The sequence below is a fragment of the Falco cherrug genome, chromosome 8, assembly GCF_023634085.1.
Source record: "Falco cherrug isolate bFalChe1 chromosome 8, bFalChe1.pri, whole genome shotgun sequence".
NCBI lineage: Eukaryota > Metazoa > Chordata > Aves > Falconiformes > Falconidae > Falco > Falco cherrug.
Window position 1 is genome coordinate 44,655,016 of NC_073704.1, and position 70,137 is coordinate 44,725,152.

At 58.1% G+C, this 70,137-nt stretch overlaps 1 protein-coding gene across 4 annotated transcripts; it reads right to left on the reverse strand.

The window, feature by feature from the left end:
- Positions 1 to 15,448: 15,448 nt before the first annotated feature.
- CXXC5 (CXXC finger protein 5) lies at positions 15,449 to 53,679 on the reverse strand. 4 transcript variants are annotated; one of them, XM_055718985.1, is made up of 4 exons: positions 53,578 to 53,629; positions 33,315 to 33,453; positions 21,408 to 22,457; positions 15,449 to 16,463 (listed from the first exon to the last, which is right to left on the reverse strand). In XM_055718985.1, exons 3-4 carry the CDS (start codon positions 22,191 to 22,193, stop codon positions 16,419 to 16,421), a joined length of 831 nt encoding a protein of 276 aa, XP_055574960.1. In that variant the 5' UTR covers positions 22,194 to 22,457; positions 33,315 to 33,453; positions 53,578 to 53,629; the 3' UTR covers positions 15,449 to 16,418. The 4 variants fall into 4 exon arrangements, with proteins under 4 accessions (XP_055574960.1, XP_055574961.1, XP_055574962.1 ...); XM_055718986.1 differs by lacking the exon at positions 33,315 to 33,453 and having other exon boundaries at positions 53,578 to 53,679; XM_055718987.1 differs by lacking the exons at positions 33,315 to 33,453; positions 53,578 to 53,629 and adding an exon at positions 53,407 to 53,512.
- Between the last annotated feature and the right edge of the window lie 16,458 nt (positions 53,680 to 70,137).

The window sequence follows — 70,137 nt, forward strand, 5'->3', positions numbered from 1 at the left end:
CTGCAGCTGCTTGGCAATCGTTCAAAATGAGCCACGAGTCAGTGACTTGGCTATTCTGGGACGAGCTGAGGAGCCAGTGCTGGGGAGAGCAAATTCATAGCCTGCTAGCACATAAATGGACTGCAGCAAGCCTGGATTTAAGCAACGCCCCGAACAGAGGCAGAGCAGATACACATTTGTCGAAGACCTGATCAGAGACCTACAAAGCCCCATCCCTGGTCACTTGCGAAGAGCCATGGCTGCATATCTGGCATGGGGTTTATCTACCAGACCTCACAGGTCTACAACAGGGAAGAGTCCCATAGGGTCCCCCAAAGTCGCAGAGAGAAATAGGTGCTTCAAGGGCTTTTCAGCCTCCCCCAAGTTACCTGAAATTGGATCAAAGCTGTGGCCGAGGGCTGGTGTACCTGAGCGCAGCTGTTGCTGGAGCTCATGGTGAAACTGGTGGAGGTTTCTCAAGCAGGAGCTTATTTGGAGTGGGGTGTTTCACTGGATGAAGCCTGTGGTATTCCCTGAATTTGAAACCAGTGGCCAGAGAAATCGTCTCAAATCTTTGCCTAAACCTGGAGCTTGAGCAGTTCATGTGCTGCATTTCCCAGCTTTTGGGTGGGAGCACTAGGACTGGATACTTTGATGTGCCTCAGCAAAGGTCTGTTCCCTGACTCTCGTGTTCCCATTCTGACCTGGGACAGCACGGCTGGGACTGACCTGACCCCACCACACAAGCCCAGTGCAGCCCACCTCCTGAGCTGCGAGACTCAGTTAGACAATTAAGCTCTTTGCAAGCTCACCCAAAGGACACCAGGCCTTTTGAGGTCACTCATTGCATACGCTGGAAAGCAGATATGATCTCATTAGGCAAATATTTATGGTCAATATTGTCCACTCCCTGGCAATGAATAGCATCACTGGAGCAAGAAGCTCTCCAGGGATGGTTGGAAAGGATGCAGGTTGACAGAAGAGCCTGGGTTGAGCATGAACCAGTGGCTCACCTGGCTTGAAAACACTTACATTTATTCTAAATATTTTTTTTTTCATGATTCACCCAGAGATTAATTAGCTGCTTGGAAACCCCAGACATTAATTATTGATTATGCAAAAGATTTTGTTCATCACAGTTGCAGAGCTTGTCAGTGCTGGAGGACCGGACAGCTGAGGACATCAGGATGGAGGGGAAGTCTGGATGAGCCCCGGTGAGTGGATTTGCCACCAGCTTCCCACGGTGGGCATCACTGCAAGGTGGGTAGGAGCCAAGCCTGGCAGCGAGAGCTCAACTCGAACAACGTTTGCCTCAAGGGGACAGTGAAATGAAGCAGACGATGATGCGACCCCTCCAACAACAGATCTGGGACTCCCTGCACCCTGGGGCACCCAAGATGATGGATGGGGGTACCTCCAAGGTGTGCAGCGGGGAGGGAATACACCATCACCACCCCCTTGCAGTGACATGCCAGCTCTGCCGCAACACCCGAGGCACGCCGGGCGGAGAAGGGTGCCGGTGGGCTCCTCCTGGCCCCAGCTCCCTGGGCAGCATCATGGCAGGCAAAGCCAGCCGGCAGCTGCGGCGAGAGGTGAGATGCAGCGAGCCGGGGTGGCAGTGATAAACCTCCTGCAACGCCCGGCAATTAATCTTGCGAAGCCGTGAGTCAGAGTCACCCGGAGCTTCCTCCCCTCACCCAGAATGAGCCGCTGCCGTCTCCAGAAGCTCTTGGCTCCGGGGGCCTGCAAACGCTGCTGGGCTCAGGGAGAGGGGAGGTTTTTGTATGCTGTGCCACCAACTGAGAGCCCTGCTTGCAGAGGGGTGCCGGCTCCCCCTCCGGCCCCCCTGCCACACCTAAGGGAAACAAGACCTACCGATATCGACACGCACTGGTGTATCTCAGCAGAGGTGCAGAGTGTTTTAGTCCCGGCTTCTTTGGCTGTCAGGAAAGCAAGAGCAAGATGCCATCCTCATGATAAAGCTTCATATAAAGAGGTGTCAAAAGCGAGAGGGCTGGAGGAGGCGGTGAGGACTGTAGGCATTTAAATAAAGACCCCAGGAAGGAGTGGGCAGGCTGGGTGTTTAACCCACGCCAGGAAAATGCCCCCGCACATTTCCCCACCACACTTCCCCAAACCTGTGGTGCTCCCCAAAGTTTGCCAAGCTTTCCCGGGGAAAAGCCTCTTCCCGCCTTGCCCTAGGCATGAATGCAGTTTGCAGTTTTAACAGCAGATGTCTCTCCTATTATGATTTATAAAAATGCTTAAAATAAATAATGCAAACATATTTACAGGAATGAATTCCTGCTCCTGAGCGCGTTTGTCACTCTGAGGCTCCCAAGCAGGAGTGGCTCACCGCCTGAGTGCCTCCCGCACAGCCTCCCCGCTGCCCCCACGCCGCCCCCCCACCACCGGCACTGCGGCAGCTGCCAGGAGCCCAGGGCAGGGTGGCCAAATCCCACATCCACCACCCCCCCGCGCCGAAGCCCCAGGTCTGGGCCCACACCAGCGTTTCCATACAAACGTTGTATAATCAACATGTTAAATATTTAAAATGGTCGTGCAGGAGAGCTGCCCGGCGGTGCCTGATTTCACACATCCTGACAATTTCACGGACCTCTGGGCTTACGTTTCTTGGCAAATAATGAAAGGCTGTTGGAGCCCCCTTCCTCGAAGGGCACGTTGGGGAGGTTTGCCCTGGCCGCAACTCCTTCAAACGCGATGCGACTTCTGCGGCGCCTCTCCCACCTCCGCGCCTAGCCATGGCCAATGCTTTTAACCGTGACCTTCACGCGAGGCGGATGCAGCCGTCACGCCGCAGAGGTGACTCAAAGGCAGAGCGGGGGGCCAGGGAGGGGGGGCGGTGGGGGGCAGCTGCTTCCAATGGAGCGACTTTTGCATCACTGTTCCGCAGCCGCGCGCTTCCCGGCGGGCGTGCACACACAGCGGCCGGGCATACCCGGCACCCTCCACATCCAGTCTGTCCCTTTCCATAGCTTCACGGTGCAGCGCTTCCCTCTCCCGAGGCCATTGGAGCAGGACCCAGCATCTTATCAGCAATCATTCTGCGACACAGCTCTCCTCCGGGCTCTACCTGCCGACAGCCAGTCTTGCTAGCAACGCAGGATAATATCTTTTCCCACCAGAGCCGCACGATGATTTCTTCCCACTGCAATTTTGTCTTGCTTCCAAATCCACTCGAATAACCGGTGCCAAGGAAGCAGGGCAGTGATGAGAGCTCCCTGGGGCAGGGGATGGGGCAAGAGGCTGCTCCAGCCTGGAGGACACCCCAAGCAGTGCTGGTCCTGCCCAAGGAAGGCCTAGAGGCACCATCTGAAAGAACTAATGGGACTCCCTGGGCAAACCTCACCCCGGGCAAGGCAGGCAGCCCTGCAGCCTGCACAGCTGAGCCAGCAGGACGGGGAGAGGGAGTGCAGGTGCTTTTCCCCAGTGGGCCGGATCCTGCCTGGGTGAGAGCCCCTAGGGAGCTCAGAACCACACCCTGCCAAAACAGACCCAGAAATTAGGCTGAAAATCCTACTCCAGAGGGACATGGGGGTCAGTGGCCTCCTGAGGTGCTGACCTACTCAGGGTCCTGCCTGCTTGCAGGCTGCTTTGGCAGTGAGCAGGGAAGTTGGGCATGCAAAGGAATGAGGTGTCTCTATTGGGACCTGTGCCACAGTGGAGATGTCCATTCCAGGCGGGACAAGCAGTGGTATCATGAACTGCATACCCTAACACGTTCCCAGGGGGGTCCTTCACCCTTTCCTCCATCAGCCAGAGCCATAGCCAGTGCTGCAAGTTTATAACCAACCCTGTCTCTACTTCTCAGCTCCAGAAGCAGATCCATGGGCCAAGCCAGCAGGGTGCACTACCCGCCAGAAGCAAGTCAGGCCCTGGTCCTGGCTGGAGGACTGTGGCTGCCCTGCCAGCTGTCCCACCAAGTATTGCCCATCAGGGCTGTAGCAGCACACAAAAGAAAGGTTACTCAGTGCTTTGCATCCTCTGGGTGATGGTGTAGGAAGAGCAGAACCTGTCATGGATCCATCCGTAGCTTCCAACTAGGTGGCCAGGTTGGAATTGGTCACACTAATAATTTATGCACTGAAATCTCTAGTTTCAGAGAGACTACAATTATTTGTGAATTTGGGCTCCATTTGAAAGGACAAGAAGCATCTGTTATCTTGGAATAAGAGAAGTGGGTCTTTTCGACTTCTGTGGTTTTAGAAGAACTTTGCAACTTTTTGCTTGTAATTTGTCTAGAAATGTAGTTAATATCAGTAGTGGATAAAACCATGTATCTCTTCCTGTCCAAGCAGTGCCTTTTTGTTACAGAAAGAATATCTAGAACAGTTAATTTCTGGTTGACCTAAAGTGATTTCTTTCCCCTGGGTTTTTGCTTTAACAGCCAAAACAATACAACCCCACTTATTCTCACAGCCCAAGTACACTTTTTGCCACACATCAACTGCCCACTTGAAATTTTCCATGCTTTGTGGATCAGTCCGACTAAATTTTTCTCTCCAAAATTTAAGCACATGCTCATTTCTGAGAACACCATTTGTTCATCAAGCAGGACCATGTAGCTTTCCTACTGCCTCGCCTGAAATCAGGAAGGAGATGGCTGCGCTGGGCCCAGACGGGGCTGCTCCATTTCCCGAGGACCTGCACACACATTTGGGTGAATTATCAGCCTCTGGAAACGGTTGTTTGCAGATTAGTTTGCAAACTGCCAATGCCACAGAATATGCTCACCCTCTGGAAAACTGGGCTCCTCTGGCGGAGCAGTCGGCAGGGAGCAGAGGGCAGCCCAGGGCCCAGCTGTGGCGGGGCCACCAAAGGTCCGAGCACCACGGTGCCCCACAGCCGGTGCCTAGGAAGGCACACAGGCAGGGCACATACGTATGAGATGCTGCCAGCCCTGGTGATGTGCGGCTCAAGGACTTTGCAAGGTGGAATTGGGATGTTTGTGTTTTCTCTTCTTTCTTGCTTTTTTTGCCCTATTCTCTCTGTGCCAGATTTGAAAGCTCTACAGGCAGGATGGTTCAAACTCTAGTGCTAGTTCACCTGCTTCACACCTAGCCACTGCAACGCCCATGCTAGTGCACCCCCCTGGCTCCCTCCTTGGGGCAAATGGAGGTGATGATGGCCCTTCATACATGGGTGCTGCAGAGAGAATGGCTTCCTCCAGGACCTTCTGCTGTCAGAAGGATTTAATTTCCCAGCAGGGCTACCAAGTGAAGGCAAGCAAACCTCACTGGGACCGAACAAATCCACGGAAACCTGCAGGGGGACCAGGACAAGGCCAAAAAACTCAAGAGTGTTCACATCCTAACATGGCTGTGTTTGCCACAGCATTTTCTGCCAGCCCTGCACCTGCCCTTCAGGAGGGCCTCAGAGGGCAAGCCTCAGGTGAGGTCCCCAGCTCCCTGCAGCTGCTGTTGGGTTCGCAGCTGTCTTGTGCTGGGCAGCAAAGGCATGTCCACCCCTGCCTGGGCCAGCAGCACTTGTCTAACTGAGGTAGGACAGGTTGTGGCCTGATTCCTCTTTAGCAGGAGGAATAAAAAGGATCCCAGGCAGCAAATGCAACTGTCCAGGTTGTGCTGGTGTCAGCTCAGCTCTGCTCAGCTCAGACACGACTCGGGACAACTGGCAAACTCCTCTGAGACAGCCAGAGCAGCAGGGAGATATCAAGTTAGGTCTGTTTCCCTCTTTACTCTGCCCTCCTGGATCTCTGCCACCTCCAAAGAAGGGAAAAGATGCCAAAAAAAATGCGACTGGAATATGAATATGATGTTCAGACTGCAGCAGCGGCTGTAACCCAGCTTGAACTCTCCAGCCACAAAGGTCCGTCCCGTGCTGCAGGCAGCAGGATCGACAGCCAGCCCCAGCTGACAAACCTCCCACCAGCCCGCCAGCAAGCTCCTGCTGGTTGCTGCCTGCACCTGCTCCCCTGCCCACAGAGCTCTCCTACCTGCCCGTGCCCATGCTCCCGCGGTGACTGAGGCCCTTGGCATCCCTGTGGCACGGCAGAGGTTGCTGGCAAAGGCCACCTGAACAGATGCTGAAGCAGAGGGGGTAGTCTGTACATGGCTGCACTAGGGAGTGGCCTAGGCCATTGGGTTCGGTTTGGTCTCGCATCCATAATGAGACGTGCAGGGAGCAGCAGCCACATGTGTCACAATGGAGAGCAGAGCCAAGGATGTGGATGTGAGAAATGTGGTGGCTGTGAGGACAGGGGACTGCACCCCCAGGTGCTGGCCACTTGCCACGGCTGGGCAGCAATGGGGTGCTTGGGCTGGACACCCTTGCCCAGGAGCCTGTATCCATGGGGGGTCCCGCCTGCCTCCAGCACTTTGGCTCTGAACACGGCCAGAAGCTCCAGGAAAGGCTCAGGCAAGGCTGCCATGCACCGTGTCCAGCAGAGAAGGACCGCCTTGCCCTCTCATTCTTGGCTCCCTTTGTGTGGGCATTACTACCCTGCATTTACCCAGCCCGAGCACTGCAGAGCCCAGCTGAAGAGTTTCCTCTGGTCTTCCAATGTAAACACACCAGAGCAGCAATTTGGGATGAGGCAGAAAAGCCGCACTGGGCCCACAGCACCCACTGAGCAAGACTGAGGACCCCAGGATGCAGCATCCATGTGCAGCACTCATGTGTGAGCCAGACCTTGCTTGCAGGGGTTGTACCTATTCCAGTCACATTTTTCTGGACATCTTTCCCCTCTTTGGAGGTGGCTGTCCTGGAACTTGTCCACAGCTAGAAGGATGCTCCACAGTGCTGTGTGCAGTGGGGGCTTTGCCTGGGTCTAGATGGTGCCTGTTCCTGGACTGGGAGAACGGACTGAGCAGAGCTTTGCTCTCCAGCCTGGGCAAACCAGCAGCTGTGAGAGAAAGGGGAAAAAGGAGAAAGCCAGGTACAAAGAGGGGCTGCTGTAGATCTCCTCAACGGGGGCTGTGGCAGCATCGGGATCTGTGTGAAGAACTGGGCTCCCCAGGTTTAGGAGGCTGAGAGATGTGTGGAATAAATTACTTGTGACACTGACTCCTACACTTCCAGACTCACACAGGATTTAGCCACCAGACTCCCAGTTAAGTCAGCGCCAGTTATTAAGGTCAGGAGAAGTCGGGTGGCTAAATCCTATCTGGGGGCTGCGGCATGGCAGGGCTGTGCCAGCCCACGGAGGCACCCTGGCACTCGTGGGGATGTGCAGCACCACTGCCTGGCACCAGGGCAGCCAGGAGCTGCTCCCATCGAAGGCTGGAAATCAAATTAACAAATTATGCATTGCATCTAGGAGGAGAGGAGCGGAGAGGAGAGGAGAGGAGCGGAGAGGAGAGGAGAGGAGAGGAGAGGAGAGGAGAGGAGAGGAGAGGAGAGGAGAGGAGAGGAGAGGAGAGGAGAGGAGAGGAGAGGAGAGGAGAGGAGAGGAGAGGAGAGGAGAGGAGAGGAGAGGAGAGGAGAGGAGAGGAGAGGAGAGGAGAGGAGATCTTGCCCTGATCCAGGAACAGGCTGGTCCATTTTGCTGCTGATTTCTGAGTGGTTTCACTTATCTCTTTCCTCCTCCACTACCTGAGGATTCAAATGCTCCAGGGAGATGTCTCCATTAACCAGTTTTCTTTGGCAGTTATATTTCATTACAATCTCTCTTCCCACCAATCCTTCCCAGCTTTTGTTGGTTTTTTTATTATTATGATTATTTTCACGAACCCTTTGTTTCCAGCTGTACTTAACTTGGCCATGTCCCTTTAAATACCACAGCCTGGGCAGAATAGGGGATCAGTCCTTTGACAGGAGCTAAAGTCCTGTTTGATCTGGATTAGATGCTGATTTTGCTTACCAGACTAAAGACCAAGGGGGACCATGCAGTGCCTGTGTTTGCACAAACCTGCCTGGTTGCATTCCTCTTTGTCCCGGTGTCCAGCCAAAGGGGTGAGTGCAGGGCTGTGCACACAGCTTGAAATCCAAGCGGATAAATGGTCACTTTGTCTGGAGACATAAGAAAATGGAGGTGGAAGGACAGAGTTGGCAGCTCTGCACTGTGCTGGAGAGCTGACTCAGGTTGCAGACCCTCTCCAGGGTGCAAGCAGGTCAGCACCCGTCAGCTGAGATGTCTGTGGACATCCCTCAACCCTCGGCAGACCCCACACTGCCCACCCTGGAGGGCCCAGCTCAGCCTTACCGCCTGTCCTGCAGGCTGGGGCTTAATTATGGTGTCCTGGGTCCCTAACCACCCATCTCATGATGGGACCAGGTAGGATGTGGGGGCACCCAACAGATTGTGTTTTTTCCAAGGACTCCCATCCCCACTGTGTCCCATGTCCTGCCTCTTCTCCTGCCCTTTTCACTCATCCCTCTGCCCAAAGAACAAGCATTTTCTCTTTCCCTGTGCAGTCCCCAACCCCTCGTGTCTTGCCGTGCCCTGGCTCCTTCCCTCAGCTCGGTCTCTCCCAAGCCCCCACTGCCTCTTCAGCTGCCCTGCAGCTCAGCCCCCCAGCCATGCTCCTGCTTATTCTGCAAGGAACTGTGACTGAATCGGGCTCCAGGAGAGATGGCAAGGGCCACCAGTTAGCTTAGGTGCTTCGTGGACTGGAGCTGAGGGGGCAGGGAGCCCTCACCACACATGCACGTACTTGTGGTAAAGTCAACTTGTACCTCCCCCTGCGGCTGTCTCATTGGAGAAACGTCAGGACTTACCACAAGGCAGCGAACCGAACCATGCTGCTGGTGGGAGCCCTCCAGGCCAGGCAGAGCAGGCAGGAGATGGGGCTCGGTGCAAGCCCAGTGCCTGCACTCCATGCCTCACCCCGGGCAGTGGGGAGCACAGAAATGGGCTCTGCCCCAGGCTGCTTTCACCCCACCCACTCCAGGTTAAAAGCACCAGGAAAAACCTAGAGCAAAGCCTCTGGCTTTACTGACCTTGCCCTTTCAGTGGGCAAAGCGCACCTCTTAGGCACAGGCAATGGGAGATCTCTGCCCACAGTGGCAAGGTGGAAGAATGCCAGTGCTCGTAATGCCACCACTGCAGGAGCAGGAGCATCTCAGGGGTTGCAGGGCACAGCTGAGAGATGCTGAGCTATGCCAAGTGCTCCTGCTCACTGCTGGGGTCCAGAACAATCCAGCTCTGCAGGAGAGAGGTACAGAAGCTGCAGGGCCTTCATGGGCAGCGGTCTCCTGGCTGGTCTGCTCCCAACGCTGGCAAACTACATCTGCTGGAGGTGGGGAGGGTCATGGCTGTGCCACTGCTGGAGGTATCATTACCCAGAACAGATGGAGCTTTAAAAAGAACAGGGCCAGCAAGTGAGGTAAAATGCAGAAATTAATGACTGTAAAGGTCAAGCAGGGTGTCCTCATCGAGGCCCTAGCCGTCAGCTCCTGGCGGTGGGCTTGGCTGCCTTGTATTGCTGTAGTCCCAGCCAGCACAACCAGAAGGCAATCAGGCACTGGCATTGCCCGCCTGCCCGCACCCATGTCCCACAAGAGAAGAGGATTTCCCCACAATGGCAAGAGCAGGTGAGGAGATGCAGAAACCTGGGACAAAATGATACTGGTTTACGGCACGTGCAGGAAAGAGAGGGGGAGATTGTCCTGCCATCTTGTTCTTGTCCATGGGGAACCCTCATGGCAGCAGGTGGCCTTGTGAAACACCCTGGCCACTGTTCCTCTTCAACCAGTAGGAGGAGACCCAGCATGGACAGAAAGTAGGTGGCACCAGTTGCCACATGGAAGAGAAGGAACTTAATCATTTGGGAGGTCTCATCCAGGCTTGCCCGTTTTTATACCCTTCCTGGGTTTAGTATAACCTGCTCTATGCAATTGCTGACTCATGGGTTTGCCCACGATACAGAGCCCAGCATCTCCTCCACCCCCAGCAGGCCTGCCCCAGCCTTGCTTGGGCTCAGGGGGAGGCAGCTGTGCGATGAGACAGACTTGGGGCGTGGTGTCCAGCCCAGCCAGCTGGAGGAGAAGCCAGCCCAAGGGTCGCAAAGACAAGGCAAGAGAGGGCAGAGCATCCTTTCTGCCCTGTGGGTGCCTCATCCTCCAGCCCTGGCTCAGAGGCACAAGGAGGACTGCAGGACTGGCTGGGAGGGAAAGGACAGGGCAGCTTGGTCTTGCGTTCCCACTACCCATGGACCAGCTGGCCACCTTCACAAGCACTGTGTCCACTTGTGGCACTTTGGTGAGGGGGAGACATAAAACCCCAGACTGATGCGTCACCAGTGTCTGGCCAAGGGGGAGGTAGGTTCCAGGTAGCAACCCCTAGCTTGCACTGGTACCTGTCACCTCTGCTAAGCCCCTACTCAGCTGCTGTCATTCAGCCATTGTCAGCCAAAGGCTGAAGGCTAATGCCGTACCAGCCGCTCCCTCCTCTGCCCAATAACACGGCATCTTGCACTGAGTAGCCTCCTTCTGCTGTCACAGGCCGACCTATTTCTCACAAATCCTGACTGCTCTGGCCTTAAAACATCTTGACGCAGTGCTGAAACCAGCCTTGGCACAGCAGCGAGTCCCCAATTAAGCAGGAGCTGCCGCGGCTTGGCGTGGGCTTTGCAGCCAGCAGACACTGGCTGGAAGAGCAGAGCAGCCGCAGCATGGCTTGAATTGAGGAGCACCTATGTGCTCATCAGGAATAATCAGGCATTGTTCTCGATTAAAAAGAGGGACATCACGGCTCAACCAGGCTATGAAGTCCTTGTTGCCCACAGCCATGGGGTGCTGGAGGCTGGGGTCCCTGCTGGGGCTGAAGGAGCTGGGGATGCAAGAAGGCATCCTCCTTTGTGCAAGCCAGCAGTCATTCACTCTACAAGGTGCAGGGATGGGAGCTGAGGCCCCAGACCAAGACAGCTTCCTCCACGGAGGCAGTACCGCTGAGATGCTGCAGGGCACCAGGTCTGGTCACACACCAGTCCCCAGGGCAGGAGGACCTCGATCAGTTTCTGTGCAGCTCCAGCTACAGAAACCATCTAGTGATGGTTGCAGCAAAGTCCCCAACCTCCTGCAGACCGCAGCAGGGCGGCGAGCCAGGGCGCTCAGCCACTGGAGCCACAGCTTTGCCTTGCTGGGGACCCAGCTCAGCCCAGGGTGGGCTGGTGAGATGCAGGAATGGGTGTTAGCTCCCATCTACAGGATCCTTTCCAAGGATGCTGTTGTGTAAACATCCTCTTGTCCCAGCTCAGGCACAGGAAGATCTCAATACATGGTGGTAGTTCAGGAATTCTGGAAGTCCCAGAGATAAAGTGATGTGGAAGACAAGCCTTCAGGTGATAAGAGGGCCCATGGTTCCTCTTCCTTGAGAAAAGCCCTTTTCAGGCTTGCTCTGGTATGGAGACAGTGATGAGCACAGCATCCCAGAGTCCTGGTGGGACCCTCCTGCTCCCCTGTCCCACACCTCAGTACAGGCAGTTTCTGGGGAAAGAAGCCAACGCAGTGCTCATTCCCAGTGCAGCAGCTACAAAGAGATGAGAGATCCTTAGCTTGAATTTGAAAATTGTGCAACTATTCAGAAGAACTTCAGCCAGAGCTAAAAAGTGGTCTGGAAATCTCCCAGGAGGCATGTGACACAGGGAAGGTCACCTGGGCAGCTGTAGGAAGCTGAACTGGAGGACATTTATTTAGATCAATGCTCCCATCCGAGCTGGCCCAGCAGCCCCAGGCTGCAGCCTTGAAGATGATCAGACAGCATGAGCAAAGCCAGTTGTGTGGTGGGGAGCATCCCCCACAGCTGCCCATGCCTCGTGAGAGAAAGTTACCCCCAGCAGATCTGTGTCAGTCATGCCCTGCTGCGGTGGGGCTGCCAAAGCCCCAACCAAGCTATCAGCTCGGCACCAGGACACTCTGGGGAGCATCCACACGTGGCCCAGCTGTGCAGGGGATGCTAGATGTCTCTAATGCCTGGCATGGGAGCTGGCCAGACCCTGCCTTGGCCTCATGGTCCCCCCAGGCTGTGCAGCGTCCCTATCAAGCAACCCTGAGCAGATTCCATCACCCCAACCCGCTACCACGCTCTTGCCGTCAGGATGAACCACTGCAGCACCTAGCAGCAACCAGGACTCCATGCTCATTGGAAGTTCCCATCCCACCACCAAGGATGTTGCAGCCCCCCTTGCCAAGACCCCAGCTCCTCACTGTCCCACCAGCCCCTCCGCCATAGGTCAGAGCCCCTGTGGGAAGCGTGGCTGCCCAGCAGCGGGAGCAGGCTGCTGGCTGGGAGGTCACGCCTGGCCAGCGACACTCGCGGCAAGCCTGCCATCCGGCTCAGCTGAAGCACATTTTGTTCGGCACTTCCTGCATCCTGCCCCATCCCCGCGCCGGGGAACGGGTCAGCCCAGGGTCAGGCTGCTAATTGCAGCCCAGAGGACAGCGGGACAAGGCAGCTGCCAGCCCACCCCACCAGGCTGTGACACAACACAGCAGAAGCAGTGGGTTCTGCTGCAGAGAGGGATGGAAGACACCTTGAAGCCAAGCCCAGCACCCCTCAACATGCTGGGATTCCCCTGTGGCAGGACAGGACATGCCTCTGGTACCAGCACAGAGGTTGCAGCTCCTGCCATGAGCTCCGCTGCAGCTCATCCTGGACTCTGGGCTGTGGATACTGTCTTCTGAATCAGGCCAGTTCCACCACACAAACCACCACTGGCATCGCCGCTGTGCCGCTGCACCAGCCCCACACCAGGGTCTGTCCTCTCCTGTCATAACTTGCTGGCACGTTCCCATGCAGAGCTACCAAGGCCAAGCAGAGATTCAGACATGGCTGTGCCCTCTGTGACAGCATGCCCTAGGGCCAGAGGCAGGTTTTGTTGCCCTTCTGCTAACTTTGTTTAATGAGGACATTAATTAAGAGCAACCTCAGGCCAGCCCTTGTGGTAGCACCCAGGGTTCTCTCTCAGTGCCATGTTGAGCTCATTATCATCACCCCATGCCCCCTGTGACACCTGGCTGCCCGTGGCCACCCTGGCTGGGGACAGCAGCCCTGGCAGGTGCCACTTCTCCACCAGCAGCTGGGCAGGCAGTAGGGACAGCCCAGCACAGGGGCTGTGCCCAACAGTGGCACTGCAGTTGATCGTGGTAGAGAGGATGGAGAGAAGGATGGACTTCACCTTCAGGGAATGCCTGAGGTCCTGCCTGCCTGGGCAAGAGCTCATTAGGTAGGGCTTGTTGGTAAGGTGTGTCCCCACCTACACAACCCTGGGAGGCACAGGTGCAGCCCAGAATGGGGGTGAGCTAGAAGTACTGTGGAGGGGCCACCTCGCAGCCCCAGCACCCCAACTCCCACCTCCCCACCACCCCATCCCACTCACAGGTAGGGTTTGAATCCCACCCTCTCTGGTTCCTTCCTTTCTCCCAATCCTGTTTACCCCTCTGGGGAAGCCCTGGCTCTCCTTGACCCCTGCTAATGCCCACGTCCTCCCTGCAAGCACCACACGCCCCACTATCACTCCCCTCCCCTGCCGGTGCCCACCTTCCCTGCTAATGCCCATGGTCCACGCAGGAGCCCACAGTCCCTGCCATTGCCCTTGGTCCCTGCTGATGCCCAGGCTGGAGGAGCATGCAGGCACTGGCAGCACTGTGCTTGGGGTGGTAGTGAAGGCAGGGGCTGTGGCAGGGCATGGCTTCTGACCCTGTCTGTACAGGCAGCAGCACCGCGCTCAGCAGCCGCACATCCCTGCCCACAGGGGCTGGGTGCTGCCCCGTGCTGCTCCTGGGAGCATTTGGGCTGCCACAATGTGCCGAGCAGATGTGATGCCCATGGGGGTGATGGGGGACACATGCCCTGTGCCTTGTGGCTTCCCGGGGGAAAAGCAGAGTTGGGGACACTGCTGTCCCTTGAGGGAACAGACAGCAGAGAAGCAGTGTGGCACAGCAGGGTTTGCCATGTCTGCAGTTGCCCCGATGGCACTTCACCAAGCACCAGCCTGTACCAACAGCAGCCCCTCATGCTGCACACACAGCGTCCAGCACAGCCCTGTTGGGGGTGACGTGGCCAGACTGGGGGTAATAGCCCTGTGGGGGCTGGTGGGATGAAGCAGCACCCCGCCATGCAGCTCCTGCAGGGTGTTGGGGCTGGAAAGCCCTGGGGAGGGGGTCTGTGTGCCACTCCCCAGGACGCTCTCCCAGTGTGGGTCAGGGGCTGCTTCCCCCCCAGGTGCCAGTACTGTGTGTTCACACAGCCCCAACCATTAGCCACAGTCATAAAAATACCAGCCAGACTCCTTTTTCCCATAACACCCCCCCCACCGCCACATTCCTGCTAAGTGATTTCGGCTGTTGCCTGAGCAGCACAAACTGGGAACCAGCTCCCCACAGCCCCTTGCCAGTGCCACCCGTCGGTGCACAGGCTGGGCATGACACACACCAGAGCACTCCTGGGGTGTGAGCAGGGTCCACCCGTCCCTGCAGGCCTTGAGCTTTGTCCTTCACCGTGCTGGCCCAGCTGCACCACCATCGCTGTGAGCTCCAGTCGCTCCCACAAGCACCACCGGGCTTGGCCGCTGGCATGTCCCAGGTGCCCAGGCCAGGTTCCAAATGCCCAGGAGCCACTGGGGCGGGTGGGTGTGAGGCTGCTGCAAAAGGCATTTTGGGGTGGTTTTCCCCAAGGACTTTCTGCTCAGTCCTGGCAGGTCGCTGCCCAGCAGGGACGGAGCCCACGCACCGCCGTCACTCCCCCTCTCCTCCAGGCGCACATCTGGTCAACAGATGCTGGCCCAAACGCTGGCTGGAGCCAGGGACAAAGGCTCTCGCTACCTCACCCCAGGAAGGCAGAGCTGGCACTGCTGGCTCCAGGCAGATCTGCCTCTACCCATAAGCTGGGATGGCCTTGCCCATGTGTCCAGAAGCCCCTCGCGGGGGCTGGCAGGGGGCACACAGCCCATATGCCCAGTGCAATGCTGAGCACAGCACCCCTAGCACCAGCCACAACCCCTCCAGCTTGTCCATGGCTGAGCCCATCCAACGTTCCCCCCCACCCCAAGTGGCTCCCGCTGACACCACACAGGCACCGGGCCCGGCTGGAAAGCATCGGGCACTCAGCCTGCTGAGCTCACCCACCTTCAGGAGCTTGTTTTGGACTTGTCCTGATAAAATGAGCCTCACCGTGATTCTCAAGGGTGCGTTGTTGATACTGTCTTACCAAAACAAACGGCGACACGCTACCTGGTAAAACTCCCGGCAGGTCAAACTGGGAAATATCCCCAGGAAGAGCTGGGGCTGGCTTAGCCCAGCCGCTGCCAGGATTAACCGTGCGGATTTAGCAGCCGGGGTGACTCCAGCTCAGCACATCACGCTGTCCCACCCGGGCCAGCCGCCGCCATGCTCCGGCACCGGCACCAGCAAGGTCCCCTGCAGTTGGCAGGCAGCAGTGGTGGGACGGGGTACGGGCAGGCAAAGGCTGGCGGGGGGACCAGCTGCCATCGGCACTGGGGGGCCTGGATGGCTGGAAAAAGGGGTGGGAGAGAAATAACAAAGCTGTAAATCATGACACAAAACATGCATTCATTTTATTCACAAAAACAGCCTGGATCGCTAAAACATTACAAACAGCATTTCAATTTAATGATGTAGAGAGAGCTGGGGAGACGGGGATCTGAACAGGAGAGAAATATCACTTTTTGTAACTGCTTCAGCACAGGTCCTGCAGTATTATTTTTATTTTGATTTTAACTTCAGTAAGTTTACAAAAATTACTTCTAGGAGTAAACCGTTGCAATTAGGAGGTTTTTCTGTATGCAGTGTTTCTTGTTCTATATTAATAAACTAACATTGACATTTTTTCTTTTTTGTTTTTAATTATTTTTTCTTTTTTCAAAGACTGCCAGTTGTGTAGCAGTTGTTTTCTTCCACCTTTTATACCGAACCTCTTGCGGGTTAAACTTACATAGGTGAATGGCTAGGAAAAGGGATACTACATCGCTTTAAACATATTCTCATTTATAAACATGAAGTTGAGGCATTCTATAAACTATCCACTCTATTGTATGATGGGAAAGAATCAAATAAAAAGTATAAATGAGGGTGCAATTAAACAACTGTGCTAAATTACAGTAGTGCTTATTAGTAACTAGATTTTAAAAGGTTACTGTAAATTTACATTCCCTACACAAGTACTGCATCTTTCACACATAAACAACATCAACACCAAAACACAGAAAGAAACTGATTGTCCATACTCTGTCTATTAAGTCTTGGTACTTTACAGATCCATTGTTTTTTTCTTTTAATTATTTTTATTTGAAAAGCAGTTAAATGTCTGACTAGGACTCGAAGATGTTAAAACGAACGCAAAAAAAAATTATAAAAACAGGAATGAGATTTGCGAGAAAATATTTTTGGTTCTAAAGAGACACAGGTGCATCCATTCATTTCAGCCAAAAATCCCTTGCCTGAGACAACACAAGCAAGCAGTGACATTGCACTTGGATGACAGAGCTTTGGGATTCCCATTCCTACTGGAACCATCTGAACGCGGCTCCTGTAGGAAGCATCACCTTCTGGAAAGGAAGAGAGACAGGGAGGGGGATAGAAGAAGAAGGGACAAGACGTTAGGTCGGGTCCGGCACAGCCGCGCGGCACCAGGGCTGCATGCCCACACCCCCCGCTCCCACCCCTGCCCTGCATCCTGGTCACTGGCCTCGGGACAGATCCAGCCCAGGCTCAGCATCCCCCGTTGCCGCCACACATCCCAAGGTTTCCAGCCTGCCGGCAAATGCTGGGATGCCAGAAGGAGGGAGACGGGGTCCCCCTGCTGCTGGCCCCCCCTCCCTGGCAGAGCAGCTCGGCCATTGTTCCCGCGTCCCCGCGCCACGGCCGGCACAATGGCGGGGCCCCCAACTTCCCCTGCAGCCAGCACCGAGCACAATGGCCGGGCCGCGGTGAGCTGGCACGGCCCAGCACGTCGTGGCCCTCGCTGCCAGCCCCCACCGTCCCTGCCGTGGGTGGGCAGACGCCCAGCGGACAGGAGCCCGGCCAGCAGATGGGTCAGGGAGTGAGCTGGCTGGGCCTGGGGCCACAGGGCCTGGGAGCTGCTCAGGACACATAGGAAGCACCCTGCTGCCACCCAGCCACGCTGAACAACCTTGTCCCCAAGAGAGCGGCACCAGCAAGGACCTCTCAGCGTCTCGCAGGGGAAGAGGGATGAGTCCTACCAGGCTCAATCCCACACATAACAAAGCACCCAACAACAGATGAGACCCCTCTGAAGCCACCTCCAGGAGAAGCGGTGTGGGGCAATAGCCCAAACAGCTCTGCCATCCTCTGGAAGAAGAGCCCAGCATGTTTCCCAGCTGGATGGGGTTGGAAGCCTCTTCAGCATTCATGAGACTGTGGGTGGAGTATGCAAGGGCCACAACGTCTCAATGCCAACAGCCCCCGAGGAAGGCCAAGTTATGCTAGCCAGCACATAGGACATCATCACCAAGAGCACATGCCTCAGAGGGCCCTTGGGCTCCTGCCTCTTCAAACAAGCAAGGGACACCAATGGAAAAGAAGCCACAGGCTGCAGTGATGGGCACAGGGCTGCAGTCTGGGCTGCCACAGGGTGGTGTGGGTGACAGCCAGCCCCAGCCCCACTCCCAGTGTCGGGCCCCTGTGCAGGGCTAGGGACACCCCATGTGTTGTCCCAAGAGTCAAAACCATGCCACAGTCCAGTCCCTAACTCCACGCAGGAGCCAGACGGCTCTCATTGGATCCTTCTCTCTGATCAAGACACTCACCAAACCTCAATGAGTAACCAGGACAGCATCTCCCCCCACACCTGTGGGACGGACCCCAACATGCTCACTTCCATCGGCACCACGAGATAAACATGGGGCTTGCGCAAGGGGAGGGGGGCAAATGGCAATAATGGGCAGGAGCTGGTGGTGCCCAGCTCCTTCTTCCTGCTTCTAGCCTGTGCCTGGTCCTCTGGGCAAACCCAGCTCGGGCAGTCAGTGAGCAAGGAGCTGCAGGCATCACCGCTTCCCCAAAGGTCTCTGCAATATGTAATCAGGCATCTGGGGAAGATACAAGTGCCTCTGGCCGATGATGCACGGGGCTGCGGCACAGCATGCTGCCCACATTGGATGCCGCCCAAGGCACCAGACATGGACCTGGCAGGGCAGAGCATAGCGGACTTGCTAGCAAGGGCCACCAACACAGATACATCATCCCAGGAGAGAGGAGTAAGGGGAGAGGGAGCTCCTAATGGGTCTGGAGGGAGATGTCTGATACAGATCACCTTGAACACCTATGCTCCTTTGTTATTAAAGGAAGATGGACAGCTAGCTCTAATGTGGATGCCCAGGATAGCTCACCCCCTCATCTCCACGATCACAGAATCACAGAATTACCTGAGTTGGAAGGGACCTTCACAGACCATCCAGTCCAACCCCCCTGCTGTGTGCAGCTCTTTCACTAGATCAGGTTCCTCAAAGCCTTGTCCAACCTGACCTTGAACCCTTCCAGCAATGGGGCATCCACAGCTTCTCTGGGCGTCGTGTTCAGTGCCTCACTGCCCACATCATAAAGCATTTTTTCCTTATGTCCAACCTAACCCTGCCCTCTTCCAGTTTAAAACTGCTGCCCCTTGTCCTGTCATGATGGCCTTGGTGAGAAGTCTCTTGTCTGTGAGACCCATGTGAGGGTGGCAGTGACCCTCACACCAGCACTAGCTGAGGCACCAAGGCACTTCACCAAGGCTTCTCAGGATGGAGAATACCTCTGCTCAGTCATATCCTGACTATCTGTGGCCTTTATGTGACCTACAGCTCCAGAGACAAGCCCAGGGTGACCTGCCCAGGCATGGCCACCAGCCCTCATGGCATTACCTGGGGTTGCTGGGACTGGCAGAGCCCGGAGGGGCCTGGTCAGTGCAGGGACATGCTGCTGCCTGCTCCAAGCATCCACCTTGCCTCACTGGTCTTAGAGCCTCAGCCAGCCACCACTGGGACACCAGCAGCAACCGGTTATTCGGGCTCTGTAGATGTGCAGATAAAGCTTAACGGCGGCAGAGGGATTTAGCCCGTTTTTTTATGCCACCATAAAGGTTTAATTCTATTTTTTTTACTGCTTGATTTTAGATCAATGTTTAATCACAGCTGCGGCCCCTGTCCAGGCTCTCCAAGGACGCTCCTCTGGATGCACTGGGCTGCCAGACCAGAGCCACTGCTGGCTGCTCTTCTCCGGGGCAATGGCACAACTCCCCCACATGATGCTTCACAAAGCCCTGTGAATTTTTCAGCCCCATATAAAGGGCCACTGACTGGCCGCTCCTGTCCTGGTATTAAGCACTACAGTGTGATGGCACCCCATCAGGACCAGCAGTCCTTGGAGCCGCCAAACTGGCAGCAGCTCTGCATCCTGGCCACCGCCACCTCCAGATAGGTCTCCACCACGAGGCAGGTGCCAGTAGCTGCCTTACAGCTGGCCCAACACAACGCATTGCCAGGGCTGGTTACATAGGGTGAGGTTTAACAACCCAGCCACTGACGCAGGTGACCTTTGGACATCAACCAGGGCCCTAGCATCCCTGTCCCAGCCACACACAGCCACAATCTCGTTCAACCCTACCAAGGTCAACACACGGCGCAAGTGGATACCCTGCGAGAGAGGAAGATCTGCTCTGAAAAGGGGACAGGGATGTCCTGGAGTGACCCACATCTCCCAGGCATCCATCCCCACCAGCACATCTCTTTTCAGCCTCAACACACCCACGGTCGTGCCCAGGAGGGATGGGAACCCATCTCTGGGGGAGCCTAACTCTATCACATGAAGAGTCCTATTTCAGTGGCTCCAGTTTCTCAACCAGCCACAGGATGGGGAAACCAGTCAAGGGGGTGACCGTTTCACAGGCTCCCAGTGCTATTTATCATCCCCAGACCCAGCGCAGTGCTGGGAGAAGGAAGCAACTCCTCCAGCTTCTGCAAGCTCTGAGTCTATTGACCCGCTTTAGGACTCTTTGGAAGAGATGAACTTTTTTTTTTCTCCCTTTTTCCCTTTTTCCAGATCACTGACTCAGCAAATTAGAACAAGAATATAATTTAGCAATACAGCGGTTTTTGAAAGACACAGTCCCCCTCTCCTCATCCCCACCGCCCAAACAGATTTTTTTTTTCCCCTTCACTATTCATTCAGAGCTGATGCTAATTGAAAAACGTAGAATGTGGCTAAGAAAATGGTCTGTTGTCTCTTTGGGACAGAGGATGGGCAATGCCCTCATGCCAGGATATGCAATCCAGCTGATGCCCGGGTGACTTCTTAGCCTTTGCTGGCTCCAGGGATGCGCTCACTGGCAGGAAGCAGCATGCCAGCACAGCTGACGGTGGGATTGCCTCCCACAAATATCAAACCTGGCCTAAGCACAGCACGTGGGGGACCCAGAAGACAGGTCTTGGCCCAGAGCACTCACAGGGGTGCGGCAAGAAGCAGGCTCTGCCAGAGCAGCGTGCACACACACCACCTCTGCATTGCATCCCAGTGCTGCTGGCACCCAGCCCTCACCCACGCCACACCATGCCACCAGCAGCTGCCCACAGCCCTGCCTGCACTTCAGACCCGTGTGATGACCCAAGTCACCAGACTCGTCCTGTGCTCCCCATGTGAGTATCATACCTCCCTGGCAGAACTGACAAGGTGGCACCCCAACCCAGCAGTAGCTTACAGCAGCTCCCCTCCGAGGCCAAGGGCAACATCCATAGGCAGACTGTGGTGGGCACTGACAGCCCAAGTACCGCCCCAAAGGCTCACATCAGGAGGATCTGGGCATCCTGCTCCTCCAGGTGCCAAAGCAGGCACGCTGCCTGCAGGGACCACAGCTCAGCCACCACTGGAAAACCCAGCTGGTACCTTGTGGACTCATCCTGACCGCCCCAGACATGCTGGCCCAGGGAGACCTGGCATGGCTACAGCATGGGAGACGCTGCTCAGGACACGCTGCAGTTGTTTACCACCCACAGACCGCCGTGCTTCTGCTCAGAGCAAAGGGTGAGCTAAGGGTCTGGGCTCCAGCTGCAACGTGGCCACAGGTATCACTATCACCGATTACTCACAATCCAAAAAGCCGCCTCCTGCCTCCCCATCCTCTAACCCGACTGCCAGGTCAGGAGCCACTCCCTGGCTTTGGAAGCTGCAGCCCACTGGGGACAAGGGATGCCAACGCTAAAAGTCAAGCAGAGACCCACTGCTGCCCACGCCTGCAAAGGGGAGAGCTACTCCCCACATGGCCGGGGACCCCAGGGAGAGGCCCCAGCCCTCCCCCCTAAGCCGATCAACTCCAGTGCGTCAAGGAGGGCAGGAACTGGGGGCACAGGGCAGAGCACACATCTCATGGTGACAACTGTTAATGGAAAAGGGAAAAATAAGAAAGTAAGAAGTACCAGGTGTTTTATTATCTAGGGCAAGATCCGAACCCAGGAGTGCAGCCCGAGGAGGGGTTAGGGTGCCTGAGAGGGGCCGGTTACCTCCAGTGCTGCAGAAGGCTTCTTTTTGAGTTCTTCACATTTTCGGAATTTGCAAATCTGGTGGCCAGTTTTGCGATTCCTACAACTGCTGCACTGCTCGCAGTTTATCCGTCTTCGGCAGGGCGGGCACATGCCGCATCTTTTCCGTTTCTTTTTCCCCGAATTGATGGCAGATGCCAACTCATTCTGCATGGGATACTCTGCCAAGCCAGCCATATGGAGCGCGCTCTCTGCCAGAAACACGCCGGCAGGGGTCATAATGAAAAGGCCTGGGTTGATGGGAAAAGCCCCCAGGTAAGGAAAATCAGAGGGGCCGTTCATTGTCTCTGCAGCTGAGACTGCCTCCATGTCAGAGATACCAGTCCCGTGGTCGCTTGCTAGAGGAAGATGCTCCTGTACCACTCTTTTGAGCATTTCTGTCGACTGAGCAAACTGTTGTAGGGCGGTCTGTCCTTCTGAGGAGATCTCCGACACCCGGTCTAATTTGCTCAGCATACTAGAGATGTTTTTGTGCTTTGAGGTAGAATGACTTTTATCCACAGTCGCTTCATTGCCATTAGCTAAGGGGTTGCCTTTCTCTGAATGTTCGCTTACCGAGCTGCTGCTACCAAAGGTGGAATAGTGGGAGAGTGGACGGGACTTCTTAAGACTTTTGTTCAAAGGTTCACTTATTATTCCACTTTTGTTCCTCCTCTCGGAGTTGACAGGGGGTTGAGAGTCATCTTGGTTATTTTTTTCCGTCTCTGGCTTGTTCCCAGTGTCTTGATGGGAGCCCAAATTTGACATGGTGCCCAGAGCACAACAAAACCAAACCCAAAATTAAAAAAAAAAAAAAAAAAAAAAACCAGCCAAACACCAAAACCCCACCCCCAATGCCAAAGCGAAAGACCCCCAAAGCCCTTCTAGTAGCACCAGCCCGCCAGCCACCAGGGAAAGCTCAGACGGGAACGCTCATCAATGGGGCGTCTCCTCTGGCGTCGGCTGCAGAGTACTTCAGGCCGATCTCAGTGCAAAAACATACTCTGCGGCTCTGGTACACAACATGCGGCTCTGGAAGTAGAAAAGAAAAGAGAGTTAGCACTGGCAAGAGCCAACAGGCTTTTCAAAGCAGCTCTTCCTCCCCCTGCCATGAAAGTCTCAGTGCCGCAAACAAAGAAACTCCAGGGAACGGACCTCGGTGGAGATCCGTTCCACTGCTCTTTAAAAGGGTCACCGTCCAGACAGAAATGGGGGGTCACAGGGGAAGTCCTGGCGTGGTAGCAATGGCACTCCAATGCTTAAAGGCTTTCTGTGCCCAGCTCTCCTCCCCCAGGGACTGCAGCCCCAGGGAAGTCACGGGGCTCATCCCCTACTCCGCTCCAGCGACATGCAGCCCCTGTGCCGGATGGGACCGCGGGTGTTCACAGGATGTCCCTGCGCTGGCAGCCAGAGATCGTGCAAGGGGCCCCCAGTCCCCACCCAGCAGTTGCCCGCACCCCCTGGCCAGGTGCCACAGAGGCAGCAGGTTGCAGGGCTGCACCCCAGCTCCCCTGCCCCTCCACATCTGCTGCTCACCCAGCTCAGATCATGCTGAGCCTCTCACCCTTCTCCTCCTTCTCTTCCACCCCTTGGACCCTGGTCCCCAGGCCAGCACTGCACACCAGGCAAGGAAAGGAAGCCACATGGGGAGCTACAGCTTCACCTCCAAACTCCACGAAAGAGATGAAGCGGCATCCCGTTCCAAGCCCCTGCAGTGCCACCTCCAAAGCCCATAGGGAGCTGCAGCATCTGCCTCCAAACCCCTGTGGCATCTACCACCAAACCCCATGGGCAACCACGGTGTCCCCTTCAAACCCCACGGGGAGCCACAACAGCCACCTCCATGCCCCAGTGCTGACCTTTGGCCATGGCCCTGCGTGCCCTGCCTGCATGCCCACCACAGCCACGCAGCCACTCTGGCGGCGGCAGGGGCTTGGCAGCAACAGCAAAAGCCTCCTCTCAGCACCGTTCCCCGCTGCGGGGACAATGCCACCGTCCCTGGGGCAGCTCTGGGGCAGCTGGGCCCAGTGTGCCTGTGAACACTTGTTGTTGTGAAATTCCTCCTCCTCCCCTCCCGAGCACACATGCACGCACGCACAGGCACCGCCAGAGTAATCAGGCTTTAGAGGAGAAAAGCTGCAGGGCTTAGCAGAGCAGGAACCCACGTCCCCACCCCAGCAGCAGCTGGGGGAGGGCAGCACCAGGAGGAGGCCACTCGCCTACCCCACCCTCTACCCTAGCTATCCCGCCAGCTTCCCCTCTGGAGCCTGGGCAAGGATGTGGCCATGTGCAGAAAGCCCTGCTGGGACCCTTGCTCCTGCCCAGGGGTGATGCAGCAGAGTGAGGGGCATCCCTGCACCACTTGCACCCTGCTCATCCATCACCCTTCGTGTCCCCTTCACCACAGCCGAGCTGCAACGCAACCCCCGCAACCCTGCTACAGCCCAGGCCCTTCCCTACGGACACAGTTCTGCAGCTGAGCTGCAGGCATCACCATTAAAACGCTGACAGGGGCAAGGTCACCGCGCCAAGCACCACGGTACTGGCAGACGAAGGCAGCCGTCTCACCCCAGTGCCAGAGCTGGCTTGCCTGCGGAGAAGCCCCCCCACCCTCACACTAAAAACCGCTTGCTTCAGCTGATTTAAGATGCAGCGCGGATCGATGCAGGGCTTGAGTTCCAGCCTGGAGCTGGCCAGGCCATGTGGAGAGGGAGGGCTGTGGCAGCAGGAAGCAGCCCTTCCCCAGGCACTGCGCTGCGCTCTGGGCAGGGGGATGCCAGGGGGCGGCGAGGCTGGGGTGCCCCCAAAATGGGTGCTGGGAGCGTGGGTGAGCTGCTGCCGTGCGGCTGGGGCTCCCATCCCCGTCTGCCAGGGAGGTGGGGTCCCATCCCTGGAGGCGTTAGGATGGGTCACACCTTAACGTCGAAAGCAACGGGTGCTGGGGCCGGAGCAGGGAGCGGAGCAGGAAAAGCACCGGACAGGAGGATATGAGATAAAGCCACGCGGCAGTGTTATCTTGCGCCTGCCCGCAGCTGCCTTTCCTGCGGCCCTGCGCCTCTTCCGCCCGCGGTGCCGCAGCCCGCTCAGCGTGGGAGCCCAGTGCCAGGACGGATCTGCCCAGGATTTACCAGCCTGCCTGCTTGCCTGGCAGCACCACAACCACCGAGCTGTGGTGCTGCTGTAGCATTTACCGGGGCTCTCCAGGGGCACGTCCCACATCACTCAGAAAAAAATTCCAAGTCGTGCCCACGTGGATCTTGCTGCCACGCCGAGGGGTCCCCCTTACCCCATGGCACAGGGCAGCAGGGTCCAGGTGCTCAAGTGGGGAAGACATGGGATGGAGGCATGCCATGGTCGCCATCTCCATCACTTCACATCTTCCTCCACAGTCAGCCTTTCCCAGTTGGCACTAGCAGGCAGCTGCCCGCCAGTCCCACCCTGCTGCATAAACTGGGTGCCAACAGCTCCAAGCCCCCACCAGTCGCAGCCTCCTCCGACTGGGGCTGACGGCTGCAGAGCCTGGAGCACGGGCTCCCCAAGCACCCACTGCCGCAGCAGGTGACCCTGCAGGACGAAGCCAGCCCAGCCCACCAGATGCAGGTCCTCTGCTGCCTGTGGGGACAAGGGGCACACCGCCATGTCCCCTCCCAGCCCCAGTGACGCAAGACGGTGCTCAGCTGCTGGCACAGGGTGCTACGCTGAGCTGTGCTGAGCCATGCCGAGCTGTGCCGAGCCATGCTGAGTGGCGCCACCGCACAATCCCACCATTGTCCTGGCTGCTGCTCTGCCTCCGCCAGCTCCCGCCATCTGCAACGGCCCGGCGCTGCCCTCCAGCCCCCCAGGGCCGCACTCCTCCGCAGCGGCAGGCACCGGGCACCACTGCCATGCCAGGTGGCACGGGCCAGTCCCCCCTCCAGGGACCCCAGGACTGTGGGGTGCCTGGCTAATTTGCACGAAGGGGATGTCTCCCTCACAGCCCAACACTGCAGGACCACCCAGCGCAGCAGACATCTCAGCTGCTCCTCGCCAGCCTCTGCCCAGGCAGGTTGTTAACTGCAGCGGGGGGAGGAATTAATGATCTTAATCCCTTCTTTATGATTGACCCCAGCAAAGACCATGAGGGCCCCCCCGTCCCGTTTCTGCCCCTTTTCTGGTCCCCATCCCCCGGGGAAGGCGCCGGGCAGCGTCATCTGGGTCCCTGTCAGAAGGTGCTTAGTCCCAGCCATGGCATTAAGGGGCACGTGATGGGCTCCCTCGCCCGGGTCTTTGCACCGGGCAGCTTAGCAACCTGGAGGGACGCCAAGGTTCAAGGGGACACCACCAAGGTCGGGAGGCCCCAGCCCGCACTCAGGAGCTTCCCAGCCCTTCGCAAGCCCCTGCTCCCCGCCCTCCACAACTTCCCTGCCAAGTACAGCCTGAGCCCAGAGGGTCAGAGAGTGTCCCAGCAGCTCAGCCCAGGGCTTCCCCCCAAAGCTCAGCCCAGCACCACCCCACAGCCCCTCTTCGCTTTGCCCCGGGGCTCCCTCCATCCTGACACACAGGCTGACCTCATAGGACCGTGCTGTAATAGTCCTAGCAGCGCCAGGAAAAATAAAGGTTGCAAAAGGATCTCTGGTAGTTCAGCATCCAGAGAAACCATCACCAGCTGATGGACTAAGAGTATCCCTGATTGCGGGCACCATTTACCGTCAGACGGGAGCAGGAGAGGAGCTTTGCTTCTCACAAAAAAATGACAAGCTGCGATTTCCAGCCCGCTCCCCTGTGTTATTTCACTGCATCGCTGGAAAGCCATCAGCTCCTGCGATGTAAAAAGTCTTCGTCTTCAAGAAAGAACTTCTGCTTTCCTTTAATTTTAAATAAATCAACCTCCTCCTGGAAAAGCTGCCAGTTGGTCAGCCGTGCCGTCAGCCGTGCACAGACACGGCTGTAAAGAGAGAAGAAAGCAGCAAAGCCAGAGCCGAGCTGCTCCCGGGCTCCAGAGACAAAGGGAGAATATAAAAATTCGGCTTTTTTCTAATCCCTGGGCGCTGGGTGGGCACTGGGGGCGGTGGCTTTGTCCAGCCGAAGCAGACGGAGGATGAGGACGGAAGGGACCCCGGCATCTTTTCAGCCTTGAGAAAGGCAGTAATTGTCCCCTCCACCAGGTTTTTGTCCCTGCTTCCTTCCCCTCGCCATGCGGCTGTCTGCCCAGAGCAGTGCCCACCTCCCTAGCAAAGCCCTGGTGATGGACGGACAAACGGATGGACAAATGGACAGACTCAGCTGCACCACAGGCAGCCCTAAGGAGGACATCCACCACTATCACTTGCCCCTCTCCAAGGCATCCCAAGAAGGATGTAGGTTGAGGGATGCTGCAGCTGAAGGCACCATCCCAGCTAGAGCTACTGCTCCAGAGGCCGTGCTCCCCAGCCACCCTGGCCAACAGTCATGGACAAAACCGAGGGATAGGCAGGACTCCGGAGCCATGGGTGGTGGGAGCAATGCATGGGGCATCCTAAGACACCCTTGAGGCTCCTGGTGTCTGAAACACACCCTAGGATGAGCAAAGCCAGCAGGTAGAACAGGACCACCACCCTGTAGCACCCTGTAGGGTCAGAGGGTCTAGCTGCAACCCAGGTCAAAGGTTCAGGAGAACAAGCACCACCAGAAGAAGATTCAAAGCTCCTCCAATCCCAGCACCACAACACCTGACTCAGCTCCCAGGTACTCAATTTCCACAGCAGTCAGACCTGCTGGTCTTTCCACCAGGTGACACAGGTCAACTGAAAGCCAGCAGTGACGTCTCATCACAGCCTCATCGACCACAAGTCAGGCAGCAGGCACCAGACCGAAGGGCTACTGGACCTCTCCAACCACACTAGGAAGCACCATCAAGTCTTGAGCTTCCAGGGACTCAGCCAGGGAAGAACTGGCCACTGGGACTGCTGGCAGGGCAGAGACCCATGGCACCATCACCTCTGGGCTGCTGCTTCTATGAAAGCCACATGGGGAAATGAGGTGAATGAAGAGAGAAATCAAGCTGTGATCTCCCAAGGCTGAACATCCCTCTGGGACACCCATTCAGGAAGAACGCTGTGCCTGGTAACCAGGCACCCTGAGGCAAAGGATGTCCTTCATTTTGTTGTTTGCAAGCCATTGCCTCCATCAACCCAACAGCCTCCAAGCTCTGCTCTTCCAGTTCATCCTCCGAAAAACTGGTCCAGCCAGATCGACTCCTGGATGCACCATGGAAGTCACCATCGCCCACCAAATTTTATCCAGACATCAGGAGAGGACACCAAGGCCTGGTAGAGGTTTGAGTGGTGTTATAAATGCTAAGCCTCGCCCTGGGTGTTTGCAGGTTAACAAGCCAGAGGTACGACGGACTGCCAGATGGGCAACTCGCGTGGATATAGTTCATCTCCCGTGCTCCAGGACATCCTTCGAAGGGCCAGTTGTGGCAGCCACTCTGCTCATCTCTGCTGCTGAGGTGGCACTGAGGGATGTTAAGAAGCCAACTCCTGAATTAAAAAGGCTATGGAAGATTAAATCCAGCATCTGGAGTTAGCCCTGGAAGCAGATGGCAAATCATCATGGTGCACAGAGTGGCTTTCACCCGTCTCTTCCTTGCAGGCAGCCGCTCTGCTGTGGTGATGCCTCCCAAGAGCAGCCCTGGATGCACGCACAGCCCAGCCACCAAGGGCCAGACACGTGCCCTGCCAAGCACACCCTCCAGGCACGGTGAGGTGAGGCCATGCCACTGTCCTGCAGGTGCCCAGCTGAGCAGGCAGGAGGTGATGTCACCTCGCCAGGTGGGCTCCCTATGCTAGCGCTCCATCCAAGACATATTTTTCCCCCACTGGTGGTGGGTTTCCCCACATAACCCCATGGCTGCAGTGGGCTGCCCAATGCACTGGCACACAATCCTGGTATGGCACAGCCATGCAGGGATGCCCAGCTTGTACCCAAGAAAGGCAGAAACGATCACCAACACGCCCTGGACTTCCAAGGAGGTTACCACTGCGGAGAGGACAAGGATGTCCCCAGGGACACTGCTGCTTCCATGCCCATCCTTGAACCTCACCCTGCGGCCAGCCCCGAGCACACCACGCCACCCTGGTGAGCTGCGGTGCCAGCACAGCCAGAGCCACCGCTGCAGGGACCGACCTGCGCCCAGGGCAGCCCCACACCGCCCGGCCGGGAAACGTGGCTGCGTCCTGCCTCCGCAGGGTGGTGGTTACGGATTAAGGAGTCTTAAATGTCAGACGACCAGGCGCTCCCTGGAAATCCACTTATCTCCGCTGCCACTCGGAGCGGCCAGAGCCGGGCGGTTATGGAGATAACGCGATTTGAAGCGTCCACCCGAGCATTGCAGGGCTGCGGGTGCCCTGCGGACAACACCAAGCACCTCCTCCCCTCCTCCGCTCACCCAGCTGCTACCCAGAGAGCCGGGTGACGGCCACACTGCTCAGCCTGGGGGCTGCACCCACCTGCACGACCCCCCCCTTCCCCAGTTCGGGGGGATGAGGGAGTCTTGGCAGCCTCACTTCCGCGGCGCTCATCCATTTCTCCCCCCAGTGCCAAAGCTGCACCAATTTGCTGCCCAAATCCTAAAATGACTGTAACTAAAACCTACCAGATTGAGCCTCGGGAAGGCCCCCCCCCTGGCTTGTGCCCCCCCTCCAAATGGGATTGAACAGATCCAAGCTCGCACGAGCCCAGCTCACAGCCAAGCAGCAGCTGACATTCACGCGCCATGGCACGGCTCTCTGCTGCTCGCCCACTCCCCCCAGCTTGGCATCGCCTTGCCTAACATTGCCATTCTGGAGATGTGGCATCACTCCCAGCCCAGCAAGAACCCCGTGCCCTCTGCAAAGCCCTCCCAGACCCTCCTGGAGGGACCCCCAGCTCTTTGGTCCAGCTAGTCCCCAGTGTTCCCTCCCTCAAGGCAGGTCTCCAAGGTGATGTCACGGCTCTGAAGTTCAGAAGACCAGGCTGAATGACCCTAGGGTGTTGGGGCCAGGTGGGTAGGGGGCAGGTACTGCCCAGGGGCAGATGCCAGCAAAAACGGGCATCCTGGCAGAAGCCCCAAGAGCCACCACAAGGGGCTGCAGGATCCCAGACAAGGCTTCGCCCCCAGCAGGCCCGCACACAGCCCACCAAGGCCAAGCTAAGACGTGTGAATTGTTCCTGTTAACAGATGGAGCGATTACAGCATAAATTACTTGGGGTCTAACCAATAACCAGGTCACAGAGAGACTGATCAGCAGGCACAGAGCTCCAAGAAGTTAATTAAAAATAAGAAAAAAGTTGTAGGCACTGTCACATGGGAATATTTGATGGTGAAGAGCCCCAAATCCATCAGTGCCACTTCCAGTGGTGCCCAAGTCCGTAAGTGCCACCTCTAAGAGCAGCCCCAGCCTGGAGAGGTCCCCTTGTGCTCCCTACTCTCTCAAAACATCACCCCTCCACATCCCACTAGGCAGCTCCGTGGTGGCACAGCACAAACCAAGGGTCTGCTCCAGATCCCAGGAGAGCTGGCGGTGGGAAAGGCCAATTCACCCATGCCAGCACCTGTGTCACTGTCACCACTGGTGGGCAAGAAGCATGCTGGCAGCAGAAGCACACACTCGAGAGAGCACCGGAGCCAGCTCAGTGCATTTGAGTTTGGTCATTAATGAGTGGTGGGGAATTTAGTCATAAGACCTCCAGGGTGGCAGGTCAAGGCTAACACCTCAGTGCCTGCACCCCATGGACAAAGACAGTGCAGGGAAGCAGGGCAGGAGATGCACAAGCAAGGGTGCAGTGAGCATGCAGCCCAGCCAGCCACCGCTCTGCAGTCTCAAGAAGACATTGGCATCCAGAAGGCATCTCTGCTGCTGACACCAGAAACACCCTGGAGGGCTGCGTCCCTGCTGCCTATGTGCCAGTGGAATTAAGGCATGCAATTCTACCCAAGCCTCCAGCGAGCACCCACTCCTCAGGGCGACTGCTTTGGAGGAATTGCTTTTACTGCCAGAAAGGCGGTGGCACCATCGGAAAGCCATCCGGGTCCGCCAATGACAGCTATTGACAGATGTCTAAGAGGACGGCAAATAATCCCGTCTTCCTCTGGGAGGATTCGGGTCGCCCTCGCCCTCACTGGGGGTTTATCCATTGTCTGGATCTGCCGGCAGTTGTTATTTTTGATCAGCAATGCATTTTCCTTGGCCTTGCTGGCAGGAGGGAAATAGGAGGAAGAAGAGAAAGGGGCTTGGCAGAGGGAAGAAGACCAGCTCAGCTTTGGGAGGGGGCAGTGGTGCACCCTGTAGACCTTAGGGAGTCCAGGTCGGTCTCCTTTCAGCCCCACAGCCTTGCTCAGCACAGACAAAACTTGCCGCAGCGATGGGGCTGGCCAGCCCACACATCACAGCCTCCCGTGCTGCCCAGGGGAATCCCTCCCAGTAAACTCCATAAGCCCAGTGGACCAGTGAGGCTTGAGAGGTTTTGGGGGGCAGGCCTTGCTGCCCAGCTGTCAGCACCCTCCTGCGCAGGCAGCAGTCAGGGTCACCTCCAGCAGCAAAAGAAAGCACAGGGCAGCTCTGACAGGGATGAGAAAACCCTGCCCGCTGCCAGCACCATCCCAAGCCCTGCCTGCAGACCCTCACATGCCTCAGGTCCATCCCGACGGGCCAAAAAAAGGCTGGGGAGCCTCATGAAGGCAGGTCTCTGACCTGCCCTGACCCCCACCAGGCTGTGGACCCCCTTCCCTCATGCTTCATCCCCAGCACTGCAGCTTCCCAGCAGGCACGCCCTGCTGGCAGATCCCGTCCTCCCCAATGGCTCAGGCTCGCCAGTGCTGCAGGATGCAGCTCAGCCAGCTGCCAGGATCCACACCCATCCCTCCAAGCCGGGTACAGCAGGAGGTGCGGGCAGAGCCGGGTAAGAGGCATCCAAGAGCTCCTAGGTTGAAGACACACAGCCATGCCCCAAGTCTTTGCGCCTCTCCTCGCCTCCCCGGCAGTGCCTCAGGGAGCATCCCCGCTCGCCAGCAACGCAGGGCTCACCAGCCTCCTGTGCATCACCTTTCCACCACCGCCTGGGCTGCCTGCGAAATATGAAGACAATAAAAAGCTGCCTCCCTGCTCGGTGGGCTTTTTCTCCTGCAAGAGATGGAGGGCACACCACACAAAACCACCTCTCCCGAGCTTTCCCCGTGCTCAGCGGCACTTGTCATTCAAGCAAACCCCATGGCCTTTAAGCTGCCAAGGTACCAGAGCTGCTCCGGAATCGGAGTTCGCTCGGCTCCTGCCCTGGAGCAAGGAATCTGAAACACTGCCACTGGAAACGGAACAGAGCATCCGTCATTTTACTTGCCAGGAATATATCCAGCCCCCAAAAAAAGAAATACTGCCTGCTGAAGAGCCAGCAACAAAAGCCCTTGATTTCACTGGTGAAACAGAGCCCGGCATCGGGCATTTCCACCCGGGTCCTGATTCTCTGCTGAATTCAGAATCACCAGAAATAAAATAAGTGGCAGAGTTGGGTCAGGGCTGAAGGGGCCAGAGCAGCCCCAGGGCCTGGAGGAGGGCACAAGGTCAGGATGGATGGTGGGGACCAGTGGACCCCGCCCAGGATGCTGCAAGGAAAATCCATGGGTTCAGAAAAGAGGCAGGTGGCAGAGGCAGGGCTGGAAGGGACGAAAGCTCCCTCCCACTGCGGCCAAACCAGAGCATCCAAGCACAGCCAGCCCCACTGCGGGGTTGTCCTTGGGAAGCCGCCCTGCCCACAGCCTCTGCCAGCATCCTGCCCACAAGCCACCCCTGGCCAGGCGGATCATCAACCCCCGGCCATTCCCCATCACATCCCCAGAAAAAGGAGCAGCAGCGTGTTCCCAGCCAGCCCAGCCCCCAGCCCAGGCACGCCAACCCAAATATCTGCAAGAAGCGCTCCCCTCCATGGGAACAGCAACTCGACACAGAGTTCACATGCCCCAGCAATGCCTGATTAAACTCCCAAACTCCAAGGGAATACCCCTGAGGCTGTCTGAAGATAAGCTAGGAACTAGGCTGCTCTCAGGAAATGCAGGGACTGGGAAAAGCAATCACTTTTTTTCCTTTTAGATCCAGAATAATAGAGAGCAAACCCTGACGTGCTCTAGCTTGGACACAAGCACTCACCCAAGCTCACCCATGCACCCCAGGAGCTTCCCCATCCCTGGAGCAACCAAGAGGACACCCGTGACCCCAGCACTGAGCTGGATCCTGCCAGAGGTGGTAGGGGTGGAACCAGAGAGCCCAGGACAACTCAAGACACCACAGGTGAGCTGAGTGGGACCTGCTGGGCTCTGCGTGGTGGGCTGGGAGATGCTGAGCAAGAGGATGGTGCTGGAGACCTGGGTGGAGAAAAGCCTTCTGCCAGAAGGCCAGTGGGTACCAGTGGATGGGGCCACTTGCTGCCGACACCTTCAGTGACTGTGAGGCTCTGCAGATGCTCTATCATTTTGGCTTACTCCAGGGAACACCTCAGACGCTGGTTTCAGCAGTCTTCAGGTCTCCTGCGACCCTCATTGCCCTCCTCCTCCCCTTTGGCTTTTCCATGACAGGTAGTCATAGCACTACACCCAGTGATGCTCCTCCCTTTCATACCTGCTGGAACCCAGGGAGCAACCAGCTTGTCACAGCTGCAGGGATGGTTTGCACCACATCTCGGTAAGCCCTCGCACTGGGGCACTCCTGGGGTGCCCTGCCCTGGCTGTTGTGGCAAGATGTCATGACACCAGCTTCAGTGGTCACCACCCATGATGGCATAAGCTCCAAGTTTTACCGTCAGCCAGGACCACAGATGGGAAGGAGACCTGCACCCACGCACACCATGCTTGCAGATGGGCAAACACGTCTGAGGCCAGAGAAGCACAGGCGATGCACCTACCCAAGACAAGGTCTCCTTTGGAGGAGGTAACAGCCCTCTTGGGTCTTGATGCTCCTTCAAGAATCAGCCCAAGAGGAAGGGTGCCTTCCTTCCCTGCAGCATGCCAGCAGAAAGTGGAAGAACAGCAATCCTGGGCAACCTGATGGGAAAGGGCATTAGGAAAACAGTTCCCAGGAAACTGTTGGGACAAGAAGTCCTGCCACAGGGATGCGGTGGCATGGCAGGGAGGGGTCGTATCAAGACCCAGCTCCTGTCTTTGATCAGCTACCAGCCTGGCTGCAGAAAGCATTCAGACTGTGCTACACAACGCTTAGATTTTCAGTGGGTGTCTCACACACAGCTGCAAGCCCTTACTGTGGCCTTTCCATGTACGACGGGGGTGTATAAGAAAGGTGGAGAGAGACTTTTCACCAAGGCCTGTTGTGACAGGACAAGCGGCAATGATTTTAAACTGGAAGAGGAGTAGGGTTAGGTTGGACATAAGGAAGAAATATTTAACAATGAGGGTGGTGAGCCACTGGCACAGGTTGCCCAGAGAAGCGTGCATGCCCCATCCCTGGGAGTGTGCAAGGCCAGGTTGGACAGAGCCATGCGCCCCATGGCAGTGGGGCTGGACTGGATGATCTTTGAAGATTTCTTCCAACCCAACCCATTCTCTGATTCTGCAGTAATTCAACTACACGCACTGTGCCCTACCAAAAAAAGCACAAGTGTGATGGTGAAGCTCGCAGATCTCAAAGAACCAGCCACAAGACAGCCAACAAGCAGAGTTCAGGCCCTGGGAAGCGGGAAGGTGTCACCACCAGCCATGACATGGGTCAGGACAGGGGGACCCACAGATGAAAGAGCTGCAGGACACACAGTAAGAAACAGAGGGGTTCACTCTACACATGACCACAACATGGAAAAACCTGTCTAAAAGTTGTCACAACACAGAAAAAGGTAGGGAACAGCCACAAGATCGAGCCTTGAGCATAAAGGAAACACTGCATGGCGGGAGCTGGAAAGGTCCTGATGTGATGAGCTAATCGCACTGGAGATGTGCTTTGAAGGGACCCGATTACAGGGTGCAAGCATCCTCCTGGACTCACTGGTCCTTCTTGGCCCCAAGCTCTGAGTTAGGTATCAATGCTTCTGCCTTTACTCACTTCCTCAAAAGCTGAGGAACAAGGTGCCAAGCTGGAATGGCAAGGAACAAGCTGGATGTGGTTGTCACAGTTGGTGCCTGCACCGTGGTGGTCCACTCCTTCTCCAGCCAGCCTAGGGTGGGATCAGAGCCCCCAGCCTCCCCCAGGGACCTGCCTGTTAGACTGTGAACCCCCTTAAAGAGAAACATCTTCCTTCACCCATGAGGAAGGGTTTGATCCCATGCCCTCCTGAAACCCAGCACCCACATCCCCATCTCCAGACAGGACCTCCTGCCACAGCACTGGCAAGCCCCCAAGATGGGAGGAAAAGGGTCACCAGTGCATGAGCCACCAACCCAGAGGGTTGGTGTCCCCACCGCCTGCTCTTAACTTCCACAATGGACATCCTCCTCCACCTGCTGCTTTCTCCAGCCTGCTTCATCTCCTCCCTCTTCCCCATGCTGGCACTGCCATGCCAGGGAGTCCTGCACCTTGCCCTCAGTGACATGCTCCATGGTGGATGAGCCCGAGCCAGCCCGGGGGATGAGCAGGGGCTGTGGGGGCAAGCTGGGCAAGGAGCCCCTGCCATCTCCATCCCCCAGTGAGCAGGAGCACTGGGGAACTTGGCCATGCAGGCGGTGGATCACGCAGAAAGAAACCTGTGCCTGCGGCTCGGATGAGCTACCAGCATTTTAGGGACTGTCCACAATGCCTTCCTTGGTCTTCTGGCAAGTGATCAACAAACCCAAGGTGTGACTGAGGGCAGGCTGTGGGCAATGCTGTGCTCACAAAGCCAAGGAAGGCACATTTCCATCCCAAGGGCTTCACAAAGAACCCATCCTTGGAGGTTTTTTCCTCTTTTGGTAGTTTCTGACACATTTAAGATAGGGCACATCCAGGTAAAGGTAGAAAAAATTCCCCAGAAATTCCTGACCAGGTTCCCCTTGACCAGTGTGGCTTCCCCACCCTTGTGCACCCTGGATGGACCCACATGCCCTCCCCACATCTTTTCCCTACACACCACGAAGCTGAACCACAGCACCCAGAGAAGGAGGATCCTCCTTTAAGGATTTTGCAGAGAAAGAGGTACTTTTTTACCCCAACAGTGCATTTTAACAATGCATCAAAGCCAAAACCCCACAGCAGGGAACTCCCAGGGCTGAAGATTGCACCGTCCCTCGTGGCCAAGGGAAGCAGCCGGTACCCACAGGGGATTCAGGACGGGTGTCTCTGGAGGATGGCCATGGACGTCCTCATGTCCCCGCAGCAGGCAGCCCTGCTTCAGCTCAAGGGGTTTAAGCTGAACTAGTGCAAGTCCCTCCTGCAGACCCCCGAGGTGTAAGGCTCCCTGAGCTCTTAATGGGCTTACAGAGCTGCTGGGACCAGAGCTGCTCCCCCAGCACAGGGGCTGGGGGGACTTAAAAGGCACCGCCGGCCAGCAGCCCCCCGTGGCACCACCAACACCAGCCATCCCTGGCACGGTGGGGACTACCTGCCAGCCCTGTCCTGATGAGCTATCGCTGATGGCACCGAGCACTCAGCCTGCTCCATCCCAAATCCCATGTGCCCTCCTCCAGGCAGGTGTCCCCTGCTCAGCCTCAAGGACAGAGGCAGACATGTGTGTCCCCCAGCCCCACAGCAGATCCAGTCTCCCCAACCCATGCCACTGGCTGCTGGCAACCTCCAGGGAGAGCAGAGCCCACAGGTACTGGGCAAGAGGGGAATGGCCCAGGGAGAGAGGGGCACAGGCAAGCTGGTGGCAGAGGGCAAACCAGTACACCCGCTGCTGCCTGTGCCAGCACCCACACCCCCATGCCTGCACCTGCGCCTGCACTGGCACCCCACACCTGCACCTGTAACTGGCACTCTATACTTCACACCATGCCTGTGCCCAACACCTGCACCCCAAACTTCACCCCACACCTGTGCCCCATGCCTGCACCAGCACCCCATGCCTGTGCCTTGTGCCTGAACCCCATGTCTGCACCTGTGCCCCACACCTGTGCCCCACACTGGCATCCTGTGCCTCCCCTCCACGGCTCACCCTATGCCTGCACCCCACTTTTCACCCCACATCTCACCCCACTGCATCACCCAGGGTCGTGCTAAGCCCACACTGCACGACCAGGGGAGCCTGGGTTTGGGGCAGGATCAGGGCAGGACCAGCTGCAGGTTCCCCCCTCTCCAGAGGGACCCCACTCAAATTCAGGCTGGGGGTGACAGGAGCATGTGCCACACAGCACCCTGCCTGGTGAAGAGGGAGGGGCCAGCACATCATCCCACACCATCCCTGGGAAATCCTGTTTTTCCAGGCTTGGATCAAGCACAGGGGACCAGGAACGGACGGCTGGCAGGAGCGGGGCTGTCCAGGGAAAATCCTGCTGGAAAGCAGCAAAACCCCATCCCCAACAAGCCCGACCCAAGGCAGCCCCTCACCAGCCTGCTGCGCTCTGGCAGGGACAGATCTGCCTTCCTGCTTCATCGTATTTTGGGGGCTTGAACTTCAGCGTGCAAGTTCGTGCCTTTGGGTATTTTCAGAGGGGGAAATACATTTTTAAAAAAGCATAAAAAACTCAAAACCCCAAAACCTGGGCACGCAACTGAGCTCCTGTGATTTCCATATCAGCTGCTGTACATGCACACAGCATGGAAAAATCCTTAGCAAATTTCTGCTAAAAAATAAAAAAAAAAAAAAAAAAAGAAAGGAAAACCCACAGAAGGCTGAGCTTGCTGGACACAGCATGCCAGGAGGGGCTGACAGAGCTGTTACGGTCTATTGGGCCAATAATCCACAAACTAAGACGGATTTATTGTACATGGCAGATCGTAACAGCTCCAAAGAAACCATCACTGTCTCCCGGTGCTTAAAATTCACTTTCTTGGGGGAAAAAAAAGGGCCAAAATATGGCTTTACGAGATAAGATGCGTGGTTGTACCATTCTGTGACAGACAGAAGCCTGTGCAAACACATATATGTTTTTTTTTTTTTCTCTTGATATATAAATAAATAAAATATCTTCTCTTCCACGGCGAGCGCAACTGCATTACCCGGCTTGAAGTGCTGCTGTTACCACCGGATTACCCGGCTTGGTTTCACCTCTGTTAGCAAGATGGATTTGCAGGGATGTTGTTTCCACCCCAATATTACTGCCCAAACGTGGAGGGAGATAAAAATTAAATTAATTAAAGCCAACTTCAGCCCCTGTACCCATCTGGCTTGCTGGGATGGGTGGGTTTGGGTCGCCTCTTCTTGGAAGGTGCAAATCTCCCAGAAGCGAGCTGCCGGGGCACAGAGCAGGCTCTTCCCACCAGCACAACACCGTGATGGCAAGCCCAGGATGGGGGAGGGGATATTTAAATAATAAATATTTATTAGTATTAATATAAAAATATAAATAATAAATATTAAATTGTTGTTGCTGTTAAGGGCAGAGCTGGATCTTTCCTTTGCAGCTTTGTTTCTGGGCAGAGAGGAGCCCCAGTCAGCGCAGAGGAGCAGGACAAGAAGTGGGACCAGCCCGACCCTGGCAGTAATCGCGGCGTCTGTTCGAATAGCTGCGACACTGGAAATCACGCTGGGCCCAGCTGAGAGCTTACTGGCCGGCTGATCATATCAGATGGGGATCAAAGAGGCTCAGCTAACGGGTTTAGTGCATGGCTCGTCCCAGCCACCACTGCTGCCGAGGGGGAGGCCAGGCTCCGGCTCACCAAGGGGGTGGGGGTAGGGGTGGGTTGGGGGCTGTGTGGCCAGGATGCTCGAAGGGACCCCAGAGGGCGTGTGCAGGAGCGAACACCCCTCGGTAGGGTGATGCCTGGCAGGATGCCCGGTAAGGCAGCCAGCCCTGAAACCCCCCTAGCACTGCGCCTGGATGATGGGTCGGGTAACGCCATGTGCGTGCCCACCAGCCCCCCCAGCTGCACCCCAAAACCATCTCAGGGGGGGCGCAAGCAGTGGGATACCGGACCAGGCGACCAGGAGAGCTGCTTGCGGCTGCACTCAGGGACTGGAGCTGCGATGCCAGTGGGCAGGGATGGGTGCGGGGAGGGGGTTTGCCTGGGGTGCCCCAGCTCCAGCCCCCACAGCAAGCAGCACAGCCGGGCAGTGAGATGCAATGTGCTGGGACTGGCCGGGCGGCTCCAGGGAGGGGAGACGAGTAATTAGAGCAGGAGGCTGTGAGTCAGCAAACGATGCGTAACCTCGCCGAGGTTGACAATGAGGCAAAAGATGGCAGTTTCGACTGAGAGCGCCCGCTGAAAGGGCATATTTAGATATGCAAGTAGCAGCAACTCCCAACAATTGCAGGGCTGGCGACCTGCTCTGCAAACCACGCTGCTCCACAGTGACCGTCTGTCTGCCTGCCAAATATTCGACGCCTTTCTCCAAAATCATTGCAAATAAGAGAGGCAGTCAGTTGCAGCCCAAACTGTACAGGAGCAAGCTTGCAGGGACCACCGCTGAAAAAACAGTGTGTCGGGGGGGGAAGGTGCTGGGCTGCCTCTCCGACAGCACCCCGGGCTGCCCGGGGAGGGACGTGGCTGCGCTCGGCAGCTGACCTTGCTCCGGATGCCCTGGAGAGAAGCGCAGCCGCCGGCAGCGATCCTCCTGGCACGCCTGCCGTGCTCCAGGGTGGGTGGATAGCAAGGGCGAGGTTTAGCTTGGAAGCAAACCCCAGCCCCAGCCAGAGGCACAGCCCCCGCTTCTTGGGGGGTGTCGGGGGGCTGTCGGGGGGGGGGGGGGTCTGTCTGTCAAAGCTGCAGGCAGGTAGGGCCCCACCGCACAGCAGCCCTCGGCGAGGAGAGTTTAATTAACCCCGGAAAGCAATCGTTAAACGGCCAAGCCGGGTAATCGATGCGGAAGGGGCAGCTTGCTGCCGAGGGACCATCTGCTCCAGGGAGGGATGGCGGCTCATCGCCCCCCCGCCGCCCTTCACCCCGCGCTGCCGGCAAGCCGCCGCGGGGCAGCTGGTTTGGGGGCCCAATTCTGAGCTTAACATCGGCAAAGCTGCCCCCCAGGCGGGATGTGAGCTGCCCAGCGGGGGTCCCTCCACCCTCGCCTCAACCCTCACTTCCCGTAAAGCCCCAGGTCCCCAAACCACGTGATTTCCTACACGCTGCAGCACACCCCCCCACACACACCCCCCCCGCCGGCACAAAGCCTGGCCGGGGGCCCCTGCTGCAGGGTCCCTCTAGAGCAAGACAGCCCTATAGCCAGGATGCGGCTGAAGGCGAGCTGGGCAGGGATGTGGCCAAGCATTCTCCTTGCTCTGCAGCTATTTCCACCTGTGAGATGAGTTTGGGGCAGCCTCAGCCTGGAGGGCACTGGGGGGTTGTGTCTTATGGAGCACCTGGCCCCCCTGCTCACATTCATGGTCAGACTTGCAGGGGAATACTCAGAGCGATGCTCTCAGCAACCCACATCACCCCGAGTACGCACCACCCTGCCACAGGGCACCACGTTCCTGCCCGTCCCTGCCTGCCTGGGCAGGATGCCCCATGGCATCCCGGCAGGAGGGCAGCTGGAACCAAACCCCTACAGGCAGGAGGCAGCTGGGAGACTCCTGGGAGAGCTGTGTTGCTGGAGGGAAACTGAAGCAAGGAAAGGGCAGGGATGTGCCCATGCTAAGCAACCCAGACTCGGTTTTTCATGCTAGTCTCCATCCCATGGCCACTCCAGTACAAGTGTGCACAGAGGGGTGCTGCATCCAGGAAAATAGCCGGCGGTGTTATGCAGTGCCTGTCCATGCTCCAGCCTCTGCCCCCCTGGCACCCACCCATGTCTTCAAAGTCCGCAGGCAGCCCTAGGCCCCTCTTGAACTTCCAAGTTTCTTCTCAATTGCTTTTATGTCCACCTGATAAAATAAATTATGTCAGGTGCTCAGAGGCAGCGGGGCCAAGCAGGGTGCACCTGCTCCTGAGGGACCCAGGAGCACCTCCCCTCTGTGAGACACTGACTCCAGCTCCAGTATGGGGTCTCTGTGCAAGTTTGGGAGGGGTGCAGGGAGACCCCTGGCCCCTCATGCCATGGTCACCCCCCAGGAGAGCTTTGGGGTCAGCTGGAGATGCAGCCGGTAGCAGTGTCCCAGGGCAAAGCCAGCTGGTGGGGGGAAAAGGAGGATTTTGTCCTCCAAGATGGGACTCGGCCAGACCAGTGTCCCCAGTGGTGTCACTCCTCCCTATCCTTCAAGGGGACCTTCTACCCACATCACACCCTGCCAGTGCCACCACATCCCAGGAAGCCCATGGTACGTGGCATGGGCATGACCCCCATGGCAGGATGCAGAGAGAGCCCAGCCCCACAGCAGGGAGGCACTGCTGATGCAGATGCTGAACATGCAGCCACAGGCATCCTCCTCCTGGACTGGATCTGTCCCCCACCCCTCGGGAGGAGAGGGGACATCCCTGAGGAGGAGGAGGGCTGCATCCCACAGAAGGAAAGGAAATGCCAGGAGGAGCCCGACAGTCCAGAGCAGGTGCTGCGGTAGGGATGGCATGAGGGACAAGTCCCAGGACACAGCATGGCCCTGGTGCCAGGAAAAGCCTGGCCTGTGTGCCCCAGCCTCCCCTGGGGCAGAGGGGAAGGTACAGCTGCTGCCACCCAGGCACAGGCAGGGTGACAGATGAGTCCCCAGGACCGGCAGGGTTCAAGATGACCTGTGAAGCACAACTGAGCTTGCACCCTTCCTTGCCCCATGGCTGGGAGACACCTTGGGCTCCTCTTTACCACCTCTTCATGCTGCCCTGGACCTGCAGACCCCCGGGGGAAGGAGACTATGCAGTTCTCCCTGCCTCCAACAGCAGCAGCTCAGCCGGAACGGAATGATGCTCCCTGCACACATGCACACACCCGCTCGCACGCCAGTACCACAGCACGGGCATGGCTACCAGTCCAAGGGCCACCTCTGCTCCAGGAGAAGGTCCTGGTGGATTCAGTTCCTGGCTGGCAACAGCTGCCAGGACTGCTGGAAGAGCAGGCTCAGGCTCCTACACGGAGCTGGCCAGGTGAGGCTTACCAGCACACCCCACCTCCCAGGGGAATATTCAGATGGATGCTCAGCATCGCCCTGTGTACCAGCACCCTGCTGCAGGGCATGGAGATGAGGTGTTACTTCCCATTCCTGCCGCAGGGATGCCCCATGGCAGCCCAGTGGGAGAGCAGCCAGACAGGATGCAGTGGGGGAGACCCGTGGAAGAAGTCCACTGCAGGAGGAAAACTGAAGTAGGGAAGGGCCAGGATGCGCCCATGCATTTGGTGTCAGCAAATGGACCCAGAGCAAGCTCTTCCTGCTGCTCCCCCCCATCCTACTGCCACCGCAGCATGAGGACACATGGAGGAGGACAGGGAGCAAAGAGAGAGCAGGTACAATTGCCACCCAGCACCATCAGCCTCAGCCTCACAGCACTAGGTGCAAGGCAGGAGCACAAGCGGTATGCCCCACCAGCACTCTCAGGATGCTTGCAGCCCCTGGCAGCCTGTTGGTAGATGCCACTGCTGAATCCAAACCCCCAGGCTGCGAAATGCCCAAGCAATTGGTGGCCGGACCTGCCCACATCACCCCAGTGTAATAGCTGCCTACCCAGCTGTGGTGCCAGCGCTCAGCCCCTCAAGCCACCATCTGACTCCCAAGCTCGTGCTCAGCCCCTCAAACCAGGGCTTGACCCCAAAACCAGTGCTTAGCTCCCCCCAAACACTGCTCAACCCCTGAGCCAGTTCTCAAGCCCCTGCAATGGTGCTTATACCCCCAAACAATGTTCAATGTCCAAACTAGTGCTCAGCTCCCCAAAATAGCGCTCAACCCCTAAACCAGTGCGAAGCCCCCACAAGCCGGCACTGAACCCCTGAGCGGATGCTTAGCACCCCAGACCCATGCTTGACCTCTAGGACAGTGTTCAGCCCCCCAAAACAATGCCTGACCCCCCAAACAAGTCCTTAGCCCTCCAAACAGTGTTTGATCACCAAGCCAGTGCTCAGCCCCCCAAAAAGGCTCAGCCCCAGTGGAGGGGTCAACCCTGCCAGGACGTGCCTGAAGAAAGGACTGCGCTGCTTCACCCCCACAAAGCAGGAAGGGACCCAGGGGAGAGGTCCGGGCTCCGGGGAGAGGAATTCCCCCGGGGCCAGCCCTGCCCTGGGCAGGCAGGGAGGAGAAGGGACAAGGACATGGCTGTGCCGGGATCACCGCTGCCCATCTTCCCCAGAGATGGCCACTCCAGTTTCCTCCCAGTACACATACTGGTTACATTATCTTTCAGAAAGGCCAGACAGCCCAGAGGGGGTCTCCCCAGGTCTCAGCAGCTTCCCTCTCCATCACCAAAACGATGCGGGAGCACCATGGCAGGGAAGTTGGTCCCCTCCCAGCCCTCTCTCTTGCCTGCGGGAGGGGGCACATCCCCAGTGCAGTGTGGACCCTCCGTGTCCTGGAGTGGACCCCCTTGTCCCCTCCTCCCAGTGCTTCCCAGAGGAGCATTGCCACTGGGAAAGCCAAGATTGTGGAGGCTCTGCCAGGAGCCTCCTCAGCCCTACGGCCCAAAAGCCACCAAGGGAGGGGGGTCCAGCCAAAGGCAAGGAGATTTATTACCCAAATTATCAGCACCGGATCCCCAGTTATCCTTGGAAGCAGCCGCATGGCAGGACAGTCTGTGGGATGCGGGCCAGGGAGCTTGGGTGGGAGGAGAGCACGTCCCACCTCTAACACAGGCAGCTGTGGGTGGCAGGGGGACTTATTCCCTGTTGCCAGTCATGTTTCCCTGCCCTATCTGTCAAGCTATCAGCCTCTGGGACAAGCTGCTGAAGCCATCACCCCACAGCCCAGTGCCAATTATTTCCAGGATCAGGCTGGCAGCGGTTATCAATATGTCCCCCCCACAAACCTCCTCCCCATCACCCAATGCCAGTTGTGGCTGCCTGCAGCCAGCACCAGCCACCGGCAGCCTGGCCCCTCAGCATCACTGGGGACCTGCTGCTGGCCCCCCAGGGTCCCCATCCCTCCCTGGCTCTGGTGTCTCTGGACCCACAGAGACAGCCCCCATCACCACCCCATCCTCCCCATCCATCCCTGCCACCCTCCACCCCTAAATGAACTGCCAGCCATGGCATGAATGCATCCCATTTTAATCTTCACAGTGCATCAGCATGGGAGGAAAAAACCAACACCTTTTTCACCTTTCTTCCTTTTTTCTGGGGGTCTTAATCTTTACCTGGGGTCATATTTACTAATCCTCTTGCTAATCCCCCAATGCCTTCACAAAGAAAAAAGCCCTGTCCTCCACCAGCCCGAGATGTGGCAACCATCAGCAGCACCCGGCAGAAGTGGCACCGGGGAACATGCGCTGAGGCCCCTGGGTGCTGGGGGTTTATCACTTGAGGCGACTCTTGTTTTTTCCCAGCAAGGTGGCCAATATATGTTTTTAAAAGCCTTTTTATTTAAGGAGCTCAAATGTGAGGATGGGGAGAAGGGAGGTGATACAGTGGTGGCGAGATGCAAGCATGTCAGGCAACGGAAGCGAAGCCTGTGGGTCTCAGCTCAACTGACAGGCTCCAACATTTAAGAAATATTTAGGGAAAGGATAAGAAACGGCCTCTTAGGAAGGATTCAGTGAAAAAACGTCCACTGCCAGTTTGCACCCCCCACGGCCAAGGTGCACAGGGACCCCCAGGAGCATCCCCGAGCACTGGCCCCCAGCCTGCCAGACACACGGGGCCCTGGACCATGGCAGCTGCCGGGGTGTGGGCAGCAGCTCTGATGGCCCCTGACTCAGTTCCCCCATGTGGAGAGATGACAGGTCACCCCCCGCTCCCCAGGGATTCAGACGGCAGAGGCTGCCCTTGAACCACCTCCAACTCATCACTGGTGCTGGGGGAGGGGGATGCCTGGGAATCATCCCAGGGCTCTGCAGGCAGACAACAGGGGGCTGCAGATAAGGGAGAAGGGTTCCTGTGGATGGGGGGGGCAGGGACCCCTGTACTTGTGGGGGGACCGGGCTCTGCAGAAGGCAGGGGGAGCAGGGGGCTTTGCACATGGGAGGCTTTGCAGCCAGGGGAGACAGGGGCGTCTGCAGATGGCAGAACGGGGGTCCCTGCAGATGGGGAGGACAAGGGTCCCTGCAGAACTGGCCTTCCCAGGCCTCACCTCCCGCTGTACCACCACCGCTCCGCAGCTGGCCCCCGCCCCTGCTGCTGCCGGGGGCTGCGCAGAGCCCTCCCCAGCATGGCAGGAGGCAGGGGCTGCCCGCAGCACTGCCCCAGCCCCCCCCGTGGGCCCTCGCCCGGCGAGCTAACCAGTTATGGCAGCACGGCCCTCTCGGCCGCAAGACAGCGCACGCTCGACCGCGGCCGGCACCTTGCCGCGCCAGGCTGGAATTTGCAAGCTGTCCTGATGCATTAAAGCGCAAACGCCTGGCGTCCAGCTCCCAGCCCTGCTGGGGCCGGGCCGGGCCGGGCCGTGCCACGGCATCCCCTACTCAGGGATGCCAATGCTGGGACAGCTGCCCCCAGGGTGGCCAGAGCCCCCATGATCATCTTCATCTTCTACATTTATTTTTCTCCCCCCCCTGCCCCAGCTTTAAATAGCTCCTTCAGCGGAGCGGGGAGACGCTGCCAGGCTCCCGCTGCCGCCACAGCAAGACAGGGGACGCAGAACACAGAGGTCCCCGCCAGCACCGGCGCGGGGGCTGGTGGCACCGGCCAGGCAGAATCACGGCAGTGCTGCCGGGATGGGGCCCCTTCCAGCGGGCAGCCCAGTGTGCCGGTTCAGTGATGTGCACCGGGGCGCGGCGGGGATGGGGGGGACAGACGGACACGGATGGACAGATGGATGGGATGCTCCACCCGCCAAACCCAGGGGGGTGGGTCAGGCAGAGGCAGAGGGCCCCAAGGTGGGTGCCACAGCACCCTCACAGGCACAGCACCACGAGGACCACCCTGGAGAGCAGGCTGGAGACAGGCTGCAGTCCCCCTGGGGAGCACCCATTCCCTGGGGATCCCAGGGACCCCCCCTCCCCTGTACCCAGAGCCACATCATGGCACACACACACACACACACACACACGTCTGCTTCCCACGCTGGGTACTTCCCATGCTGGGTGCTTCCCACCAGGGCCGGAACCCGCCATCCCATGTCCCTGACCCCACTGCCTTTCAGAGAGCACCCTGGGAGCACCCCCAGGGCCACCCATCATGCATTACCCTGAGCTGCCCCTCCAGGTCTCTCCAGCAGGCTGGGCACACTGCAGGAGGCTCGAGCACCTGCCAAGGCTGGGGACAGACGGGACATCCCACTCCCCAGCACTGGCACGCACTTGCCCCTTGTCCACATGCCCAGTGATGCTCTCAGGACCCGACGCCCACCCACAGCCACCCGCGCAGCCAAGAGCCGACCTGCAAAGGGGCACATCCATCCCACGGCCAGGCAGCATGGGCTTGACCGGCCGTGCTGATCCCAGCCAGCGCAGGGCAAATGGCAGCGGGATGCCCGTGGGAGGAGGGAACGGCAACAGCCAGCTGGAATAGGAGTGTGAAGGAACGGCTCTTGCGTGCTCTGTCCGGAGCCAGCTAACGAGGCCATATTTGAAATGCTTCGCATACCTCCGGTCATCAGATTAGCAAGATGCAGAAGGTAAAGCAGAGGGCAAGAGGAGTGCTCCCTGAGCCAGCGATCCTCAGCCGCTCACTCCCACGGGCTGCGGGAACTGGGGGAAATGTCTGCAGTTGGCAGCGGGGCACAGGGAGAGGCAGCAGCCGTGGGGACCCCAGGAGCGATGGGTGCTGGAATCTACTTCCCTGCTGTGATCCCAGCTGGACACGGCATGGGTGCAGGAGGGGAAGGTGGGGAAGGACAGCCCAGCACTCGCAGCTCCAGGTTCAGCCACACAGGCTGTCCGCAACCCTGCTGCCGTGTCTCAGCCACTCCCACCCTCACCTCCCTAATGGCCCAGGTGAGACCTGGACTACTGAAAGACTTTGAAACATATAAAGGGAACTTATAGGAAAAACAGTGGGAGACTTTTTACCAGGGCCTGTCATGACAGGACAAGGGGCAAGGGTTTTAAACTGAAAGGGGGCAGGGTTAGATTGGACATAAGGAAAAAACGTTGTACAATGAGGGTGGCGAGACACTGAAACAGGTTGCCCTGGGAAGCTGTGGATGCCCACCCATGGAAGTGTTCAGGTTCAGATGGGACGAAACCTTGAGCAACCTGATCTAGTGAAAGATGTCCCTAGATCTTCCAGAGGTGGGGGTGAACTAGATTATCTTCAGCAGTACCTTCCAACCCAAACCATTATATGAGTCTGTAAAACGAGGCAAGACCCCACACAGCCTCCAAGGAATGCCTGCAGGCACAGCGCGTTTGCTCTCCCTTGACCTGGACCCACACCCAAAGACAGGCTCCTGCAAAGCAGACAGCAGAGCACTGGTCTGCATCTCCTATGGGTGTAGACCCCCCTCCATCAGGCTTTGCACCAGCGCCAAAGAGTTTCAAGCCATTCCCAAGGCATCAACGCTCCTTGCACGTGAATGGCCCTCCGTGGGCCACGGTCCAGCTCCAGGAGAGGCTGGAGAGCAGGAACCTGCCTCTGAGCCACAAGCAGGTGCAGAAGAGCCTACAGGGCATGGAGGAACCAGAGCTGAGACCACATGGATCTGCAGACCCTTGAGACCCTTCAGGGCTGGCATGTTCAAGTCAGAACCCCTCTGCCTGTGGGATGTTGAAGTCAGAGACTCAGGACTCTGATCTGGACCCCAAACTGCTTTTCTCAGCCAGCCTTTGAGGGACAGAAAGAGGCACAAAAGCCACACGGGCAGGTTCCAGCAAGAAGAAGTGAGAATCGATGACACCAGGACCCCTGGGGACACCAAGAGACCACCTGGAGTTCAAGCGGATGGAGCCATGGTGCTCATTTGGGCAAAGCCAAAGACTCTCATAAGGAAGACCTTGGGAGGTAGATATTGCCCAGACATCCCTATGAACACCTGGAGCACAGGCATGAACTCAAGGCAGGTTTGCAAAGGCAAAAATGAAACCTCCATCAAACCACAGCCGCAGGTGAGACGAGGGCTACCTCCAGTAGTGGGCAACCACCCATGAACCAAGAGATGACCAGAGGCAGCAGCAGTAGAGGACACCGGAGGAGAATGGACCCAACCTTATTATACCAGAGCACAAACACAACCCTTGCTCAAGCCTCGACCATGCCCAGGATGCTCAGCAAGTGCTGAGTAAATGTATGCCAGGGTCAACTTGGGGGGTCTCATGGGTGGCAGCAGTCACCCAGAACCCACTGGAATCACCCAGAAGCACCTTGTAGCCTACGAGACCAAGATGACACTGCTCCCCAGCCTGTGCTCCCACCCAGGGTCTGGTGCCACGAAGGTGACAATCGGACCCTGGGAATAAGGCCCATCTCAGAAGTGACCCAGAAATTACAGGCTACGCCTCACACTGGTGCAGGTCCCATTCATCACCCACACTGTGCCCCTGCTGTAGAACTGTATCACAGCATTGACATGGGGCAGAGCCAGTGACCTAAGCTCTTTTCCATCTCCCACCTCTCTGAGCTGGGAGCATGGAGATAGAAAAGCACATCCTGCTTGGAAAATCAGAAAATGGCATTTTCTTTCTTTGCCATGAGCTCCAAGGTTGGGGCTAACACATACCTTCCCACGCTGGGGCACCAACCTGTACGCATCACTCAGAGGAGGCGATGGGTCCTCATCCTCCCAGTACAAAGGATGTCCAAGTTCACACAATGGAAGATGCTTTGGTACAAGCAACAATGTTTGAGGATGATGACATAGAGCCAGACCCACAAATCCCAAGGCAAGACCACAGCCTGGGAGCCAAGCCTTCACAAGGTGACCACAGCAGGGCCGTTTTTCAGGTCCCTTTTCCGTGCCATAACAATGGATGGGTAGAAACCAGAGACACCAAGGCAGTCTCTCAAAAACCTTCTGACCTTAAAAATCCTTTTATCTACATAATAACAGGCTGCCACCCATGTGCGTCAAGGGCTGTCATCTCAGACCGTCAATACCCTCCACCTGCTTGCAAGCCATGCAAAAAGACAAGCTGGGATGAAACTACTCCGAAGACATTATCAATGCACCCCCCCAGCCCCACAACACTCCAAAAGGAGAGACTATTGGGCCTGCTCCATGGCACATTTGTACCGTCAGCACTGAGATGCTGAGGGACCCAAAAGCTTCTTCTGCCTCTGGTCTTCAGGCACCTGAGGGCCAGTGGCCAGGGTAAAACGTGTCCCTCAGACTCTCCAAAAGGTGATGGGATCCACCAGTCCCCCTCAGCCACTCGCTGGTGAAGGCAAAGTCTGCTGCAGCCCTGATCCTGCCCTGCTCCCCAGGGCAAAGCCACCAATGGGCAGGAGCAAACCCGCTTCTCCTCCCCACTGGCCTAGGGCTAGGATTTCCCAGATGGTTCCTCCTGGAAGTGGTTCCTCCTCCAGTCACCCCTTTGCTCCAACACCTCTTCCCTCCCACCCCTCCTACACCACTGCCCCCCTCCATCAAGTTACAGAAGGGTCTGGATCTGAAGGAACCTCCAAAGACCATCCAGTCCACCCCCGTGCCATGGCCAGTGACATCTTCCACTAGATCAGGTTGATCTGAGCCTCATCCAACCTGGCCTTGAACACTTCCAAGGATGAGACATCCACAGCTGCTCTGGGCAACCTATGCCAGTGTCTCGCCACCCTCACTGTACATTTTTTCCCTATGTCCCATCTAAGCCTGCCCTCTTTCAATTTAAAACCGTTGCCACTTGTCCTGCGACGACAGGCCCTGTAAAAAGTCTCTCTCCATCTCTCTTAGAAGCCCCTTTTAAGCATTGCCAGGCTGCACTAAGGTCTCCCCAAAGCCTTCTCCAGGCTGAACACCTCCAACTCCCCCAGCCTCTCTCCACGGCAGAGCTTTTCCAACCCCCAGGCCATTTCAATGTGCTCCCCGGCCCCCGCCACCCCACTCTCACAGATCTGTATCTGTCTTGTGCTGGGGACCCCAGAGCTGGATGCAGCGCTCTGGAGGGTTTCACCAGGGTAACATCCCCGCTCTCACCTTGCTGGCCACAATGCTGGTGATGCAGCCCAGGAGACGCTTGGCTTTCTGGGCTGTGAGCGCACATTGCCAGCTCACATCCCATCTGTCACCCACCGATATCCCCCAGCCCTTCTCCACAGGGCTGCTCCCAACCCACCCATCCCCGTGCTGTGCTGGGACTGGGCGTTGCCCCCACCCCAGTGCAGGACCTTGCACTCAGTATGCTTGAACCTCCCACCCTTCCTCCTGCCCTGTCACCCACCTGGCAGAAAACAGCCACACACCAGCATCCCCATCCCTTCCCCAGCCACCGCAGCCTGTCCACATGTCCCCAGTTGGGTGGGGTGCCACCCTTTTCCCAGGATGGTGGTTCCCATCCTCTTCCCCAGTCTGGCTCAGTTTCAAGAGCCCCATTCACTGAGGGGACACACAGCGCCAGCCAAGACCCCCAACCTCCAGGCCCAGCCTCTTCACAGAGGGGCACTGGGGACCGCTGGAGGGCTCCCCCATGCAGGGGGCCCTGCAAGACCCCCCACACTCCCAGGAGTCAAAGTCAAGTCAGGGGAAAAGGAGGGGGAAAGAAAAAAAAAAAACCCAACCAACCCTTTTGAGTGCAATATTTTAGTTGAGCAACAGAGCATGAGTAAAGGAGGGAGCTTTTCGTGGTCTGGTGAGTTTAAGCTATGAGCTGAAAGTTTAACTATTAATACACTTAATCAAGAGGTTGTTCCTACGGCCAGGGTTTGGGAAAACAAATGCACCGGCAGGGCAAGGAGGGGCAGGGGAGCAGCGGAACCCGCTCCCGCCACCCCGGGGAATGTCCCCTGCTGGGGGGGTCAGAGGCAGACGGTCTGGGACCAGCCAGGGCTGGATCCAGCCTCAGCTGAGACCTAAACGGCCACAGCAGGACGTGTCAGGGGATGCTAGCTCCAAGGGCCAAGCGCCCAGGATCTGGCCCTGCCCCTGGCCCCCCCAAACAGGAGATTTGGCAAGAGGGGACAATTTTGGGGAGAGAACACCACCCCCAAGTCCTGCACCATCCCCAAGGCCTGGGCAAGCAGCACCTGCACCGCTGACACCCGCCCATCCCCAGCCTGGAACAGCCCCAGTGACACCAGGGGATGCCGGTGGGCAAGGGACTCCTGGGGTGGTGGATCCTCAAAACACTGGCTGCCCTGTATGCCCACCGCATCTCACCCGCCACCCACCTTTGCCGAGGAGGAGGAAGAGGGGCAGGCTGAATTTCGGGGCACAGCACCCAGAGCCCCTCTCCCCTGCCCACCCACTCAGCGCCAGGGGCAGGAGGTGCAGCCAGGCTCCTGGCAGTGCGGCGCTGGCTGCCCGCATCTCCGCCACAAAATCCATGTCAAGGACAATTCGGCTGCCTCCTGCCTTCTTCCCACCAAGGCGGAGGTGGGGGGCATGCACGGCACCCAGTACACACATACCACCCCCCAATCCCTGCCTGCACCCTCGAAGCCGGCAAACAGGCAAAACCCCCTCCCTGCCTGTGAGGCCACCAAATCCCAGGACAGCACTGGATGGCCGCAGCAGGGGGCCGGGACGAACTTCTGTGCGTCACCGGCGGGTCCTTTGTTACTTTGCTTTTGTTGTCACAGGCTGGCGCGTCCCAATCCCCATCGTCCCATCACCGTGTGTCTCGTGTGTCCCCCCACACTCACACAGCCCCAACGCCAGCTCTGAGGTCAGAGTGCGACATCTGCCAGCTCACCAGGCAGCATCATCGGGGCGACACCGGTACCAGCATCGCGGGTTTGCTGGGCCTTCAGTGGGCATCCGCTGGGAGCTGGAGCCACCACGCGTGGTGACACTTTTTGGGTTCGAGGCTCAGCCCACGTGACACCGCGACCAATTTGAATTAGACGTGGTGGCGAGAGCCACCGGCTGCGCCAGGGAGGCGAGCGCTGGCATCCCCGCTGGGCTCGGGTGCCGGGAACAGGCGTGCTGCTAGAGGATGGTTCTGCAAAGCTTCTCCGGATAGAAATTTGAAGGAGAGGAGAGACGATGGACGGACAGACTGACGGAGAAGGGTTTCCATGCCTACAAGTGCTCCCGCTGAGCGGTACCTCTGGGGGGTCACCCCACCTCGCCCCCCCTCACCTTCCCACCCGACCCCTCCTCACCTCAACCCCGCTGCCCTCCCGGGGAGGGGGATGCAACTGGCCCCCCGGGGAGCAGCGAGGGGCTGGGGAGCAGAGCGGGGGTCCGTCCCTCTGCAGCCCCAGGTGCGGCCCCGCCGCCGGGCGCGGGGGCCGGGGGGGGGGAGCGGACAAAGCGGCACAAAGGGGCTGCTGACACAGCAAGGGCCCGTTTCCAGAGAAACAAAACTTCCGCCGGCTCCGGCCCCACACCCCAGGTAGCCGGGCTTGTGCATCCCCCCCTTCCCCAAACCCTGCCTCAGCCCTCCCCGTCCCCGCAGCGCCCCAGCCCGCCCCCGCCCCCCCCCCGGCCCCGGGGTCGCTCGCACCGAGCGGGCGGGCGGCGGGGGGTAAAGGTTGCCCGGCCGGGGTCAGGGGCGACGGCGCGCGCACACATGTGACCCGTTATCGCAGGATGTGTGCGCAGCTTTGTTTATGCGTGGGACGCGGAGCGGGGCGGGCGGCGGCGCTTCGCCCCCCCTCCATCCCCATCCCACCCCCCTCCTTCTCTCTCCGATCAATCATCCCGGCAAAGAATAAACCGACCCAAAGCAAACGCGGGCCCGCAAGAAGGACGTCGCCGGCTGTGGGATGCGGTGAAAAAAACCCCATAAAATAGTGATAATAAAAATAAAATAAGAGGGGGGGGGAACCCACCAACACCACGGGGCCTGTGGGGCCGCGATTCGGTGGAGTTTGGTGCCGTAATGCCAGGGCTCAGGCACAATCCACACAGCCCACGACGGCTGGGGGGCCAGCAGCACCCACGCCGGGCGCGTCCAAGGGTTGTGACACGGTGGGCGCTGCGATCGGCCGCATCTCGGGGTGTCGGGGTGCGCTGGGTGCCCTCCCCGCCGGGCGGGGGGTGTGGGCATCCCATCTGACGGCAAAGCGGGGGAGGAAATTACTTGGGAAGGGAGGGGGGTAATAATAAAGTTGGGTTAGTTGTTGCACATGGCTGGGCGATGGCGAGCGGAGCCGCTCCCACGGCCACCCCGCTGCCGGTCACCGGCGGGGGAGCCGAACTGCCGCCGAAGCCCGGCGCAGCCCCAGCAGAGGCGAGCAGCCCACGCGGGTGAACCCGAGCGCGGAGGGGCCGCGACAGGCGCCGGGTGGAGGCTCCCCCCCGCCGCCCCCCCTACGCGAGCTCCGCCGCGGGTGGCAGCGGCCGGCCGCGCGCGCTGCCCGCTGCCCGGGGCGCGCCGCCGCCCCCCGGCGCCGCGGCGCTGCCGGAGCGGCCGCCCCCGCCGCCCCCGCCGGCCCCGGCCCTGCCGCCACCATTGTCACCGGGGAAACCACCCGGCGATGCCGCGGCGGCCCGGGGCGGCGGGGGGGGTTGTCGCCCCATCCCTGCCCCCCCCCCCTTCCCCCCTTCCTCACGCCGCGGCTCCCAGCGCATCCCCGCCGAGCTGCACAGTACCGGGGAAGAGGACGAGAGAAGTGGAGCGGGGGGGAGGTTCAGCTGCACCGAGAAAAACTTTGCTCGTTACCCCCGCCGCCCCCCCGCGGGAAGCAGCGGGGCCGCCCGGGAGCCGCGCAGGCAGCACCGGCCGGGCCCCGGCGCGGGCAGGCGGCCAGCTCCGCGCCCCGCCGACGCCGCGGGCAGCCCGGTAACGGCGCCGGGCGGAGCGGGGCGAGCCGCAGGCGCCCCCCGCCAAACTTTTTCTTCTCCCCCCTCCCCTTCCTCCACCACCTCCCACACACACCCCCCACCCCAACTCCGCCGTCGCCCGCCGGACCGGCCCCGGGGGCCGGCACCTACCGGCGGTCCGGGAGCCGCCGCCGCTGCGGGCAGCGCTGCCGGGGGCTGCCCGGGGACCGGGGGGAGGGAAGGGGAGGAGGGGGGTCAGCACCTGCCCCGCGCCAGGAAGGGGGGGCCCGGCGAGAGGGGAGCCGAGGCGGGCACGGTGCCTCGCCACCGCCGCACACCCACCTCCACATCGCCGCTCGCTCTGGGAGTGCACAGCCCCCGAATCGCGCTGCACGGCGCTGCCGCCGCTGCCCGCGGCTGCCGGCAAAACCCGGACCGGACCGGACCGCCCCGCGCGCCCAGCCACGCCGCGCCGCGCGCGCCCCCCGCCGCCCCACGCGCGCGCCGCCCGCCGCACACCCCCGCGCCCCCCGGGCCCCGCCGCGCCGCGCGCACACACGGGTCCTGGGCGCCCCCACCCCGCTGCGCCCCCCGTGTCTTACCTGCTCCCCCCCGGGTGTCACCGCAGTGTTCCCCCCACGCCGTGTCCCAGCCACCCCCACGGGTGTCTCCACGCTGTGCCCCACCATGTGCCGTCCACTCCCACAGGTGCTCCCTGTGACCTTTCTACCCCACACAGCTGTCACCCTGCTGTGACCCCCGTGTCTTACCTGCCCCCCCCTACCGGGGTGTTCCTCCCACCCCGTGTTCCAGCCACACCCATGGGTGTCACCATGGTGTGCCCCTTGGTGTCCCACCTGCCCGCACAGGTGCCACCCCACTGTGTCCCCCCACGGGTCATCCATCCTCCACAGGTGTGGCTGTGGTGTGCCCCCCCTCCAGTCCTGGTCACCTCCACGAATGTCGTTGCAGTGTGCCCCCCTCCACCCCCACGGGTGTCACCCACCTCTGCACCCTGTGTGTCGTCCCGTCCCCCCCCAGGATGCCATTGTGGTGTACCCATCGTGTCCCATCTGCCCCCATGGGTGTCAACCTACCGTGCCCCCCCAGTCTGCACCCAACCCTGATGAGTGTCACCCCAGCATCCTTCCCCATCCCTCCTGTGGGGTGTCACCCTGCCGTGCCTTCCCCAGACCTCCACCCCACACCACCCTGAGGGGTGACATCCCCATGTGCATTCCCATGACCCCCTCATCCCACCCACCACGTGGCCTGTCCCCTGTCCAGCCCCATGGGTGTCACCCTGTGCCCCACCCTCAGTGTGTGCCAGGGGTGTCACCCCAGGGTGCTCCTCCAGCCCCATCCACCCCATGAAGCCTCACCTTGGTAGGTGGCCCCCATCCTTCCATGTCCCCCACCGTGGGGTGACCCCAGAGTGTTCCCCAGCCCTCTGTCCCCTCTGTGAGGTGTCACCCCACGAGTACCCCATCCCTCTGTGTCTTTGGGGTGCCCATCCCTCTGTGTCTCCCCCATGGGTACACCACCCCTCTGTCCCCTCTGTGGGGTGCTGCACCAGATGTACCCCACCCCTCTGTGCGTCCCCGTGGGGTTCGGCTGGAAGAAAGGCACAGAAGTGAGGGTCACCACCGTGTGCCCAGGGTGCAGAGGGGGGAATCCCGGGGTGCAGAGCCCCCCCATCCCACTGCCATGCCTGGGTTCGCAGGGAGCGTTGCACTGGTGCGGGAGTGTGTAACCTCAGCCGCGGAGCCCCTGAGCCCTGAGCCTGTCACCAGGAGGGACCTTGCCGGCCCCCAGGGCAGCGCGTGGGACCAATTCCCCCGGGATACAGAGCAAATAATCGATGGCAGCCAATAAGTCACCGGGAGGGAGGGGGCAAATCCCCACCGAGGTTTGGCCCCGTGGGGGGACACACTTGCCCCAGAAGTTTCCTGCTCAACTTTTTGGCAGATTTTTATGCTGCTAAGGGGGAGATTTTTTTCCCCCGTTGAAGGGTGGGCACTGAAAAATTGGAAGTTTAAAAAATTCATTAAATCCCCACTCCTCAGCCGAGAGCAGCTTTCCAGGGACAAACAGCCCAAAAAAAACCCCACCACCCCCAATTCCTGCAGCCTTTTCAGTTGCCAGCAAAATACCCAAAACCTCCCAAAAGCAGAAACCCTGACAAAAATGAAACTGGGTTTGTGTTGCCGTTGATTTTTTTTTTTTTCACAGGAATGCGAAATCACTTCCCACCCTGCTCCCGCCTCAAAATGAAACAAAAAATCTGAGGGGCGGGGGGGGGCGAGCAGCATGGATGCGCCGTTTGTATTTGATCCATGTCTCGTTAATTATGCGCCTTTTGCATATTTAGCAACTGGGATTTTCAAACGCAGGCGCTGTGACAATGCTCTGGCTTCCCGAAACCCCATCTCCCAGGTGGCAGTGAAGGGGGGGCAGTGCCCTGTCCTCCTGGGCACCCCTTGTGCCCGGTCCCAGGCTGGCATCGCCGCCAACCCTGGCTTGCCACCCTCAACTCCTCTGCTTGCCTGCCCCGGCACACTCCTCGCCTGCCTGCCTCCACTCTTCAGCCTCTGCCCCCCTAAAAAGGCGGCAGTGCAACAGCCTCGTGCCAGGCGTGTGCGATGCGGGTGGCACCAGTGACATGGGAGGAGGGACAGCATCCCACCAGTGCCACACCCCAGCTGCCACAGCCCTGCCACAGTGATGCCAGCAATTGGGCTCAGCATTCAACACCTTCTCATCCGGGTGGGCTTCACCAAGGGCATTTCCTTTGCCCTGTTTTTGCTATTTTTAAGGACCTGACCCAACCCCCTGGTGCCACCAGGAGCTGCAGGGCTTTGATGTCCCCCTTGCAAAGGCTGGGCCCACAGCGGCTGCACCTGGAGTTTCCCACCCACCAAAGGTCCTCTACCACCTGCAGCTGGATTTTACTGCTCAGCATATTTGGAAAGCTCACGTGAGAAAAAAAATCACCTTTATTGAGGGCTGCAGTAGTCTAAGAGAGGGAAAAATGAGTCACAGAGCCAAGTGGGCCCCAGCCCAGCACTCCCCAGAAACCTTCCAGGCTCCCCAGCATCCCCCTGTTGGTACCCACTGCCTGGCACCCAGCACTCCAGCCCTGATGGAAATGAGGTCCCCCAGTGTCCCCAGACTGGCTCATCCACATGGCATAAGGACATCCACCCGGGGATGCAGCCCACAAGCCTCCATCCTGCTACTGGACCTTTCTCCTGCTGTGTGCTGGGGGCCATGGGGGACAGGAGGATGAGAATGGCTGGCAAAGAAGACAGGGATGGAGGGGAGGAGGATGAGGGGAACAAGGATGGAAGATGACAGCGACAGTGATGGAGAGGGAGAGGGCCAGGGATGGAGGATGATGGGAATGAGGGTGGAGGGCAAATGGGACAAGGATGGAGAGTGATGGGACGGGGGCAGAGGATGATGGGTTTGGGGATGAAAGTTCAGGGGGATGGCGATGGAGGGCAAGGAGGACAGGGATGACGGTCGAGGGGGACAAAGCTGGAGAGGGAAAGGGAGGGGGATAAGGGTGACAGGGCTGGAGATGGAGTCCATAGGGCACAGGAGTGGAAGGCACATGGGACAGGGACAGATGGCAAGGGGACAGGGTGGAAAGCCTGCCTGCAAACAGCAGTGCTGCTTCCTGCCTCCGCCTGCCAGAACCAGTGCCAAAACCTCTCCTGCCACATTGGGACTGGGCTCCCATGATGGGGTTCAGGACCCCCCTGCCTGGCTTCAGGGGAGGCACGGGGCTGGGAATAACTCGGAGGGGCACACTGGATGTTGAGGTGATGCTGGGCAGCCTGACCCTGCAGCAGTGAGTGGGGGGTCACACAGATCCACGCTGGGGTGGCAGTGGGGCACTATGGGATAGCAGCTGGAGGGCTGCCAAGGCTACATGAGCAGGAGACACATCCCAACAGCCTCAGGAGCATAAACATGCTCCAAAATACCCAAATCCAACCCGAAACCCCCACAGCCTGGCCGCTGCCATCCAAGTGGGTTACAGAGCTGGCACTTGCTTGTCACCTCCTCTGCACCGGGTGCAGGGCGGCTTCTGGCAGAGGGGACCCAAATCCAGCCAGATTCTGTGCCAGGAGCCCCAGGCCTTGGTGACATCCCTGGTTTTGGAGGGGGCTGGATGTCTTCAGCTGCCATGATGGGGGCACCTGGTGGGACCCAGCACTGGGAAGCTGGACGAGCTCCTCCGGATGCTGTGCTGGGACAGCCCCTACCCAGCAAGCTGGTGTCAGGCTGGCACAAACCCCTTATATTTTTTAGAAATCAATTTGCTCTCCTTGGCCCTGATGGTGCCAGAAAGTGGAGCTGGAGCAGCCTGCATATTCTGGGTACCGACCCCCACATGCCCACCATGCCTGGGGTCAGAGTGACCCACCATTGTGCTGGGCTGGCTGCCTGGGGGCACAGGGCTCTGCCTGTGCCCAGCCAAGCATGGGGGACACCGAACCCCCTTGTCCCATGGCTGAGGGTCCATGGGAGCCCCCACCTTCCTGGCTGCAAAAGCCTTGAGTCCCAGAAAAAAGGGGTGCCCTGAGCAGCAAGCAGCACGTAGCCCTCCGCTGGCCCCAGCTGCCCGTTAATTGAGTCTCTGTCTGTGTTAATTTTTAACCCCAGCTGTCTCCCACATGGCGGGCACTGGCCGCAGCGGCTCATGCTGGCCTCACTTCCAGGGGACATGCCGCAGCCGCTCCGCTGCACAGGGACTGGCCATCCCTTCCTGGAAAGGGCTGGGGGGGGGGGGGCATGAACCCCTGCTGCCCACGGGGTTGATGAATGGTTCATGTCCCTCATGGGAGCCCAGCCTGTGTCCCCAGGGGGGCTCAGGGAGGGGGACATGGGTGCCTTTGCAAATGGGGGGGGCTGCAGTCCAGGCTGTCCCCCCCGGCTCCTCTGCAAACGGCAGCAGCCGCTGTCCGGGAATGTCCTGGCAGGAGGGACCCGGGCCTCAAAGCAAACAGACGCTGCGCCGGCGGCTGGGAGAAGGGAGGAAGCCCGTTTCCCTCTGCCCTCTTCCACCCAGCCCGGGGAGTGAGGGGGGAGTGCGGCAGGGAGAGCTGCAGGGCCTGGTGAGCATCCCCCAGCCCTCAGCAAGGAGGCAAGGCAAGACCCCCACTCAAATCAGCCCTTTCCGGGGTCTGAGGAGCTGCTTACATGGTGCCAAGGGACACCACAGCCGTCCGGGTGCCCCGGGCATGCAGCCCTTGCCAGGAGAAGGGCGAGCAGGCACAGTGGGTCCCTGTCACGAGCCGGGGGCTGGGTGGGCTGCCCGGCAAGCAGGCATAGCTGCAGGCACGCCTACGTGCCAGGCAGCAGGAGAGCCACGGGGACACTCAAGATGCAGCGTTTCCACCTCCGGGGACCCTGGCAGGCATTAGGGGGTTTTGTTGGTTTTTGTGTTGGTTTTTTTTGAGCCGGGGATTCGCCTGGAATTCAGACGCCCACGTGGTCCAAAATATCCTCGCTCCAACATCCGGAGCGCCCTGCAAAAGCCATCTGCCTGCGCAGGCAGGGCAGGCAGCCGCGGGGCTGGGGCACGCCGGCATGGCTCAGATTCCTTCCTGGTGGCTCCTGCTGCCTGCCTTTGCTGCTGGGGGCTGACAGGGTAGCCCTGCCAACAAGAGAGGGACAGGCAAGTGCTGTGATGCACGGCCAGGCAGGGGACACTGGTCCCAGGTCACATTAACATGGGAGCTTTCCCAATGCCTGCAGATTTTTTGGTTTGCCCCAAGCTGCTGCTCAGTAGCCAGGTCTGGAAAGACACTAGTGGCATGAAAACGCCCGTTCTCAGACCAGGGTGGTTGCTCTTCAGTTGGGAGCTGAAACGCAGAGCAAGCCAGACTCGGGGCAGGAATTATTCCTGCTCAGCTCATGTCCTCCCTTGTTTTGTCTCCTGGCCAGCCCTGTGTTACCATGTCAAATTCAGCATCAGTCTCATGGTAGGACAGGATCCTTCAGCCTCATCACATGGGATGAGAGGACACCTTCCCAGAATGGTCCCTCCTTGCAAGCCCCCACGGCCGGGGCTGTGGGGCCAGACAGCGCTTTCCAAACAGCTTCTGCCTGCTGCAGCCATCCACCCGAACAAGCAAACAGCGAAGGGTCAAGGCAACTGTGATCTTAGAAACAGACATGCAAGTTAAATGATTTTCCTGGGAAATATTGAAATTACTTATGGCAAGAGCTAATCTGGGCACCCTTAAGTCAGAAGCTATGGAGAAAACACAATGAAAACTGTGCTGGCCTCCTCCTCACCCATATGGCAGCCAGGACATCACCTTCTGCCCAGCACGCTAACCTCCATGCTGACTGCATCCCAGGTCTTGCCCACACACCTTGCCAACAGGCAGCCTCAGCAGGCAGCAGGAATCTGGGTTCCTGAGGATGATGGTTAGTCTCATCTGAGCATGCCTGTGTTTTCCTGAAGACCACAGAGAAGCAATGGCCTGGAGCTTGTGGTGTAAGACCTGGTTCACGGCAGCATGTTGGTGTACATGAGCCAGCAGCCAGCAGTGTCCACGGGTGCAGGAAGAGATGATCCTTGGGCTATCTAAGCAGGGGACCAGCCCCATTTTACAGGGAACCCATTGCACCATGGCAGGGCCCAGTTTGGGTGAGCTGGCCCACAAGGAGCCATGGGAGCAGAGGCCCTTGCCAGCGAGGACACCAACCTGGGGGGACATTCTGAAGAAGTTAATCTCTCGGGAGCCCCAGAAGCAGAGTAACCTCCGAGCAGAGTTTAACCCTGTGGGTTCTGAGGCTCCCCATGAAAACCCCCACTGCCTGCCGCATCCCTGCGGAGGCAGGTCAGGTCACCCCACTGAGTGCCCAGGCTGCACCGTGTTCAGCAGCGAGAAAGCCTGAGTGAGGCTGAGACAGTCTGGCAGACAAAGGATGCTCTGTCACCTCCCACAGCCACAAGGCCTCTAAGAAAAGGCACGCAGTGGGTCCCTCCGCTGTGAGATCCTGCCTGGACACATTTCCCCCCCATTTCACAGCCCCTCTTCCCAGCAATGCCGCTGCAGCTGAGCCTTGACTGAGAACCTGTTGCCAGAGGGGCTGTGGCTGTAAGCCAAGCACACCCATCCTTGCAGAAAGAGCTCTCAAACCTTACCTTCTCTAGTCTCCTTTGCCCAGCTCCACAGTCTCAGACTTGAGGAGCAGTAACCCCCAAACTCCTACACGCTGGAGCAGTGCGCTGAAGCCACCCCACTCCTTTCTGCTCCCATTTACTGCCCGTAAAAGACGTCAGCAGCAACACGTGATCAATGTTATTGAAAGAAGCTGACAAATCTGACTCTATGGGTATAGGACGCTGTCCCCCTTGATCATCTAAACACTATCCATCATCCAGGCTGATGCCACCTCTGTGCTGATCTGCAGCCTGTAATGGATTGGAGGATGTCAAAAGGACCTGTTACATCCAGACGACTCTTCCTCCAGAAGGGAAGCTTAGACGCTGAGCAATAACTGCATGTCTCTCACATCACATACTTAACCACTTAAGAAACTCCAAGATACCCCTTCTCACTTCATTTTCAATGAGCCCTTCAACATCAGAGTTCAATTGCAAGGGCAGCACCAACTTCTTGGGCAAGCTAAGATGCACTAAGGTCCCGTCAAGGTCTTCTGGGAGACCCCTTGTGCAGCCACCTGAACAGCAGGAGCATTGGGGTGCACTCACACACTGCTCCTGCTGTCGGAGAAGCTGCCTCCTCACTTCCAATGCCCTATGTGACCTGGCTGGGAGCATGGGTCAGCAGCTCCTTCCCACCACCCCATCCCACCTTGCTGTTCTCTGCTGTCAGCTGCTCCCTGCACTGAGTGGGAGACCTCTACAGCTCCCAAGGTTGTCTCGTATCGAAAGCCCCAGTGACCAGAGAAGAGCTGGGCCTGAAGCTCTGACTTGTAGCTCCATTTCTTCCAGGGCAGACACAACCCAAGAAATCACGGCAAAGAGCCAGCCTAGAGTTGGATGGGAACAGACCATCATCTCCTTACCTAGGAAGACCAACTGGACTTGTCAAGAGGAAAGAAATTCATCTACATCTCACACATATGGTCTCATCCTAATGGATATGTATGAGCATAAGGGAAGAAGAATAACCTTCTGGTTAGGCTAAGGGCTTGGCAGTTGAGATTTCGCGATGCTATTCTCAGCGCTGTCCACACCTTGCTCCAAAGCCTTGGAAAACTCTTTATCCATCCTTAGGCCTCACATTCCCATCTGGAAATGTGGCCGATACCTATTTTGTGCTCACCACAAAAGAGAGAAAAGGGACATTTCAGATGTGTCTCCCTCCTCGGGCAACTCTTGTTGCGAGTTAAAGAGAGTGGGCAGGAAAAATGGGAAGAATGAAGAGCCACAAGGCTCCAGCGCTGCTTCAGGCTGCCTGGAAAACTCAAATCTTAGTGGGAAGAGGGAAAGATGTCCTTTCCCAGAAGTCTGGGGCAGCACAGCTCAGCACCTCTGATAGCCCATAGCCAGCTGGAGCTATCAGAGTGTGTTTTCATCCTTGTGACCCAGCCCCAGATGCTCCCTGGGCTTGGTGTCTTCCAGGAGGGATGCACAGACGTGCACTGGCCGAGCTGGGGAGAGCGCTCGGAACCACCCTCCAGGCTGCCAGCCAGGGAGAAGGCAATGGACTGGTGATGGAAACCTGTCATTTGTCAGCAAATGTGCTCCTAGAAGAATGCTGTTGCCTGCTTAAGGGGGACAGTGCTCACCACTGGAACCAGCAGCAGCCAGTGGCCTTGGCTGAGGGGTTCCAGGGGGTGAGGTGTTCTGGGTGCCCTGAAATGCTCCAGAGACCTGTGGCACGTGGCCAGGCTGGAGCTGGGAGATGTCACTGGCTTGCTGGATCTGGACGAGGTATCTCCCCACCACCTCCCCATTGCTGGGAGACTTGGTGTCTAGCTGTGCCCGTGTTGGATTGCATCATCCACCCCCAGCCCGGCGTGGGGGTCCCATCCCTTCTCTGGTGCTCCCAGCCCCATGGTTGCTGCAGACCTGCAGGTAGACCAAGGATGTCCCTCCATCCTGCCCCCTCCAGGCCCATGTTCCCCTGATCTGGCAGGGACCCCATTCCCTGGATGGATGCCAGCACAGGCTCCCTCCTCCATCTCCTCCTCCTCCTCTTCCTCCTCCTTCTCCTCCCCCAGGGCATTTCTGCTGGAGCCCCAGCCCTGCAAGGAGAACACAGAGCAGCAGCCATAAATCCTTCCCTGCAGCCCAGGGCTCTGCCAAACTCTCCCTTCCACCCAAATTTATGGAAAAGCAGGTCCCTGCCAGCGAAGCACAGTACAATTGCGAGGTAGAACGGGCAGTGCTTGCTGGCTGCAGAAAGGGCTCCTGCAGCCTCCTCCACTGACAGCCCTTCTCTTTCTCTTCCTCAGGCTGTCACCCTCAGTGGCCTGAGGACAGACACATCCCTGCACAGACAAAGCACTTGCGGCACAACTTGCCTCCCCCCATCCTGCTTCGTCAGGACCCCCAGCCTCCCAGGAGTGCCCCAAGACACAGGCAGGAGCCAGGGAGACCCTCCACAGACAGGCACAGATGAGCCCAAACATGACCTTGTGCCACAACCTTCCCCCTTGTGCCCCTCAGTGCTGCTGGGGGAGGGTGTTCCCAAATGTAGGTGGGGAAAGATGAAGGGTTTGGGGAGGGAGGTGAGAGCCAGAAGCTGAGCATCACCAGGGATTTCATCATAGTAGCAAAGGTCAACCACATGCCAGCCCCTTCCTCCACTATCACAGCAGAAGTAGAGCTGACAGTAGACCCAAGTATTTGCATTTCCTGATGGCTGTGTGCTGAAATTTGCAGTCTTAATGGTGCATTAATGCTGGCTCCTGCATGTCATTACTTCTGAGAGGGAGAAAAGGCACAGAGCAAAAATTAAAATTCCTCTCAACTCGGCCAGCCTGGCCACTGAGTCCTTTCTCTGGCCGGCCAGCTACATACATGGTTGCAAGCCAGCCCCCAGCCATGAGCCACATGTCTGCAAAAATCCCATTAAAAGACATCATGTCTTTTCTTCATTTATCCTTAAGCCCAGGATGCGCCTTCCAAGTACAGCAGTGCCCGGAGCCTGCACTCCCCTACCCGGCCACCATCGCAGCTGGGCTGCCCCAGGTCCCCCCTGCAAAGGCAGGGATGCTTTGGAGAGGCATCTCCTCAGCTGTCTTCCTGGTTCATGTCCCATGCTGCACAAGTCAGGGAATTCAATATACTTTTTGCCCAAATCAAACTTGGCTGCTGCTTCTTTGCCGCAGCCTGGACATAAATTTCTGGGCCTGAGCTTAAGCGTAAAGCACTTGGAAACCTCTCTGGCCTGAAAGCCCAGGGAAGAGGGGCAGCCAAGGTTTGTGCAGGAGGGAGCAGGAGGGAGCAAGTGCAGCACAGGCACCAGTGCTGCGGGTGGCTGAAAGGAGGGATCAGGCAAGAGGGAACTTCCTAGGTGCTCAGCATGGGCCACAGCAAAGCTTGCCTGCTGGCCATGTTCTCTGCAACACACCTTTTGGGGTGAATTTTGGGGTGTCCAGCATGCCAATGGCCAGCACTCTCTGTGTCCCTCAGGGCTTTGCCTCCCACACTTGTCCAAGCCCGACCCAAGGGCACACCGAAGGAGTTAACAGCCCAGAGCACATGGAGGAGAGCACCCAGGCAGCATCACATCTCCTGTGGCCTTCAGATCTGCAAACTTCTGTGCCCCTACCCACTTCGACTTTGAGATCCACCATTAGCAGAATGCAGTACCTCTATACCTTCTCTTTTGTTTGAGATTCACGAAGGTCTCTCAGCCATCAGCACCGGCCAAGGGTGGGAGAATTAGGCTGAATGTGACTCCACAATCCTTCAAAAACCAACCCCACCCACAGGCTCCCTGGACCCTCCTTCTTGAAAGTGAATGGCCAGAGCTGACCCCAACACATCTGCCCCCCCAGCCCTGCACTGTCCCTCAAGCCAGGGAGGACCATTAGTCACCACCATTAGCCATCTGGGGTGCCTCAGTAGCGGGGGTCTCTTCCCGCATCCACCCCAGCCACTGGGTGACTTTCCCAATGCCCAGCCTGAAATTCTCATTTGCTCTCCTGAAGCTGGTTTCCATCTGCATGGCCAGCCGGCAGCACCCTCCTGCCCGGGCGGGCCTGCCCTGCCTTTCCTGGCTGAAAAAACAAGCCAGTGGTGGAAATACCTTTCGGAAACACCTTTTACAGTTCTTTAGACAGGGCTGCAGTTAACCCCTAAAGGCGCTGGCTGCCATCAGGAAAAACAATTTAATTCCAGCCAAATTATTTCACAGGAAAAGGCTGATTTTGGAGCCTTTTGTAATGCAGATGACTTCAGCATTGCTCCCTTGGACTCTGCCATCTTTTCCTGTTCTCATTGTGCAATGATCCAGTGCTCTAGCATTACCTGGATCAAATGTTTACCCTTGCTCTTCATTCAGCAATTTCAGTTCCTCAGGGTTTCCCCATTGAATTTCCCTGTTTTGCTGGACTGTGGTGCTGTACCATGGCAGCTCAGGTTCAGGAGTGCTGCTGAAACCCAGCCCCTGCGACCGTCCTCCAGCTATTTTCAAAGGCACCTACGGAGCATTAGGTCACAGCAACGAAAATAGCAGATTCTGGTCCAAATCAGGGTGATGAGCACATTTTGTCCAGCCCTTGCCCTGGTCCCCAAGCATCCGAGCTCCTTGCAGCCAGGAGCACTGTCATGGCTCAGGGCAGGGACACCAGCCACACCATGGGTGCCCATGCCACCTGACCGTGGGGTAGCTTATGAAACCTCTTGCTTTCAAGAGCACTTCTCCCCACCTCAGACCCGCTTGAAAAGTCCAGCACCTGGTCAGGATGAGACCCTCCACAGCTAGCTGGGGACCTCCACTAGGGTCTAGGCACAGCAGGACAGGAGGGACACAACCTTCCACAGCCAGGCAGTTGGGAGGGTTTGGGGCTTCGACACCCCTGGGGAGGTCCTGAGCTGCTTTTGCTCTGCATGAACCACGCAGATGATGTCTGAGAGGGGTGAAGCCAGTGAGCTTGGCCCATTGCAGCTCCTCATGCTTCTTGGGTACCAGTGGCACTGACCTCCACCAGTGTGTCCCACCCCCCTTGGCCACTCCTGGAGACGGCAGCACCAGGACGTGACATTCCCTTCGTTTTATCTTCACACATGGGCAGTTCTCAACAAGTGCTTCGCTCTGCCTGCAGCAAAGGCCAAACTTCCACAACCTGGCACGTAAGCAGGGATGAGGGCAAAGCCAGGCTGAATGCACACGTGTTCCACAATCAGCCGGGAAAAGGGACACCCGGTGCCCAGCACTTGGCTCGAGCCCACCAGCAAGGTCCCCAGGAAGGGACGAACACTGCCTGGAGCTGGAAAACAGGTTCCTTCAAGCAATGCTGTGGCTATGAGGTCAGATTTATGAGTCCCATAGCAGCTGAGTCCTCATCCCAGGAGTGGTGATTTGGTGCTGCTTTGGCCACTGCACACTCCTGGGCCAGTCTAGGGGTGGGCACAGAGACTGTCACAACAAGGACCCTATCTACACATGGCACTTGCAAGTTGTACAAGCTGCCCCGAGCTCTCCAGGCATGAATGACCTCCTGTAAGGGGACTGCCATGTGCCCTAGCAGATGTTCCGTAGAGATCTGGCTGCTGACACTCGCTCCAGTTCACAGATGATCCCAAATACTTCTCTCCAAAATGATCCTGAGGAGGACACCATCTCTGTCCCCTGCTCCCCCCTGGCTGGAACATCTCCTTGTGTTTGGGTTGGTGCTGCCCTGAGAGACTTTCCACTAACTGCTCCCTCCTTCCTGAGGGCTCAGCATCCTCAATGGGTGCTTCAGAGGCAATCAAAAATTGCTATTTTTTGCCTCTGGAAAAATTCAGCAGCGATTCAGAAAAGAGCCTGGGATCCGGGCCATCTGCATTTGACATCAGTTACCACCCATGTCACACATGGCTTGTCTGAGTCCCTAAATCTTCCTGTGCCTCAGACTCCCACCTTTATAAAACAGAGAGGCCATTTCATTAGCTGTCCCACTCTTTAGCATCCCCTTGCAAACCCTCTGGGGCAGAGGCTGCCTCTTGTTGTGGGCACAGGCAACATCCTGGCTGCAGGAATGGAGCCTTCGGGCATCCCATTGTAGTGTGGCAATCTGTCTGCACTTGAGAAATGGTCCTACCCTCATCCAGAGTGGGGGCTGGGCTTCCCCCATGCGATTGCTTGGCACTGCATGGACTGTGGGTTTCCAACAGCTGAGGGATTGCCTAAATGTCCTGATTTGGGAAAGGGGCTCAGCAAGGAGGCAAGGGATGGAGGCTGTCACAGGAAGGAGGGGAAAACGCACTGCCAGCCAGGCTAGGGCTGCAGGGGTGGCAGGTGCCCAGAGGGACTGGTGGCCTTTGGAGAAGTGGGGTTACCCTGCAGCATCCCAGTTGCTCCTGGAACCAGGAGAGCATTTTTAAGGCACTGAGTCACTCCAGACCTTCAAAAAAAAACCCCAAAAAATAACCCAGCATTTCCCTCGGTACATCTGTACCTTTATAAATGGCAGGGCCAGATGATGCGAGGACAGTACTAATAGCCTCACAAACGCTGCTTCAGTTTCATTTCCTTCCCTTTCCTCTCCAGTCTTGGCAGAAAACCATCTCCTCTCGCATCCTCCATGGCCCTTTCCAGTGCCCACAGCTCATGGAGCCCAGACCCATGGTCCTTTGGAGAGCCCCTGCAGCAAAGGCAGAGCAAGACGATGGGTGCTCAGGGTTCATGGGAGCTGGCTGAGGGTACTCACACTGCTCATCTTCCCAAGGGACACCAGACATGCAGAGACCTACATGCCCAAGAGAGCATCTCCCATCTCTTCCCCTGCACCTGTACAAGGCCAGGGGGAGATGCTGGGGCTCCACATGACAGTCAGCAACATCCATCAGGAGTCCCAGGGAAGGGTGCCCAGATGAGCAGTGTGGACTTTGCACCCTGCAGCCAGGCTACGGGGGCTCAGGAGCCCTGGCCTCGTTAGACTTCATGTCATCTTCCCAAAATTCCACCCTCACTCCCTGCTTTGGAAAGGACAAAGGTCTCAACTCCAGCTGAGGCACAGGGAGGTTCAGTGTGTCCTGATGGGATGTGTCAGGGAAGATGGGAAACGCATCTGCCCCCCCTGAAACTGGAAACAAAGTGGGGAACCGCCCGCTAAATTTGGAGCCATCACAGGGAGGGATCAGCAGGCTTCGATGGCAAGGGACTGCCCTGTGGCAAAGCCTTCCTTTCCCAGAAGCTGATCTCTCAGGGCACCAGGGGCCCGTCCCCACCATGGGGACATCCCAGCTGCATGGGGTGGGGGGTGGGGGGGGTGGGGGGTGGGGGCAGAGGCAGAGCCCCCTGTCCCTGGTGGAACAGGGATGGAGGAACCGGCAGAGTTGCCATGGAGATTTTCTCCCTAGCAGATGCTCTGGGCAGGTGCAAGAAGAGGCTCTGCCCCCCTCGCTGTGCGGCACAATGCCAGCCGGATCCTGCAGAAACAGGAAGCCTCTGCAACCACCCGCCTGCCAGCCCAACGGCCACCATCGCTGCCACCACTGCCACCAGCCTCCCAGAGAGTAGGCAGGGGCAGCCAGCCCCCCTGCCAGCATCAGTGCAGGGGAAACTGAGTCACCTCCCCAAGCTACTCCAAGGTCCTGGCTTCACCTCCGCTGGCACCAGCCACATGTGACAATGGCACATGTGGGGTGCTTCGACCCACCCTTGGGACCTGGCAGCCCCCATCACTGCCTGCTTTGCCTGTCATCCATCGCTTTCTTGCTGAGAAGACTGGTTGCACGCAGCACTTACCCAAAAGACTATATGATCTACAGGACCACCCCACGCTGCCAGGGTGCTGGCATGATCCCACATGGGAAATCAACCTAAGCCAGCCTGTTCAACCTGCCCACAGGACTGGAGGGGCACAGGGCATCCCAGCAGGAGATGGGTGTTGCCGACCCAGGGTCAAGGTCTGTCAGTGGGGACAGGTGCTCCATGGCTCTGAACCTACCCTGGGAGCCTCCAGCTTTGTGCCACCTTTCCTGCCACTCTCAACCCTTGTCCCTCTCCTTGTCCTTCCAGCTACTCACTGCTTCTTAAAACCGTCTTTTGAAGTTCTTAGTGCCGCTGCATTAGATAGCTAAAAATCCCCTTTCCCCAGCTTTTTCACAAAGGATGCCTGAAAAAACACCTTGCCAGTGCTTTCATCTTAAGGTATGGTTTGAAGCGCAGCTCCTCTGGTGGGACCTTTATTAGGCACTTATTCCAAATCAGGCTCTGGCCAGCCTTGTTTTTCAACTGTTTGCACTGCCAGTTGTAAAGCGGTTGAGGCGAGCAGCGGGAGGGTTTCGAAAGCATTACCCACACAATCAAAAGCTGCTCTATTAAGTAGGTGGTGAGCGTTTCCGTGGTAAGCAAAAGTCGCCGGTTTGTGTACCTAGCGCAAAGGCTGCGTTTCAAAACATGCTCGGGTTGCTCTCCCGCTTGTGCCGAGAACCGAGAAGGAGATAATGGAGGCAGTGTTTGGACATATTTTGGCGCTATCACGGAAACAATGCAAGCCGGCAATCCTCCTGCAGCTGCACGATGGCCGTGGCACCCTCCCAGTGCTGCGGGCTCTTGGGGGGACCACAGGCCTGGTCGTGTTGTGGGGGCTGTTGGGGTAAAGCTGGGCAAAGCCCCCAGCTCTGCAGGTCAATCTCCTCCCCAAAATCCAAAAGGCATTAAGGGCAGCGGGGTACTGCTTCGCCCACTCTGGCAGCCCAGGAGCAGCAGACCTGTTGCAGCAGCACCCAGTTAACTGTGGGTGGTCAGTGTCACTTGCACCCTTCGGACAGGCTCTCAGGGCAGCAGTGCTGGGCGGGTGCAGGTGCAGTCCCTCACAGGTGCCAAGGGGACAGAGCTGTGGTGTCAGTGTCCAGGGGTCACACATGCACCTTCCCAGGGGTCTGCTGGCAGAGGGAGCAAGTATGACAGGAAGCAGCGTGCAGGGTGGGGACCTGGCACAGTGTCACACTAGGCGGCAGGGTGGGGTGCTGGGGTGGGACTGGAGGAGGGGTGCAGTGTCAAGTAGGGGTGTAGAGTGTTGGTGTAGGGTGATGCTGCAGGACAGTGGTGCAGTGTAGGGCAGCAGTGTAGTACCTGCTGCGGCAATGCCCACTATTGGTGCCCTCTGCAGCACAGCACCCAGTAACCAATGTGGTGGATACATCCGGTGTGGTGATGCCTGATGCAGCACAGTGGCCACAGTGATGCCCAGTTTTGTCCCCAGTTCAGTAGCCGGTGCTGCAGCACGTGGTTTGATACCTGGTTCAGTGCTGACTGCAGTGGTACCTGGCACAGTGCTGGGTTCTGTGCAATGCCTGGCCTGTTGCCTGATTCCATGCCCGGTTCTGTGCCTGGTCCAGTGCCCAGTTGTTTGCTCAGTCCGGTGCCCAGTTGAGTGCCTAGTTCAATGCCTTGGCCAGTACCTGGCACAGTGCCTGGGCTGATGCCCAGTTCTGTGCTTGCTCTGGTGCCCAGCTGTTTGCCCAGACTGGTCCCCAGTTCCGTGCATAGTTTGGTGCCTGGTTCTCTGCCTGATTCCGTGCCTGGTTCTCTGCCTGCTCCAGCGCCCAATTGTTTGCCCGGTCCGGTCCTCAGTTCAGTGCCTAGCTCGGTGCCCGGCCCTCTGCCCGGTCCAGTACCCGGCGCGGCGCCCGGCCCGGCTGCGTGCCCGCCCGGTGCGCGGTGTGCGGGGCGCGTCCCGCCGCTGCCGGTGCGGCTCCGCGGCGTAGTCCAGGCCGGCTCTTCGGGGCAGCGCGGCGCG

Excerpts from the sequence above, each read along its gene's own strand:
- CXXC5 (XM_055718986.1), bottom strand. The coding sequence starts at position 22,193 with ATGTCAAATTTGGGCTCCCATCAAGACACTGGGAACAAGCCAGAGACG. Across the intron at positions 16,464-21,407 it reads AGCCTTCTGCAGCACTGGAG|AAGGTGATGCTTCCTACAGG; the intron begins GTAACCGGCCCC and ends CTTCCTTTCCAG.